General features: G+C 43.8%; 1 protein-coding gene across 1 annotated transcript; it reads left to right on the top strand.

The window, feature by feature from the left end:
* The first annotated feature begins 13,120 nt into the window (after positions 1 to 13,120).
* Positions 13,121 to 66,157, top strand: LOC148533731 (cysteine-rich secretory protein 2-like). The gene is made up of 7 exons (XM_088467196.1): positions 13,121 to 13,129; positions 13,541 to 13,633; positions 20,557 to 20,647; positions 25,172 to 25,326; positions 35,880 to 35,971; positions 59,213 to 59,301; positions 65,931 to 66,157. The coding sequence occupies exons 1-7, from the start codon at positions 13,121 to 13,123 to the stop codon at positions 65,954 to 65,956; spliced, it is 555 nt and encodes a 184-aa protein (XP_088323322.1). The 3' UTR covers positions 65,957 to 66,157.
* Positions 66,158 to 72,089: the final 5,932 nt, after the last annotated feature.

Below are 72,089 nucleotides of genomic sequence, written 5' to 3'. Positions count from 1 at the left end.
CAGTTAGATCAGTAGTGGGGGAGCAGGGGCACAGGGTTCGTCACTCATGGCCTTTAGAGTCTGACTCTGCCTCCTCATCAGACTCCTGTATGGGGAGTAATGAGTCTGTCTCAGTTAAAGAAGACCATTAGTCCTAGTGGATGTCCCCTCTCTGAAGGAGCGGAGACTGTCCTCAGTACAGAGGAAGAGGAGGGTTCATTGACATCTAGGGAGCCAACCTTTAGATGTCAGAAGATGATTAAGAATTATTGTTCTCAGTCTGGGTGCTGACAAATCTCAGGTCTGAAGCATCAGGAATATAAACCTCTCGATACCCATGTTGTTTCACCAGGGTAGCAAATGAGAGTTCCCCAAAGATGCTCATGTAACACAGGAGCACTATACTATCCATTCCTGCAGTATCTTCTTTATAAGAGATTACAGATAGAAGACTTAAGGGTTTTCATTAGCTAGAGCTACTACCAGACCAGCTGTGGCTGTAGCCTGGGTGGCCAGAGCTGTGGAGGATTGGACAAAGGCCCTGATTCAGAGCCGGACGCTTTGACCAGAGCGCTCGCTCTGAATCAGGGCCGTCCTATTTAAATTTGGAGCGGCCTTTTGGATGCTCGCATAGCTGTGGGTTACCACCCACAGCTTATGTGAGCGTCCATGATGATGGTCGCGATGGTCAAGACCATCGCGACCATCGGGCTTGCGACGGAGATCCTGCGGTAGGGTCTCGTTGCCGCAAGCCCTGGAGTGATTTTGGCTCTATCAGAGCCAAAATCACTCCCACTGACATCACTAGTGATGTCAGTGGGCCGGCTTCTGACGGTAGGCGTTCCCTTGGGAACGCCCCCGTCTGGGAGGCACGCCCCCGGCACGCCCACCAAAGGGGGCGTGCTGTCAATCAACATCGACAGCACGCCCCCTTTGATCAGACACAACGAGCGAAGGAAAGTCCTTCGCTCGTCGCGTCAGGAGCATGCGCACGACGGAGCTCCCGCCGTCGTGCGCATGCGCAGTGCACAACATCGACCCACTTGCGAGCGGACAGCCGCTTGCGAGTGGGTCAGAATCAGGCCCTTTGTTTGTTTTATTTTTATGTCGTCGGAGATATCATCTTGATTGAACAGGAACATCCATATAGAGACGATTATCAGGAGGGTAATTTTTTTGGTGTATTACAATTATATATACATCCTCCTACCTTTTATATACCCCTACTACAGAGCGCTGAAGAATTTGATTGTTTTTTGATACAGGAAAGTCACCTGCCAATAAATATATTGGAACTTCGGGCAGTGCTCAAAGCACTCAAACTGGCACAGGACCTTCTACAGTGCAGGCCTATCCAGGTTCAGTCCGATGGTGTGACAGCAATGGCCTACATAAATTATCAAGGAGGCACACGAGGTCCGGCAGCCATGCAAGAAGTGGCAAGGATTCTGCTTTGGGCAGAATGCCATCTTCCAGCGATCTTGACAATATTCTTCCCATGTGTTCTCAACTGGGAAACGGACTTCCTAGGTCGCCAGAACATACATGCTGGAGAATGAGCTCTTCATCCGGAGGTGTTTCATTTCCTGGTGAACATGTGGGGATACCAGACAGACCTCATGGTATTACGTCACAACCACAAGGTCTCCAGGTATGGGTCCAGGAAAAGGGACCCCTTAGCCACCTTTGTGGATGCTCTGGTGGTTTGATGGAACTTCAAGTTGGCATGCCTGTTTCCTCCAATCTCCCTCCTCTCAAGAGTCGTCAGAAAATATATACAATATTACTCCCTTAAAATAGTATACATATCACTGCCTCCCATAGCTATAATATACACAATATAACCCCCATACTAGCAGTACACACAACATTGCCCCCACAACTGTAATATATACATAATCACACCCATACCAGCAGTAAACACAGCATTGCCCCAGACAGATGTAATTTATACAATGGGGTAGATGTATGGTAGCGGCACTTAACGTGCCGCTATAACGCTTCCCGATTCGCCTCTTTACCGAGGCGAAGCAGGAAGCACTACCGAAGAGATGAAAGAACATCTCATCGGCCGGAGAGTGGGAGCGTTAACTCCCCCCTCCGGTGCTACCCGTTAGAGACAGCAGCGCATCAGCCTAGTGCTGATGCCCTAAGTCTCTGTCCCGGTCGGCTCCACTGAGCATGCGCGGGATCTCGCCAGTATCGCGAGATCCCCGCGTGCAGCCCTGGATCTGGCAGCAGCCCCAGCAGGGACACCGCTGTCCCTGCTGTGGAGATAGGCTGGCACCAGGCTGTAGCTGTCCATAACGACAGCTACAGCCGGCCGAACGGTCATGCGGAATGACCGTTCGTACACGGCCCTGCCGCTCGGTGCTGCTATCTTGTAGATAGCAGCTACGATAATGACAGGGGCGCATAGCGCCCCTGTCATTTACCGCCCAGACCCCCGATCATACATTGGGGAGAAGCGGCAGATGTACGAAGCCCAGAAGCGGTATCAGCGCACGTTACGTGCGCTGATACCGCTTCTGGGCTTCGTACATCTACCCCATTGTCCCACACCAGCAGTATACACTGTATTGCCCCCACAGATGTTATATACACAATATTACCCCTATACCAACAGTATATACAGCATTGCCCCCACAGAAGTAATATACAAAATATTACTCCCATAATACTGGTATTGGGGTAATATTATTGTGTATATTACATCTGTAGGGGGAAATGCTGTGTATACTGCTGTTATGGGGCAAACATTGTGTATATTATATATGTGTTGGCAATGCTGTATTTACAGCATTGCCCACACAGATACAATGTACACAATATTACCACTGCAGAATATACAGCATTGCCCCTACAGGTATAATACGTATAATATTGTCCCCGGCATATATAATATGCCCCTACAGGCATGATACATATAATATTGTCCCCGGCATATATAATATGCCCCTACAGGCATGATACATATAATATTGTCCCCGGCAATATTGCTCATGCTGTCTGTGCCTCAGCCAGTCAGTCTGCATGCCCCAGTTATTATCAGCAGCTCACCTCAGGCTGATTCTTCATGCAGCTGCTGGTCAGCCCTCATGCAGCTGCCTGTGTATATGTGCTGCTTCCGATAGCGGTGGTAGCAGGGCAGCACCGTGGAGGCGCTGTGTCACTATTAGTATGCCGCGCTGAGCCGCGCAGGAAGGGCTCGAGAAGCCCGTCATTTCATTGCCATGTGTAACAGCTGCCATACTGATTCCGATGTGTGACCCACCGGTAATGCGTCTGGGTGGAGGGGGGTCGCGGTTCAAGGGGGCGGGGTCTCAGACGGCCACTGGCAGTCTGCTGTACCAGAAAAATTAAATCCTGTCTACCTCAGCCGATTAGTCAGACAGGCTGTGGGCCTATTTTGATTGGGGGCCTGGAGCTGAAGCTCCATCCGCCCCATTGGTAATCCGGCCCTGCACACAGGCAACATTCGGCAACACTAAGCGGACGCACCTGCCGGACACCCAGCAAAGCCAAAACGTACAGTATCCACCGGCAACTGACAATCATAAAAATAAAGTGAATGCAAGAATATGGATGCATCCATGTATCAGAGTCACCGCCCCGATCCACCCACATCACATAGCCCTGCAAATACATATATGCAACAATACTTATAGACATACAAACATCAATACCAAAGAACTGTATCATCTATCTAATTAAACACATTACTAAACAACACCATTATATAAAACAAATTACACAGAATATATTCCAAAAACACCTTGAATCCTAAAGAGCATTCCAATTGATTTTATAGTTTAAGACACCTGGATATATCGTGCCCAGTCTCAGGAACCACCTCACGGATGCATCCATATTCTTGCATTCACTTAATTTTTATAGTGTTGCCGGATGTTGCCTGTGTGGAACGCAAGCACTCCGGTATCCGTGGTAACATGATGCAGGAAGTGAGGCAGTGAGGCACGGGTCACTGCCGCTGGAAGGTGTATTGAGTTTGGTGATTACTGCAGCTGGAGGGAGGTGATGTCCGTGATCTGGGTATGTGTATATATGTTCGTGTTTGTGTCATTTCATGCTTGTTTGGTCCTGACGAGGGGGCGGCAGCTCTGAAACTGTTGATCGTCTCAAATACAAGAGTACATTTCTACATTTATATGGTGTCCTAGTGCCGTTCACTTGCTGGAGCTATTCATTTGTTGGATTCTGGCACAGGATCACGCTGTATGGTATGCATTGAGTGCCGGCAGAACTGTGGATATATATATATATTAGGGGTGTGCACCGGCCACTTTTCGTGTTTTGGTTTTGGATCTGGATCTTTCTTCGTGTTTTGGATCTGGATTGGTTTTGCCAAAACCACCCTTCCGTGTTTTGGGTTCTGGGTTTTGTGTTTTGGATCTGGATTTTTTCTTAAAAAATAAAAAAAAACGCTAAAATCACATAAAATGGGCCTTTTTTTGTTCCTACGCTATTAATAACCCCAATAACATTAATTTCCACTCATTTCCACTCTATTCTGAACACCTCACACCTCACAATATTGTTTTTAGGCCAAAAGGTTGCACCGAGGTAGCTGGATGACTATGCTAAGCGACACAAGTGGGCGGCACAAACACGTGGCCCATCTAGGAGTGGTAGACAGGAAGCCAATCAGCGTTATGGTGCCCATTTGCATGTAGCACGAACCCGGGAGATCCGTGCTACATGCATCTGTGTGATTGGCACAGAGCAATGACAGGTCCGTGAGACCTGTCTGTGCTGCTGTGGTAAAAAAAAAAAAAAAAACCTGTGTAAAAAAAGAAAAAAATGGCGTGCACCCCCCCCAAAAAAGAGCAACCAGCCCCGGGCATTAGTAACCCAGTGCTGGGTGTGCTTAAATACAGGGGACAAACGACGTAGGGGTCCCCTGTACTTAAGCACAAACAGCACCGGGCTAGTCAGAACCAGCGCTGGTTGCCAAAATACAGGGGACAAACGACGTAGGGGTCCCCCGTATTCTGCGCAACCAGCTCTGGGCTCTGATCCGGTCCTGGTTCTGGAAATACAGGGGACAAAAAATTAGTAGGGTTCCCCTGTATGTTCCAGAACCAGAACTGGACTTTTTCTAGCGGGGGGCTGATGCCACAGCCAGGGGAGCCCTTTCACCGGGCCCCCCAGCCGCAGCATCAGCCCTGACCACTAGTCGGCCCAGGCCGGGGATCCCTGGAGAGCTGGGGACCCCCCAATAAAGGGGTCACCCTCTCCAGGGCACCCCAGGCCCAGGCTAATAGCCCGGGGCTATCCCCGCCACCCCTGCTGGCGGTGGGTGGCGGGTTGATTGTGTGGTGTGGTGTAAATAAAGAATATCAAACATTGTCTTTACAAGTAGAACTGCAAGTACCAGCAAGCCTGCCCCGCATGCTGGTACTTGGAGAACCACAAGTACCAGCATGCAGGGCATTAAGGGCCCACTAGTACCTGTAGTTCACCTGTAAAAAAATGTTTAAAAAAAACACAGGACACACACACCGTGACAGTATAAGTTTATTAAACATACATACACACACACACACATGTACACATACTCACCTATGTAACCTGTAGCATCGGTCCACTTGTCCGGTAAAGTATCCATAGGGGACCTGTGAAAAAAAAAACATACTCACCATCCACCATCTCCTATGCGAGGTTCTGTCCTCTTCGTTCCAAAGTAGGCATCCCCGGACTTGGCAAAAAAAAAAAACGAAAACGCGATCCACGAACTTAGTATCGTTCTATAGAATGGTACTTCCCGAATGAGAGCTTAGCAGCGGGGTATCACCATGGAAACCCCGCTGCTAAGCGTTCATTGGCTGAGAGAGGTCATCTCCCGTCTCTCAGTCAATGAACGGCTCCCTCCATTGTAGTCAATGGTGGGAACCGCAGGGTAAACTTTAATAACCTTGCGGCTCCCACCATTGACTACAATGGAGGGAGCTGTTCATTGGCTGAGAGAGACGGGAGATGGCCTCTCTCAGCCAATGAACGCTTAGCAGCGGGGTTTCCATAGTGATACCCCGCCGCTAAGCTCTCATTCGGGAAGTACCGTTCTATAGAACGGTACTAAGTTCGTGGATCGCGTTTTCGTTTTTTTTTTTTGCCAAGTGTGGGGATGCCTACTTTGGAACGAAGAGGACAGAACCTCGCATAGGAGATGGTGAGTATGTTTTATTTCACAGGTCCCCTATGGATACTTTACCGGACAAGTGGACCGATGCTACAGGTTACATAGGTGAGTATGTGTACATGTGTGTGTGTGTGTGTGTGTATGTATGTTTAATGAACTTATACTGTCACGGTGTGTGTGTCCTGTGTTTTTTTTAAACAATTTTTTACAGGTGAACTACAGGTACTAGTGGGCCCTTAATGCCCTGCATGCTGGTACTTGTGGTTCTCCAAGTACCAGCATGCGGGGCAGGCTTGCTGGGACTTGCAGTTCTACTTGTAAAGTCAATGTTTGATATTCTTTATTTACACCACACCACACAATCAACCCGCCACCCACCGCCACCAGGGGTGGTGGGGATAGCACCGGGCTATTAGCCTGGGCCTGGGGTGCCCTGGAGAGGGTGACCCCTTTATTGGGGGGGTCCCCAGCTCTCCAGGGATCCCCGGCCTGGGCCGACTAGCGGTCAGGGCTGATGCTGCGGCTGGGGGGCCCGGTGAAAGGGCTCCCCTGGCTGTGGCATCAGCCCCCCGCTAGAAAAAGTCCAGTGCTGGTTCTGGAACATACAGGGGAACCCTACTCATTTTTTTCCCCTGTATTTCCAGAACCAGGACCGGATCAGAGCCCAGAGCTGGTTGCGCAGAATACGGGGGACCCCTACGTCGTTTGTCCCCCGTATTTTGGCAACCAGCTCTGGTTCTGACTAGCCCGGTGCTGGTTGTGCTTAAGTACAGGGGACCCCTACGTCGTTTGTCCCCTGTATTTAAGCACACCCAGCACTGGGTCTCTAATGCCCGGGGCTGGTTGCTCTTTTTTGGGGGGGGTGCACGCCATTTTTTTCTTTTTTTACACAGGTTTTTTTTTTTTTTTTACCAAAGCAGCACAGACGGTTCTCACGGACCCGTCAGTGCTCTGTGTCAATGACACAGATGCAAGTAGCACGGATCTCCTGGTCCGTGCGTGCATCTGTGTCATTGAAATACACAGCAGCACAGACGGGTCTCACTGACCCATCTGTGCTCTGTGTCACTGTCAATCACACAGATGCATGTAGCACGGATCTCACGAGTCCGTGCTACATGCAAATGAGCACCATAATGCTGATTGGCTGAGAGCCATGACAGACGGCTCTGTCAGCCAATCAGCACTTTGCCCATTAAAGGCAAAGGCATTTTTTTTTAAATGGCCGCTCGAGGCAAAACCTCGAGATCCGACAGCAGATCTCGAGGTTTTGCCTCGGGAGAGGGATCCGGGGCAGACAGGGAGATCCAAGCTTGGGCTCGGATCGCCCCGGATCCTCGAAGTTCGGGTGGGTTCGGTTCTCAGGGAACCGAACCCGCTCATCCCTAATATATATATATATATATATATACATATATATATATATATTATATATATATATATATACACATATGTAGAAGGGCACTCTGAGTAAGGTAAAAAAGCCGAGGTGCCTTCCTAGCAAAGTATATACCATACCGAATCTTCCTTAGAAAGAACCAGGCGGCACTCCTCTGGTCTTATATACATGAAATTAGTGCATCTTTAACGAGGCCGACGTTTCAAAGCCGGAGAGGCTTTGTCATCAGGGCGTGCATACAAACACAAAGTGAGTCAGTGCTTACCTTAAATAACTTACATGCTTAAGTGATGAGGATGGCCCTTCGTGTCTGTGTTCACCGGGTGCCGCTCACTGATGACATCATCAACCTGAGCCTTGGCGCAGGGCCTTGTGTGCTGGTAACCATGTATATGGGCGGTAGAACTGCGCTCTCGTTGACCAGGGGGTGGTGTGTTGTGGTTTCGGGGTGCTGCACCTTTGTGTGGGAGTACCTTTCCCACACTGAAAACGTATGGGGGTAGTGGGGGTAAGGTGCTCTCTTCCTGCTAGTAGTGGTGATGGTGATGACTTGTGTGTGTTTGTGAGTGGTGTTAATTAGAATGTTTCTTCTGGTGGTGGTGGTGTTTTGGGAGTGAGGAGGGTGTGATTGGGTATGGAGTGTAGTTAGGAGTAATGTGAAAAGGGGAATGGAATAGGATCAAAATGAGGCCAGCGAGACACAGTAATTTGGGGCAAAATCTTTTATTGAGTAGTCACAATGCTGCTCTAATAAGATCCCAGGCAGGTGGGTGGGGTTCAGTGATGGGTGGTGATGAGACTGGGGAGGTAGGTGGACCCTTTGAGGGTGCTCCTTCCCGTGCGGTTCAGTGACCTTGCATGTCACCCCTGCTGGACCTATGGTCGACAGTCTAGGAAGTCTCGGTAGGTAGGTTTTTTGTTATGGTGATGTAGGTCGACGTTGCAGCCGTTGCAGATAGGTTATAAGTTGTAAGGTTTGTTGGTGAGCTGGATCAGCGTGTTGCTGGTGTACTGCAGGTGCACGGCTGTTCAGATTGGTCTGCGGAGGTCAGTGACCGGAGTATGCAGCTGAAGTTGGCTCTTGGTCGTGCCGCTGGTGGTGCGGAGCCAGAGGTGTGGGTGGGTGAGCCGCTGGGAGGCTGGGTTGCAGCGTGTGTGCTGGGACCACCCCTGGACCAGCAGGCAGGTGGGCTGAGAGCTTTCTGCACTGGTGGTCCCTGGTGGGGATGGGGATCTTTAGTGGAGGTCAGCCTGGATCGGTGTTGGGTTTGATGTGAGGGTCTCCAATGTGTTTCGGCATAGGTGCCACCAGGGACCACCAGTGCAGAAAGCTCTCAGCCCACCCGCCTACTGGTCCGCACCGCTCACACCTCCAGTGACCGGCTCCACCCCGGACCAGCCTCTCTCCCCCTCTGCTCCCAGGCGTGCTCAGCAACTCACTCCTGGCCAGGGGTGTCTCCACCGTCGATCCCCATTTCCACGAGGGACCGTCAGTGATAAGAGCATCCCGCACATCCAGCCGCAAGTCCGCCCAGCCAACATCGCCAGTGACCAGCTCCATCCCGGTCACACTTTCCACATCCCCCCTCCTCCCTGGCTTTTTTTTTTAATTAGAATCCCGGGCAGACCACCCCCCAGGGGTGGTTCCAGCACACACGCTGCAACCCAGCCTCCCAGCGGCTCACCCATCCACACCTCTGGCTCCGCACCACCAGCGGCACAACCAAGAGCCAACTTCAGCTGCATACTCCGGTCGCTGACCTCCGCAGACCAATCAGAACAGCCGTGCACCTGCAGTACACCAGCAACACGCTGATCCAGCTCACCAACAAACCTGCAACTTCCAACCTATCTGTAACGGCCGCAACGTCGACCTACATCTCCATAGCAATAAACCTACCGGTAGGTAAGTACTGCCAAGACTCACACCAACACATGGGACGCCACACAGGTGTTCAAACCCACTCTGCATATCCCCCCACCCCCCGAGACTTTCTAGACTGTCGACCATAGGTCCAGCAGGGATGACATGCAAGGTCACTGAACCGCACGGGAAGGAGCACTCTAAAAGGGTCCACCTATCTCCCCAGTCTCATCACCACCCATCACTGAACCCCACCCACCTGCCTGGGATCTTAACAGAGCAGCATTGTGACTACTCAATAAAAGATTTTGCCCCAAATTACTGTGTCTCGCTGGCCTCATTTTGATCCTATTCCATTCCCCTTTTCACATTACTCCTAACTACACTCCATACCCAATCACACCCTCCTCACTCCCAAAACACCACCACCACCAGAAGAAACATTCTAATTAACACCACTCACAAACACACACAAGTCATCACCATCACCACTGGTAACCATGGATGCTGGAGGTCCCGTCTAGGCTTCAGAGGGGGTTAGCAACTCACTGTGGTGCCGCGGCACTCAGACACTAGAATGGACAAATTAAAAGTGTGAAACAATTGTGTGATCACAATAAAAGAACACTGTGTGGCAATATTAAAAACATATAGGGGAATTACAATTAACATATATACACAGATTATTAGGGATATCAAAATACATCAGCACGGCAACCAAAAAGAAAGTGAGTAACCATTGTACTCCTAAATGGCAAGTGTATAAGCACTGAATATAAATTAATACAGATTATTTAGAGATAATATCTATTAACCCTCCATGACCAAATCCTGTACCCTGCTATGATTTATAAGAACGCAGACCATGTTATTTTATCGTTCATACCCTTAGGTTATATTGTGTTCAATATAACAATCCACTTGGACTCGAGTCGAAGTAGTCTGTTAGCACGATCTCCTCCTAGTGTTAATGGAGGTACATGGTCTGTTATCTTGTATCTTAAACTGGATAGCTTGTGATTAGCTGCCTTAAAGTGGCGTGCCACAGGCTGGTCCGACTCTCTTCCCTGTAGTGCCAGCCTGATAGAGGAACGATGCGTTGCCATTCGCTCTTTAAACATTCTCGTGGTTTGTCCCACATAGCTCAAGCCACACAGGCATGTCAAAAGATAGACTACATATTTAGAAGTACATGTTAACACATGATTGATGGTATACTGTTTTCCCGTGTGGGGGTGGCTAAAGCGGGGGCCTGGGTCCAGGTATCCACAAGTAACACAGGAGGCGCATCTATAACATCCTGGCTTTTTATAGGAAATTCCTGTAGGTTGAGTGGTGTGCCGGGTGACATCAGTCTTCATTAGAATATTTTTTAAATTTCTACCACGTTTATAGCTTATTAACGGTACTTTGTCCTGGAAAATCGGTAAATCCTTATCAGTCCGTACTATGGGCCAAAGTGCCTTGGCTGCTTTGGACACCACTGGGCTAGCCAACGTGTACTCCATTACAAAGAGGATCCGCTTATTGGTATCAACTTTAGGTTTGGTGGTTAAGAGTTGATCTCTAGATAGCTGAAGCACTTCTTGCTTTTGTTGAAGTAACACTCGGTTATTATATCCCCTTTGTATGAACTTCTCCATTATATGATCTAATTCTTTATCCACTTCTTCAGGTCTATTGGTAATACTGGCTGCATCATTTGAGATTTTGCAAGGCTCCTTTTTAGAGCCGGCGGGTGGAAACTATTAGCCACCAATAACGTATTGCGATCCGTTGGTTTGAAAAATATTCAAGTATTGATCTTGCCGTCTTTTACCATAACCTTAACATCTAAAAAGTGTATTTCATCTGGACTATATTTGTAGGTCAATTGTATAGGGGAATTCAGCTGGTTGATATTATCTATGGTAGACACCAATAGTTGCTCATCCCCCGTCCAGATGAGAAATAGGTCATCTATAAACCTGGTATACATTAGGATATGTTTACTGATGTTGTGATCTTTAAAGAAGAAATTCTGCTCTTGTTCAAACATATATATGTTTGCGAAGCTCGGAGCTACGTTGGAGCCCATGGCGCAGCCGGTACGTTGCCTATAGAAGTTTCCATCACAATAAAAACAGTTACTGGTCAAAGTTAGTTCTAATAATTTTATAAAGACCCCCTTGTCACAACTATTGAATGATTCTGTAATTAAAAAACGTTCCACTGTCATAAGGCCCTCCTGCTGCGGTATGACCGTGTATCGGCTTTTCACGTCTAAAGTGCAAAGTAGTGCATTTTGAGGTAAAGTAGTCAGGTTATTTAATTTGATTAAGAAAGATGTAGTATCTTTCAAAAATTTTATTTTCTGCATCACGTAAGCTTGAATTAAAAAATCCAGGAATTTGGATATACCATGGAATAGGGACACCCGGGCTGAGATTATTGGCCGCCCTGGGGGTTTCTGTTGGTCTTTGTATATTTTTGGGACTGTATAAATTAATGGTACCCTTAGATGTTCAATTTTTAGAGCTTAAGCAGATTTCATATCCAATTTTTTGTAATTTTCCATAGTATTCAATATATCATGAAATTCCTTTTTATATGTTTCACTAGGATCTCCTCCTAATATTTCATATGTCGTGATGTGTGCCAGTTGTCCTTTTAATTCCTCCTTATAGTCGGCAGTATTCAATACTACTACTCCCCCGCCTTTATCGGCGGGGCGGATAACTATATCCGTGCGTTTAGACAAGTTTTTTAAGGCCCTCTTTTGGAGTAAGATTGTGATAAACTTTTTCTTTTTAGCTTTATTATATTTTTGAACAGAATCACCCATAAGTCTCGAAAATGTCTTGATGGATGAATTGGTTCAGGGGGGATCAAATGTAGATATTGCTCCAATAGACACAGGTAAACATACTCTTTCATCTGCTGCAGTAATTTTATGTTGGAAGAATTCTTTAAGTCTTAAATTGTGAGCAAATCTATAGTTTTCCACCTTCCACTCAAAATCTCTATGTTGATTTGTAGGAATGAATGAAAGTCCTTTGTTAAGGATAGCTATCTCTGGTTCCGTTAAAGAAGTTGAGGACAAGTTGAAAACTAAGTTCTCCTTCTGCTTGTTTTTGTTGTTGATCCTTTTGTTTTGACCCTGCCATCGGGTGGGTTTTTACAGGTGGTAGATCTCCTCTGGCCTGTGTGGCTACCCCTAAAGGGACCTGCCTTGACCTTGAACCCTGGACTTGAAAGTCACTATCACTGTGGGAGAAAGATCCTTCTTTTTGCTGTCGATAATTTCTATTCCGCCATGATTGGCGCTGAAATCTTGAAGGTTGTGAATTGATGCCTTCTTGTCCGCTCAGCCATCTATACACTCGGTTAGTTTCATAATCATTGGCTACTTTTTCCAATTTGGTTTCTTTATATTTGAGCAGATCTTTTTATAATTGTCACACTGGGTTGTCAATTTATTCCAGAATTGTTGATATGATGTATCATCCAGCATAGACTGATGTGATGTTGTGTATGCCTCAGTTTTAGATTTCACCACCTGTAGTTCTTTCCCAGCTTGTTCAGTGACCAGGATCATCAGATTTAGACTGCACCTCTTTAGGATTGCAATCCAGCGTCCGCAGAAATCTGCGTTATTTCTGCCTATTGTTGGACAATTTTTGACCCTGAATCCTCGTGGGATCATCTTTGCTCTGTAGTAATCTGACAGGGTACTTCCATGAAGGAGGTAAGCAATTTCTTTTTTATTTAACTTCAATAGATTGTTGTATACGTCTTCTGCTGTGGTTATATCCAGTGAGGACTGTTCTGTGTCTTTAAATAAAATAGCTGCTGTCTGTGCCTCAGTGAATGAGAGGGTTTCGCCCTTTGGTAGTTCCAAATTAATAAAGGATAAAGGGTCTCCTCCTGCTGACACTGATTCCATATTGCACTGTGTATAAAGTGCATACAAAAATTGCTATTTGCAAAGTGTCCCGTGTAAAGAGTCACGTGCAAAAAAGTGCAAAACAAGTGCTTGAAAAAATCCAGTAAGCAAATCACACTGATGAAGAAAGGGTTTTTAAATGATCCTGGTGCCACATCTCTAAAAAAGGGGTCCACCAACTCCTTTTTATTTATATATATATTTCTCCATCAGGGTGGCACTCCAAAGCCATGCAATAATATCCGCAGTGCCCTCCGTATTAGGACTCAAAAATTGAGCCCAATATGCACGACCAGCGGCACTCAGGTACGTAAATAAATATCAAGTACAGGTAGGTATGCCAACATTTTGGAGCACTATATTGCTCCTTCTTCAGGGTAAAAAGCATATAAAACACACTTACTTTATACCACCACCACACCACGTGCATGTCGCAGAAACCGGCGTCCGGAAGGGAGGCGCCCAATACTGAGGTCATCTCCACGTTCCAGTATCCATGGTGACCACTAATACAATTGATCATGACAGTAAGGATTTAATCCAAATAGCGTGAGGATAGAGTCATAAAATCCTTCCATAAATATATACAGTATACACTAACATCTCATACAAAATCACAAATACAAAACAACGGGTGTCAGTGCTCCCCTAGTTAATGTATGTGTATGTCACAATATATAAAGTCTTGATGTGTTTTTAACTGGGTTTCAATAGTAGACACTCGATAATCCAATACTTTATATTCATACGTCCAACAGATAATTCCTTTTTCTTATCACGCTAGGACACTTCATCCGTAGTAGGTGTAGTACTTCAAAAATAAAAATGAAGCTCCACATAGTATAAGAACAATTACATTTATTGAAACATTGGGCCTGATTCAGACCCACTCGCAAGCGGCTGTCCGCTCGCAAGTGGGTCGATGTTGTGCACTGCGCATGTGCACGACGGCGGGAGCTCCATCGTGCGCATGCGCCAGACGCGACGAGCGAAGGACTTTCCTTCGCTCGTTGTGTCTGATCAAAGGGGGCGTGCTGTCGATGTTGATTGACAGCACGCCCCCTTTGGTGGGCGTGCCGGGGGCGTGCCTCCCTGACGGGGGCGTTCCCAAGGGAACGCCTACCGTCAGAAGCCGGCCCACTGACATCACTAGTGATGTCAGTGGGAGTGATTTTGGCTCTGATAGAGCCAAAATCACTCCGGGCCTTGCGGTTGAAAAACTCAACCGCAGGCTCCGGCTCGCAGTGGCGATGGTCGCGATGGTCAAGACCATCGCGGCCATCAAACTGCACGCTCGTATAGGCTGTGGGTGGTGACCCACAGCTATACGAGCGTCCAGAAGGACGCTCCATAATTATGGAAGGCGGCCCTCATTCAGAGCGTGCACTCTGCTCAGAGCGTACGGCTCTGAATGAGGGCCATAATCCACATAAAATGATAATAAATATGAAACCACTGAATTTATGGGCTTCCTGCATACCATATAGGGCCTTTTGAGAAAGGCACACTTGAAGACATGAAGGGCAGAATGGTGAACCCGGCTATGTCTTCGCCTCCCAAACGTGTGTAGTTTTAATGGTTCATATGAAATCACAGCGATCCCCTCCACCAACGCGTTTCGACCATTTGGTCTTTTTCAAGGTGTATGGCGGTGATCCCAGGTGATGCTTGTACTTTGTGTGTCTGCGCCGATGTATTGATGACGTTAATAATAACATAACACAATAAATTATATAGCAGTCCAATGTTTTAAACTATCCGGCTACTAACTACAGTACCACATTATAAGTCTGCAACAAAGAGCCCAATTACAAATGCAATGTATCTAGAAAACTACACTCCTATAATATGTGGCTAGTGTACTGGTGGCCATTTTAGTAAAGGTGCCCAGTCGGAGTCACTGTAGGGAGTAGACAGCGCAGGAGCGCACTTGACTTCAACACAAATTTAGTTGGTGTGACCGATGGTGGCAGAATCGTTCTGAAATACCGACGGATGAATAGCCGGCAATTCTCATACCAATGCCGAAAACCCGATCAGCTACAATCCCGACTAGGGCTGGTAAGTATCTTAACCCTCCCCTATCCCCCCTAACACTAACCCTCCCTTGGTGGTGCCTAACCCTAATTCTCCCCGGGGGTGCCTATACCTAATCCCCCTCCCGCACCCTAAAATTAACCCTCCCAGGGATGTGCCTAACCCTGACCTCCTCTTGGGGGTGCCTAACCCTAAACCTCCCTCCCCGCAGCATAACCCTAACACTCCCGGGGGGATGCCTACCCCTAACCTCCCCCTGGGGGTGCCTAATCCTAACCCTCCATCCCCGCAGCCTAACCCTAACACTTCCAGAGGGATGCTTAACCCTAAGTCTCCCCGGGGGTGCCTAACCCATGCCCCACACAGCTAACGCTAACCTGTCGCCGCTTACCTTTGTTCAGGATGCCGGCTGTCCAGATTTCAATGTGTGGCTAAAGATAGGCATCAAGATTTCACCACCTATCTTTAGTCCCGGGTCGGGCTTCTATTGTCGGGATTCCGCCCGGAATCCCGACAATAGAAGCAAACTGCATCCAGCCGCCGGTAAGCAAACTGCATCCAATTGGGGCAACTAAAGACTCACTAATTGGTATTTGAATGTTAAGGGGTGTATTTACTAAAGTTAGAGTTTTTAGAAGTGGAGATGTTGCTCATAGCAACAATCAGATTCTACTTAACATTTGTTTAGCACCTTCTAGAATGATAATAGCTACAGTAGAATCACTCTTATACCCCTAAGAATTGGCACCTCAGTCCTTGCACATTCGAACAGATGGATGTGCACCAGGGAAGGACTTTGTACCACTAGATGCAGTCCATGTCTCTGTCCACCCCTGAATAAGCCTCATGTTCTCTGGCTGTTATAAACACCAGGAAACAGGAAGCGGGAAAGATCAATTTGAGATTTTATTTTTCTGCGCCTGATTAAAGCTAGAGATGAGCGGGTTCGGATTTCAGAGATCCGAACCCACCCGAACTTAGGTGATACAAGCCAGATCCGAATCACTAGGGTTGTCCCGCCTGACTCAGATCTCAAAACGAGGCAAAATGTCATCATCCTGCTGTCGGATTCTCACGGGTTTTGGATTGTATAAAAGGTCCCGCGATCGCCACCATTTTCATTCTGGCTGTGGAGAGTGAAGAGGAAGAAGTGGGCTGTGTTGTGCTGTTGGCTGTTGCCAACTGTGTTTAAGGGGCTGGCTACTGTTGTCACTTGTCAGGGACTGGCTGCTGTATAGGGGCTGGCTGGCTGTTGTCACACATGTCATATGGGCTGGCTGGCTGTTGTCCACTCCATACTAGGGCTAGCTTCTGTGCTGGGCTGTGCCTGTGTTACTCTATGTACTATACTAGGAGCTGTGCTGCAGACAGGATAGGGGGGCTTCAGCAGCTCCTGTGTCACAGCAGTCCAAAAGCGGTGCTGCTGTGTTGTCCAAGGGGTGCTCTGTCCATCAAGTATGTTCTTCACCCCGAGTGTGAAAAAAAATAAAGATTTTTTTTTTCTGTGTGTGAGCTGCACAGGGGTTCTGCAATGTGTTTATCAAGGGGCTGCTGCCTTGTTCAGGGGAACTCTCCCCCCAAGTGCCAAAAAGAAAATAAATAAATAAAAAAATCTGTGTGTGTGTGCACGTTAGCCACACTTATCAGCAACGTAGCTATGCAGGGGTTCTCTGGTGCCTCATTCAGGGGTGCTCTTCCCCAGTTTTAAAAATATATAATTTTTTTGTGTGGTTGTGTGCGTTAGCCGCAACTTAGCTGCGCTATAATTACTTGGTGACACTGCTGCAAGACCACAGTGAATTTTGAGGGCAGTCACATGACAGGAGAGCAGGATCTGCATACCAGTCTTGTAGCTGCCGGCAGCAGTCATGATGAAGATGTAAGGCCGTCAACGTCATCTGTGAAGGCCGATGTACCAGGGCTTAAGACAGGCCATGTAAAAAAATCTACTTTTACCCTGCTAAAGAAAAAAAATCTAAAGCTAAGTTAGCTTTAGAGAAACAAAAAATTGACAATATGCAATTCACTGCACGAAGTGACAAGGAAAGGATGAGGCCTTGGCCATTATTTATGACTGGTGGTCATAGTGATGATTTGCGCCCTTCTGTTTGTAGGAGATGTACAAAAAATGAAAATTGTTAAGATGAGTAAGACACCGGAACCAACTGTATTCTCCGAAAAATCACAAATTCCCGAGGAGAGTTCAAGTGTGTCCACGGTTGCCATTTGTGAGATTGACCTTTCTAATACTGTACTTGAAGAGGATCCTCCTTCCACCATTTGTGTGCCCTCTGTAAATGTGGGGATGAGCAGCACAAGTCAACATGCTGATGTAGAAATCGAGGAATCTTCTGTGGAATTGCACCAGGAGGATGAGTAGGATATTTACATAGTTGACGACAACAACAAGGATGATGAGGATGTTGATCATGATGAGGATGTTGATGGCGAGGATGTTTGTGTAAAAACTGTAGCTCAGGCAACAGTTGTTGCCCTTGGTGGGAAAAATCCCATTGTTACCATACCAGGGCAGAGGACCAAAAAATCCACTTCTCATGTGTGGAATTATTTCCACCCAAATCCAGACAACCTTTGCCAAGCCATTTGTAACCACTGCTATGTAACAGTGAGTAAAGGTAAGGACCTTAACAATCTAGGAACCTCCTCCATGTTAGTCCAAGTGTGCCTGCGGTTGCCATGTGTGAGACTGACCTTCCTAATACCGTACTTGAAGAGGTTTAGCGTGAGTTGCGCATGGATGTCCTAAAGGTATAGGCCATATGGTGACAGATGAGTCTGGCAGTGCTGTCATGCTGGGGACTGCAGGGTGCCGCCATCTTGGTTTTGGGCATGCACCTGAATGGGCCAATTATTTTAGAGCATCTGGTGTGAACTCTCAGTAACCAATCATGCACCTTTCTATGGTACCTAAGGGTGTTCAGCACATCCTCTAGTTGCCAGTGCAATGTATAAACAGCATAGCTGTGTGAGAGTTCTCTGTGCTCCTTAGCTCATTTGTTATTGCAGTTCCAGCTGTGACTCATTTCCTTCTCTATCTCCACCTCAGGCTGTTACCGGATACCTGCATCTACCCTGCTATACCCCGATACTTACCTCACTGTTGTGACTTTATCAGCTCTCCGGATTCAGAGCCCACTCCAGTATACAGACTTCTGTTCCTCAGTTACCCCTCCATTGGACTTTCTGCCAAGACATTTGTTTCTGCCTCACATCACGCGGAGTTGTTTATTTACTGCCAGTTAATTGTTTACTACCATTTCATGAATATTAAAAATACAATTAAACCAGCAATCAGTCCAGTGTCACCTAGCTGCTCCCTTCTTTCTGGATCTAAGCGCCTGCAATCTCCACCACCAACACTTGCATCATCATCAACATCCTCATTCGTTATCGGAAGTAGTCCTGCATCCAATTTCATAAGCATGACTGACTCCTCTCCTATGCGTGATTCCTCAGAAGGATCCTTGAGTGCTACACCTGTTGCTGCTGCTGGGGGTGGATCTTCATTCCAAAAAGGGACCAAGAAGGCTACTACTAGTAGTAATTTAAAAAAACTATTTACTACTAAACAGTCCTTTGATAGAGGAAGTAAGTATAACAGCTGTCACCCAGTTCCATAGCGGATCACTGACGCCATGACGGCTGTGCTAGTATTAAATGGTGAAATAACAAAAAATGAGGATGCTAGTGTGGAGGAAGAGCAAAAAGAGGATGAGGGGGAAATTTGTGTCCTATCTGATGCTAATGAGGATGTTGATGATGAGGATGTTTTTTGCATAAATCAGCCACCAGTGGCAACAGTTCTTGCTCATGATAAAAAGAAAGCCAGAAAAGCCACGTCCTGGGTGTGGAATTATTTTAATATAAATTCTGAAAACAGTTGTGAAGGTATATGTTCCATTTGTAAAGCCAAAGTTAGCAGAGGAAGGGACAATAACCATCTAGGCACCTCCTCCCTCTTATGTAATTTGCAGCGAGTTCATGCAATTTGTTTAACAAAATTATAATAATGTGTAAAGTAATAACAAGCAGTCCAGTATCAGCTACCAGTAGTTTGGACCATAACATGTAATCTCCACCACCAACACCCTCATCATCAACCTCCTCCTTAATAACTGAAGGTAGTCCTTCCAAAAAATGTTTTGTGGGGGCCCAAACAAACCAAGGAGTTCAGCCACGAAAGTGTCAGTCCTAGTGGCTAAAGTGCTTGGTTTGTTAAACTGTGCATGTCCTTTTTAATATCCCACATAAGTGGGTGGGAGGGACAATTCCATCTTGCACCTCTTTCCTTTACATTTGGCACAATTTGGGGCATTGCTGAATAACATTATTTTAGTTGATTAAACTGCCATCCTGTCTGCCACTGCTGTGTGGCAATGTTTCATAGATGTCCTATATTTTTTTAAACTGCCGTGCGTTTGTGCTGCTGCTCTGTTGCTTACTTTAGCCAGCCAGATCGCTGCAGCCTTTGGCCTATATTGGTGAAAAATATTGAAATCTACAGTATATTGTGGGCTGTGAGGTGGTTAAAAATGCATGGGAATGTATGAAAATTATTGTTATTAAGGTTAATAATACTGTAGAAACAAAAATAGGCCCAAATTATGTGGTTTTGGCTGTTTATATTATTTTTTGGAAAAAAATACAGACCCAAAACCGAAAACAAAACCTAAAAACAAAACACCAAGGAAAAAGATCCAAAATCAGATTCAGATCCAAAACCAAAACACGGTGGTCAGTGCATTTTTTAAGTAATGAGTATAGTTAGGTTTTAAATCACATGAATTAAAGAGCAGAGAACTAAATGTACAAGGACCTAATACTAATTTTTAATTAGTGATAGTAATATTTTGCATTGCACATTACTCCCTTCCACATATTAAGATAGTGATAGATACTGTACTTTATATGTAAGTGGCAAATACATTGATATTTTAAGTTGCTAGCCATCAATCATCAATGTAATAAATAGTTGTATAGCATTATATAGTGAAATTAGTCCATTTGCAACAGTTTCTTCTACTTTATATTTTAATATTATAAAGAATGTAACATATATTAATAATGTTTTGTACATAATACCATGGCAGTATTATTAACACTTCTATAATGACATCATTATTTATTAATTTCTCATTATAATTATTATTATTTTATTTTTTTTAAACAAGGTCTGGAGTAATGAAGCGGCAATAAATGCGCAGAATGTTGCAGATTCCTGCCACGGATTTCACAGTCATCCATCGAAAAGAGTCATAAAACGTGAGTATGAAATTAGGCTTTGCACACAGAGACCTCTTCATCCCTTACAGTCAGCATCTCTGTATGGAGTTTGTATGTTTACCACAGGGCATGCTGGTTCTAGTAGTGCTAGTTGGAGTTCCCAGGGGTGACTCCCAGGTAAGCTGGCTCTCAATTTGGATGTATTTATGTATGTGCCTTTATCATGAGGCCTACATTTGACAAAATATATATGCGCCTTTATTATGAGTCCTTATAATTGGTATATATTACATTTGGGGTGAGCGTTTGGTCGTAGGGCCCCCGAGGCTACTCTGGCTGAGCCTCCTCAGGGCATCACCACTTAATACACATAGTTACTTTTCACATCACCTTTTATGTTTGTTTTTTATTCATGTAATTTTTTCACATATATTTTAACCCCTTTTTCAACACTTATTTACTACTCGCACACATCTATACTTTACACTGCACTGTCACTCTTTTTCCATTTTTCGTGTGATGCCCTGGGGGGGTCCTGGGCTGGACATTTTTGGGGGTGCTCTGCGCCCCGGACATGAACCCCTTAGTGTTAGGGACTGCTAGTGACAGAGAAGCCGTGACATGGCCCAGCAGCTTCCCATGTATTTGCAAATGCATGCAACTAATATCTATGAATTTCTATTACCATATAGTCTTCATATATTGTTGCAAATATAATTCAGTGTGCTGAGGAACATTAAGGGGTTTAACCCCCCCCCCTTTTCTACATGAAACACCCCTGGTCTCAGCATAAAGTGATTGACTGGAAGTGGCTGTTTGAGGCAGGGGTCGGGGGGGTTGGTCAGTGAAACGCAGGCATGCCAGGGTGTTTGAACGGCGTTACAGGGGCATGCATAAATGAGCCATTGCGATGGCATACACAGCCTGAGCTCTCACTGCATGCAGGAAGTTTAGCAGTTTGTTAGTGAGATCAGGTCAACCACAACTGTGCGTATGGGTCCCATGGTTCTCCCGTTTTTGCTATCTTGCTCACTATTGTGGCTGTGAGAAAAGGTAAGGGGGCGGCTTATAGTGGTGCTGGGTGTCTGCATCTTGTGATGCAGCATCAGTGCGATCGCATTCATTTTAGGGATGTGCACCGACCCCCATGTATTGGTGTTGGATCTGTATATCCTTCAAGGTTTTGGATCTGGATTTGGTTTTGCAAACCACCCTCAACTGTTTTGGTTTTGGTTTGGGTTCTGGATTTTTTTAAATAATTTTTTTTAAAAAAACAGCTGAAATCATGTAATTTATGCAGTCCAAAACCCAAAATTCAGATTTAAAATCAGAATTCCGCAAAAAGATCAGAACCGCGACCCGGATTTACCCAGATCTCCTCAGGAGATTAGAACCGCGACTCAGATTTACCTGGATTTACAAAATTCGGGTGGATTCAAATTTCTGGAGAACCGAACCGTACATCTCTAATTAATTTGCATAATTTTGTAGAAGCTAAGTGTGTGCGTGTGCAATCTTGCCATCCGTGCTGATTTAGGCCCACAGTTGTTTGCTTGTGCTCTAGAAGATGTTGGAATTACATAAACCAGAGGTTCCCAAACTTGGCCCTCAAGGAACGCTAACGGTACAGGTGTTACGTATATTCAGGGTTGAGAACAGATGATTAAATCAAAAGACTGAGGTACTAATTAAGTCACCTGTGCCCAAGCATGGTTAGCCTTATAAACTGGACCCATTGGGGTGACTTCAGAGCTGAGTTTGGGAACCTCTGACATTAACATTTTACTAATGATGGCAATTTGTCAACATGGGACATATTTGCAAGAGAAAAGAAGGGAAATCGTGTTTTTCTTATAACATTGTACTCAAGTGCTCATCACAGAAAGGGAACGATGCAAAGTTGAAGGCAAGTCACAATTTGAGTTGGGATGTAGACAGGACCCCGACCATCAGAATGCCGACAGTGGTATCCCGATGGTCACAATCCTGACAGATCCCGACAATTCGTATTAGGGTTAGGCACGGAGGGTGGAGGGTTAGGGTGAGGGAAGCGAAGGGTTAGGGTTAGGCTGTGGGAGGGAAAGGTTAGAGTTAGGCTGCGGGACAGGAGGGTAAGGCTGTGGGAGGGGAAGGTTAGAGTTAGGCTGTAGAGCAGGAGGGTTAAGGGTTCGACTACAGGATGGGAGGGTTATGGTTAGGCTGCGGGAGGGGAGGGATTAGGCTGTGGGAGGGTTAGGGTTAGGCTGTGGAGGGTTAGGCTTAGGCTGCCGGAGGGGAGAGTTAGACTGCGGGAGGGGAGGGTTAGGCTGTGGGAGGGGAGGGTTAGGATTAGGCTGTGGGAGGAGAGGGATAGGCTGCCTGAGGGGAGGGTTAGGATTAGGCTGTGGAAGGGGAGGGTTAGGCTGCAGTTAGACTGTGGGAGGGGAGGGTTAGCGTTAGGCTGCAGGAGGGGAGGGTAAGGATTAGGCTGTGGGAGGGGAGGGTTAGGCTGCAGGAAGGGAGGGTTAGGGTTAGGCTGCAGGAGGGGAAGGTTAGGGTTAGGCTGCAGGAGGGGAAGGTTAGGGTTAGGCTGCAGGAGGGGAAGGTTAGGGTTAGGCTGTGGGAGGGGAGGGTTAGGGTTAGGTTGCAGGAGGGGAGGGTTAGGGTTAGGCTGCAGGAGGGGAGGGTTAGGGTTAGGCTGCAGGAGGGGAGGGTTAGGGTTAGGCTGTGGGAGGGGAGGGTTAGGGTTAGGTTGCAGGAGGGGAGGGTTAGGGTTAGGCTGCAGGAGGGGAGGGTTAGGGTTAGGCTGCAGGAGGGGAGGGTTAGGGTTCGGCTGCAGGAGGGGAGGGTTAGGGTTCGGCTGCAGGAGGGGAGGGTTAGGCTGCGTGAGGGGAAGGTTAGGGTTAGGTTTCAGGAGGGGAAGGTTAGGGTTAGGGTGCAGGATGGCAGGGTTAGTGTTAGGCTGAGGGAGAGGTGGTTATAGGGTTAGGCTACTGGAGGGGTGGGTTAGAGAAAGGGCTAGGGTAAGGGTTAAAATACTTACCAAAATCCTCATGATTTTAGCCATCAGGATACCATACCCAACCCTCTGACTTGGCCACTGCTGGCTGCTGTTATGCATTGTTTGTATATACTTGTGTTCATGCTTTTACTCTCAATTTAGTAAAGTCTTGTGCCATGTGCATCACGTAGCTCCTGGTCTCTGTGTCAGCATTGTATGCAAGTTTCTACTGTATGTGCACATACAGTACAACTGGCGTCATGAATTCTAAAGGGTATAAGAGTTAGACAGTAATTAGATAGTCAATGTCTAGATAGACACCAGGGGCCAAATGTAATAGGGTGAGAGTAGAAAATGTGAGATAAAACTGTTACATTTTTAAACTTAGCCAATGTAATAAAGTTACAGAACATGGAAACTCAGCCAATGTAATACAGTCACAGAACATGGAAACTCAGCCAATGTAATAGAGTCACAGAACATGGAAACTCAACCAATGTAATAAAGTCACAGAACATGGAAACTCGCATGTTTTCAGTCTGAAAAATCTCTCAAGATTTAAACTCTAATCCAGGTGTTTCCTGTTTTGAAAATACAACTCGATCAATGTATCAGTGTGAGAAGTTTTACTGCTAAACTCTAACATTTTCTAAACTCTCACCCTATTACATTTGGCCCCAGATGTTAGACAGTCAATAGTTAGAGAGGGACAAAAGGTCGGCAGGGACAAAAGTAAGACACACTAAAGTTCGACATGTAAGAAGGTCGGCAGGTACAAATGGTCGGCAGGGTCAAAAGTTCGACATGAAAATAGTCGACACATTTTTGTTTTTTAGCCCTAATCAGTCGCAGATCATTCAATTGTTGCACTGAGTGAGTCTATAGTCCCACAGAATGGCCAAAGGGAACTGAGACACTGGAGCCATATTCTTTGAGTATGGGCTCACAGTCGCAGGATGAGACAAGCCATCGTTCCTTGCCGCCAATCCCCGTTACTTATCCTGAATGCTCTCTTGCTCTCAATCACAATGTAAATAAACACTTGCTGCAAGTGAATATGGTAATGTAACTTTCCGCTTGCGCAGTGTGACTCTGTGTCTCGGACGCATGGGCAGGTGGCCGATAATTGGCCGATAATCGCTCAACTGGGAAAAGCATCGGCATAGCGTACATCTCAGAATCAGGCCTTATATTTCCTACCACGTTTACATTGAAATATATACACTAAGGATCTTTTTTTGTCAGAAGCCAATTAACCTCTCTTTATGTGTTTGGATTATGGTGAGGAAACCCATGAAATGCCAAGAGAACATGCCACCTCCACAAAGAGAGATTCCGCTGCCCTGAGCATGGCTAGTAAAAGGTGCCAGTCCCATATTATACTGAGGCTTTTCTTGTGTACTGTATTGTTCTGTAATTTAAAAACTCCAGAAACATAAATGTTAAAGTAAATATATAGTAGGTAAAGTCCATGCAGACAAGTTAGCAAAATTTGTGAATTTTTTGTTTAAGAAAATAAATATGTTTAATCTTCCAAATGGTAACGTGGGTTATAACCACTATGAAATATTTACTTTTGACAGACCCTCATTTTCTTAACTGTGGAGAAAACATCTATATGTCGAGTGTTGAGGATGACTGGGACATCGTGATCAGAGACTGGCATGATGAACATTTCAGTTTTACTTATGGAAAAGGAGCTACAGAACATGGTGCAATTGTTGGACACTACACCCAGGTAAATTACCATTCTCAGCTAATATGTGTTTGAACAGTATTCCGCTGGGCATTATAATAGGTTTAGGTGTCTCGCATTTGGCCCATGGTTCCTGGAACGTGAACCTGGAATATCGCTAGGCTGAAGCTATAACAGTGCAGAAGGGGCAGTTCTTTTCTATAGTTACAGGGGTCAGCGGAGAATATGTTGAGCCCTGATTGGAGGAGTTCATGACATGCTAATTGGAAGAGCCCCTGGTTGTAGAAGCTCATCACATGCTTCTCTGCCCCGTGGAACCTTGTAGGTGGGCTCCCTTTAGCATTGCCACTCTATGCAAGTAGAATTATTGTCTCCTCTATCTCAACAGCTTCAGTTCCTTTCTGACAGGGGGGCAGGCTGGAAGACACATGGCACCCCATTGACCCATGAGCCTTTGTGCATGGAAAAACATGACAAACATCACAGAACACTGGCATGTGGCATGCTCTCATTCACATCTGCACAGCTCCTGTCTATATCAGCCACCAGCTCTGCACAGAATCTGTATTTCTCCGTATTCTGTATGTTTCTACCTGTCTGTCTGTCTGTCTGCCTACATTCCCTACCCTGGTTTTGCCTATCTATCTCCTCGCTGCCCAACTTCTGCCACTCACACTGTACAGTTTATGTCAATCTCTCCCCTTTCTCTGCCAGTCTCTGTTTCTGCAGAGCTTCTGCCAGTGGGTCTGTCACAATTGACTGCATGCTTCTCTACTGCTCCTCCACTGGGTTCCAGAGCACTTTCACACACCTGCTTCATTAATTGTCCCACTATCTGTATTCTGCCCCACATGTGTATGTCTGTATCACAGTTCACAGGGAAATTCCCCTGTGTGTGTGCATCTGCTGCAAACCACACAAGTATTACTGAAAATATGTGAGCAGTAATATTTATTGACACACACAGGGTTAAGTGCAAAAATTAAACAGGTATAATGCAGGCTAATATACAGGAACAAAAGGCAAAACTCAAATATTGCAGGTAACTCACAGCAGAGTAAAGGCCCCAAACCGGTGATATTAAGCACAAGAAAGTCCAAATGCAGGAAGATCAAACAGAAGGAGATACACACAAGGGTCCTGACTTATGGAACTGACCAGAAATGGATATGTGCAGTAGTGCAAAATCCAGAAACTAAGATATTGCAGGTGGATGCGTCAAGAAATGGTCTTGAAGAAATAGCAGGTGACCGGGATCATCAGCTGCAGACAGGAGCCAGGATGCTGATCCTGGAGTCACAGGGGTTCTTAGATGTGCAATCTGACATGATGATCTGGCCAGGGAAGCACAGTGGAGCAGGCTTAAATCAACGAGTCACAGGTGCAGTCCACAGCTGCTAAAACAGACAATTAGCTCAGGCTACAGAAACATAGACAGGCCATGGGACTAGGTTGGGTGGCATGTGCCAGAAGGCACTACAGAAGAGAGCAGTGCCACTGATAGGAGAGTTGTACTGCAACGGATTGTAACAATCTCTATCTGTCCATGCACTGTCTCTGTCTCCCCCTTTGTCCCTCTTTCTATCCGATGTTTACCTATCTTCTTCCATGGGTGTCTCTGCCATGGTCCTTTGCTTGTGTCTGTCCCTATCTTCCCCCTTTGTGCTCTCTTGTTATGTGCACCTTTGTATCTTTTTGTGTGTCCATGTTACTGCAAAAAGTGCTGTCCCAGCGAAGGGTTCGGGTCTGGAGTGCATACGGTGCATGCACAGGCCGACTTGTCAGTGGGTGCTGACAGGGAGGGATCCTGAGGATCTCTCGCCGGTAAAATATGCATTGCAGTGCTTGCTGGGGCTGAGCTTGGTTTATTTGACAGTTTACGGGGACTGCTTTTGATATCAGAATTGGAAGGACCTTGGCAAATATATGCTGCAGTCCCTCCTTGTTATATTCAAGAGATACAAAGGCTTTGTGGGGATCTCCCAAAAATGGCTATTTTCAGGGTTTTTCTCACAAATTATCTTTTGGTAAATATGCCCCTGAGAGTAGAATAAGCAGTCCTTTCAGAATCAAAATGTACAGTATCACACACGCTTATCTTGGCAAAAAGTCCCATTCGGAAACCGCTACAGGTTGTCATGCATCTAAGTCATGCCATATGGTGCATAAAGTGTCACGCTTTGAGGTTTTTGTGAATTCGGCCTGGGTTCAGAGAGAAGGACAAATGTGCAAGGCTTGAAGACCCTGGCTACTTCAGGTGACTTGGGCTGAAATTGTCCGGATCTGCACTGGAGCTGAAGTGGACTGGATCCACACTTAGACTTAATAAGAGTAGTACAGGGGATTTGCAGAACTGCGACAGAACAGGAACTGGGAGAGCATCCACTGTAAGGGACTAAAGAATAGGTGTCTATGGAGCACAGTTAGTCTGGATACAGGCAGGGCTGTGGAAGAAGTTGCATTGGTAACCAGACTGTGAATTCTCTTTATAGTACTGCCTGAGCACTGATTGGCTAACAGGGTCAGCTGTCTGCTATAGTGAATAGAGAGAGAGACTGGAGGATCAGTGGTCAGCTGACTGAAAGTGTCATGGCGGCACCCAATCTCAGAGCATATGGAGAATGATGGACACTGGCATCTCAGAGAAGACCCTGTTTCCACTAACAACACTGCACACTGGAGCCATGCAGGGAGACAATGGAAGGTCAACATCAAAGTACATAGCAATATGGGTCCAAGGCTTAGAGGACATAGGCAGATGACATAGCAGACCTGAAGGAGTGGTCTGGAGAGTCTTATTCCTGGAACACACACCAAGACAAACTCACGAGTATCCCAAGACATGGACTGCCACCAAATAGAATGAGACAAAAGTTCCAAAGTCATAGAAATGCCTGGGTGACCCACAGCTTTTGAAGAGTGGAGGTCCTTCAAGACTGTTTTGCAAAAATTCTCAGGGACAAAAGGCACACCTGATGGTTTTTCAAGAGGAGCTTCAGACTGACAAATCCTGAGAGAGTCTACCAAGGTCCTGGTCAAGGCTACATGAATCCTGGAATCCGGAATGATGGTTTCTTCCAAAGTAATTTAAGGCTGATTGAAGGAGAAACTTTGAGATAGGGCATCCACCTATATATTCTTAGACCCGTGCCGGAAGCAGATAATATAATTAAACCAGGTGAAAAGCAGAGCCCAACGAGTCTGCCTTGCATTCAGCCTTTTGGCCAATTTGATGTAGGCCAGATTCTTATGGTCCAGGAAAACCGTCACCACATGTTTAGCCCCCTCTAACCAGTGCCTCCAGTCATCAAAGGCCCGTTTGATGGCCAAAAGCTCCTGGATTCCTACATTATAGTTATTTTCCGCAGAGTGAAATTTCTTGGAAAAGAAAGCTCATGGATGAAACTTGCCATCTTTGAGATCTCCCTCAGAAAGAATAGCGCCCACTCCAATCTCAGAGATGTCCACCTCAACAACAAATGGGAGTTCTGGGTTGGGATGCTGAAGAATAGGAGCAGACACAAAAGCTGCTTTAAGTGTTTCAAAGGCTTGAATAGCACTGGATGAAAAATTAGCAACCTCAGCTCCTTTTTTAGTTAATCCAATGATGGATGAGAAAACAGAGGAGAAAGCTTTGATGAATCTGTGATAGTAATTGGCAAAACCCAAAAAACGCTGGATTGCCTTCAACTTAGTGGGTTGTTCCCAATCCAAGATTGCCTTCACCTAGCCAGGGACCATGGAGAAACCTTGCAAAGAAATAATGTATCCTAAGAAGGAGACCTCTTTCATGTCAAACTCACATTTCTCCAGCTTGGTGTACAGATTGTTATGTAACAATCTTCGCAAGACCTGCCTGATGTGCCTACGATGTTCCTCCACAGACTTGGAATAGATGAGGATGTCATCTATAGACATAATAGACCACTGCAAAGACTCCAAGGAAATCCCTTAACACCTCATTGATAAAATTGTGTAAATATAGCCAAAATGTCCTGAATGGGTGCTAAATGCCATCTTCCACTCATCTCCTTCTCTGATGTGAATGAGGTTATATGCACCTCTAGGATCAATTTTAGAAAAAATGGAAGCCTCACGCAGTTGGTCAAAGAGAACGGAGATGAGCGGCAGGGGATATGCATTCTTAACAGTGATCTTATTAAGTCCGCGGAAGTCAATGCAGGGTCGGAGTGATCCATCCTTCTTCTGGACAAAGAAGAAGCCCGCTCCTACTGGGGATTTTGAGGGATGAATGAATCCCTTGTCCAAAGCCTCTTGAATGTATTCCTGCATGGCTTTATTCTCTGGGATGGATAACGCATATAATATGCCTTTAGGAAGTCTGGCACCTATTAACAAATCAATGGCACAATCAAAAGAGCGGTGAGCCGGAAGAACGTCATCTTTTTTTCTTGGAAAAAACCTTGGCTAGATCCTGATAAGGAGTGGGAATTGATGGAGATTCTGATGAGACGGCAGCAGCAAGTCGAATGGGTCGAGACAGACACTGAGAGAAGCAGGCAGATCCTCACTGCAGAATCTCCCCAGTTTGCCATTGGATCACAGGATTGTATTTCTTCAGCCAAGGTAATCTCAATATGACTGGAGCCAGTGGACACGGAAGTACAAGAAATGACAGCTCTTCTCAATGCAGAGCTCCAATAGATAATTGAAAAGGAGGAGTCCTAAAAGCAACCTGGATTTGAGAAAGACTTTCGCCATAAAGACCAATGACTGACACAGGACATTATAAAGGTTCTGGACTCAGGCCTAATGTCTTTAAAAATTAAAGGTCCATAAAATTATCCGCAGCTCTGCTGTCCACGAAAGCAGAGACAGAAACCTAGGTGTTGGTTATGTTGATAATTGTGGAGATAAGGACAGAATTTTCAGGAGAGATGGATGCATGGCATAGATCTTCCCCTACAAATACACCTAGACCTTGGCTTTTCCTGATTTAACTGGACAAAGCTGGGCTACATGTCCTTTACAGTGACAATAGAGACAGAGACCCAGAGAACATCTCCTGCATTTTTCTTCAGCTGGAGGCCGAAACGCCCCAAGTTGCATTGGCTCTTCAAGTTCTGATGAGGCCATCCAAACCGGAGATCATGGAGGCAGAGAAGGAATTCTCTTCTCCACCCTACATTCCTGGAGTCACTGATTGATACAGATGGCTATATGGTCAGAAAGCCCCCAGTAGAACTTACTACGGAGGGCTGGGTCATTCCAACCCATGTCAACAGCCATTTTCAGAATTCTGTACAGTAGTCCTTGGCTGCTCTGTTCTCCCACTTCCAGGACCTGAGACTGGCTTCTGCCAAGCCGCCTTATCTGGGTCATCGTAGAGCAGACTCAACACAGCACAAAAAAGAGTCCACAGTCTGTAGTGCAGCACTACTAGAGGGAAGACCAAAGGCCCAGGTCTGAGGGTCTCCCTGTAAAAGTGAAATAATGATACCAACTTGCTGGATCTCTGAGCCCGAGGACCAGAGCTTAAAATAGAGCTTACAGCTCTCTTTGAAATTCAAGAAATCATTGCAGTTTCCTGAGAACCGATCGGGCAGATTTAATTTTGGTTTGAACATAGCAGGAGCTGCAGTACCTTGAGTCTCCTCAACCTGACGAGAAAGCTCTTGCACTTTTTGAGTCAGGAGTTGAATCTGAGATGGCTCCATGACTGTAGAGAATAAAGATGAATACCCTATTGTTAAGATATATTCTCTGTGGCCAGTAATAATGTTAGGAATGGGTATTATCTTTTATTAAGAAAGTCCCGCAACAGCCTTGAAGGCTGGGATGCTTGGCTAGCTGCAGCCATGGAGCAGCTTTGAGGGCTATTGAGCCTTGGCTTAGTTAAGGCCTGTGGGCTGTAGAACAAGATGTGGCCTTTGGGCCATGCAGCAGCCTTGAGGGTTGGTGAGCCTTGGCTAGTTATTGTAGATGTGAGGCTTATGCTACTGTGTTGGTACAAGCAGCGGTATGCTGGATTGTGTACTTTAGACACTGGATTGCGGCTTGTGATGTTGGGTTGACACAAGCGGTGGTACACAGGATTGCATACTTCGGATGCTGGATTATGGCCTGTGCCACTGGGTTGACACAAGCAGCTGGACGATGGAGTGCAGCCTGTGCCGCTGGGTTGACACAAGTGGCTGGATGCTGGAGTGTGGCCTTTGCCACCAGGTTGACACAAGCAGCTGTATGCTTAGCTGGATGACACAAATGGCATAGAGTTGGAACTGTATGCGGACGGTGACGCCTAGATGGCACAAATGGCAGGTAGAAAGTATGCGGACCATGCCACTTAGATGACACAAACGGCTTTGATAACAAAGCTGACTGGATAACTGGGTACTCGACTGGATAACAGGAGACAATGCCAGAACCGGAAACACGAGAAACGCTATCACCGGCATTGGAGCAGCATTCACGCCAGAAGCAAATAGCCGCAGGAACCAATCCAGAACAGAGCAGGAATGATGGACATATGTGAAAAAAGGTTTGGGTGGGGTCCGCACTAGTCACTCAGTTTAATCATATGTTAATTCACTGTTTAGTAATAGAAACCAACATAAAGGTCTTAACTTAAATAAATTATAATAAGACTTGTACTGTGGTTGGTGGTGCTACCAGAAAAATTTGTAAAAATCACAATTAAACTATTGAGCGAAGAAGCAGAAGAGCAAAAAAGTCTTACCGATGCACTCTTCAAGAAATTGGATAAGGGAAATAAGAAAAATAATTGAAAACAGAAAAAATTAAATAAATATAATACTTAACCTTTATTAAATCTCTTTTAAAAAAAAGAAAACAGGTAGTGTATTTCTAAATACACATCTAAATGCCTGAGATCTCAAAATATAAACATATTAATACAATAACACATCAAAAAAATATTATACACATAGGAACAGTCTTGGTGAAAATATTTAATACCCAATTTCTTATGTACTGTAATAACCAATAAGTATATATCATACATTGACAGGAACATTGGGATAAAAACCCACCTACTTTAATTATCAAATGTGTAAGCAAAATTTTTGCTCCACCAAATATTGTTTTTTAAACGCATCAAAAGAAACATAGCCGCATATCACATTAATCAATCTTAATATACACATATAAATATGACACCATCAAAAATAGATAGTTAGAGAGATCTATTTTGTCATTTAAATTCACTCTGACAAAAATGCTCACTTAACCGAGGTAATTGGATAATAAAATTGAAATAATACTCTAAAGCAAATAGATAGGAGGATTCATATGTATGCCTATCTGTCATCTGAAAGTGATTAGTAAAATAATCACAAAGATAAGTAGATTGTAATACTTAATTAACCAAGGTAATTAACAGAGAATTAGAGTTGATAGTCCAATTCAATCAATCCCTGTGAAAATTCATTTATGAACACATCTATAATTAAAGTGCAGGGTGCTTGCAATAATCAGTATTGAATAGTTAATACACGTGAACCACAAATAATAATTGATTAAATCACAAGAATTAATTTATAAACACATCTCTAATTAAAGTGCAATGTGCTTGTAATAGTCAGTATTAAGTAGTTAGTACACATGAGCCACAAACAAAAATGGATTAAATCACATAGATTCAAATATATATAAATATAAGCACCATGATATGAGTGTATGTACCAGATAAGAATCATTAGATCACAAAGTTAAAAGAAAAGAAAAGCCTGGGGAGAAGATATGTCATACAACTTCTACTGTCCCTTGTCAAATAAATTTCAAACAGGGGATGAGAGAGAAGTAAACATTGTCCCCAGGGAAACAACAGTTTAAGAGCGCTTCTGCTGTCCCCGCTCCTGACAGTATCTCCCCTCTGTTACTATAAATGCATTGCAGAGAGGGAGTTTCAGTCCGGCTTGAATGAGAGAGCGCTATAGGGATAGAGAAAAACAAAGAGATACCTCGTGAGCGAATACAATGGGCAGGAGATGCGGCTGCCGGTGGTGTATCAGCTGGGCTATGGCATGCAGACAGCTCGCCGGGTATCGTAGGCAGGAAGTGCGGCTGCCTGTGGATCAGCTGAGCTGTGCAGTACAGATAGCTCGTCGGGTAGATGTGCATTTCGCCTCTGACGGCTTGGTCTCCTGATCGTCATGAGGTAAGATTTATCTCCCTCCCCCTTAATCTATCAATGTCTATCCAATCACGCTCCTTGCTTTTGATAGACATATTTAAAAGTTAACCAGCGAATAGAATTATAAGGACCAAAGAAAAGTAACAAGTATGACTGTGTTACGTACATAGGGGATTCCGGTCTTAATTAGCATAAGTAAACAAAGAGAGAGAGCACATGGTATACCCGGAATACTTAGGTCGCAGACAGTATAGACCAGGTCTATTATAAATAGATTAATAAACATATACTTAGATTTAGATCTATCTGATAAATATTAGTAAATAGTCTCACAACATGAGACTAAGTATACATATTTAATTGGCTAAGAATTATACATATATATATATATATATATATATATATATATATATAGGAAAATATGTATAACCATGTCTAAAAAAATTATATATGTGTGATATTAAAGGTAGTGACTATAAATCTGAAATGTTGCACATGGAAGGTTACCCTCCACAATCAGAAAAATAATATGATGGTCAAACTGTGAATACTTACTATATATCCAAATTAAAATAAAAATAAAAATACAAATAAAAACATCCCATTAAGACATACCCAAACAATAATATGTAAAAATATATATTGCATAAATGATCGCAAGAATAATAGCAATTACCAAAAAAAATTGGGTGTATATGAACATATATGAGGTATATATATACCCCTATATGTGAGCATGCATGCCCACATATCTATATGTGTGCATATATTCAATATGGAAAAATATATACATACAACAAATATATATATAAAATGAGTTAAATTATAAAATCATAATGATGTAAATAAATATGATATAGCATGAGTGATAAACCAGAAAAAACGTGAAAGAAAATCAATGGTGAAAAATGCAAAAAGTCTGGGTGAAAAGTGATATGGTGTAAGAGATAAAGGAAAAGAGAAAGACATAAAATATAAAATGTGAGTGAACGGAAAATAAATATGATAAGTGATAAAGATGGTGCAATGCACTGTGTATTCAAAAATTATGTAATAATACACTTAAATACAAATAAATTAAACCAATATTTGGTGGAGCAACAATTTTGCTTACACATTTGATAATTAAAGAAGGTGGGTTTTTATCCCAATTTATGATATACTTTTTCTTTATTACAGTACATAAGGAATTGGGTATTAAATATTTTCGCCAAGACTGTTGCTATGTGTATAATATTTTTTTGATGTGTTAAATTGTATTAATATGTTTATGAGATCTCAGGCATTTAGATGTGTATCTAGAAATACACTACCTGTTATCTTTTTTTTAAAAGAGATTTAATAAAGGTTAAGCATTATATTTATTTAATTTTTTCTGTTTTCAATAATTTTTTTTATTTCCCTTATCCAATTTCTTGAAGAGTGCACCAGTAAGACTTTTTTGCTCTTCTGCTTCTTCGCTCAATAGTTTAATTAATGATGGACAGATGATTGGAGGAGTTCAGCAAATGGTCCCCCGGCGTTCGCATGAGTGGCTTGTGAAAAAATCGACAAAATTAGAACCAATACCCCCACAAAATCGACCACATTGTTTCTATTCAAAAAAGATCAATTACAAACAGTCGAGTTTGGTTCCATTCTGATTTTGATGGTGCTTTTGTTTCTATTTAAATTTCTATTTTTGAATTTCTAAATGTGTTTTATTCACCTTCAAAAGAACACAAAATCGAACCGAAATCATACAAAAGCATTCTTATTGGCCAAAACGTATCACATGCACTGTATGACCTACAAACACCTCCATCCCAGTGCTAATTTGCATATCCACAATTTAAAAAAAAAAGTCATTGCTATGCCATTAAATGCCTGATATATAGAGCCAGAGTGCCCCACATGCTTCTCTCCCATGTTTTTTTCACCATCATATTGAGTTCTCAGATAATTCTGTATGACTTAAAACCAAACAGAACTGTTTTTCATGGTTCTGTTGAAAATGGTGATTTTGCGTCAATTTTGGATTGAGCTTGGATTGAATTTCAAACATCAATGGTCTAGTTGAAGTTCAATTATCTGGGGATTTTGAGGGGGTTTTGCCTTTAGTAAATACCTTAATTTCAAAATCACAACAAAGTATAATGAAACTAAATATCGCACCCTTAGTAAATTCAGAGGCGTAATTGGTTCTGGTGACTCCCAGTGCAAACTTCATATCCTCCCACACAGCAGGGCTTGAAAAGGGTAGTGGCCGTCTAACATAAGGGGCATAGGTGGCTTGGGAAATCCTTATAACATCACTCCAGGGGTGTGTTGGGCTGCTCCCAGAGGCTAGTACCTATACTCTGACAGGAACTGAGTACGGCAGGAGAATGTCACGCTGCAGCATCTGAGGGTGACATGCAGGTGTGACCCGCATCTCCATAAAGACGCCACTAGTAAATTTACCACTAGAAGTTTGTAATTTGAAATTCTCTATTTTAAGGTTGTTTGGTCCAATTCAAGCTTCATTGGCTGTGGATTGGCAGTGTGCAACGGGCCGTTTCCTTTCCTGTTTATTTGCCACTATTGTCCAGCGTAAGTATTGTTTTTTATTTTTTAAAAACAATTTTGATTACCTATTTTATAAGTGACACAAGCATTGGACTTATAACTACAGTATATGGCAATGGTAATAAGTGAGAAAATAAAGGACTAACAAATGGAAGAGATAGGAGTGTATTGGTTACCGTGGTAGGTCTATTTACTAAGCCTTGGATGGAGATAAATTATAAAAAGAAGAAAAGGTGGACCCAGCACTAGATTTACTTATTGATAACAGTCGGATTCGTAACCCCAATAAACAGAATAGTGTAGATTGTACACAAAATAGAAAGGTGCTCCCAGAATCAAAATGTTATTAGAAAGAGAGGACACAAGAAAGTACTTCTATATGGGGCACACTTGTATGAAATTATCTTGGAGGTTTTGGCCAAAGAGGCAAATATCAACCTCCATAGTTGGACTCACTTATACAATACTTACACAAAAAAAGAGACATGTAACACGTATTAGGATGGAGGAACTAAAGAAAATGAATAGTTCTAATATTGGTCCCTTTTAATCCATATTCCCATTAATACATGTTCATAAAAAACATATACACTAGACTTTTTAGAAAATTAGATAATTGACAGTGATATAAGAGATGTGCTTTTCTGCCTTGAAATAACTGAAATCCATATTTCATGTTCTGGATACCTCTCAGGAATTGCCCTTAATAGGTATAACCAAGCAATAGTACATGAAAGAGAGTGCCAAAATCTATTTATCTTGTGTCCTCTTATGTCAGATTGCAGCCTCTAATGACAGAGTGGTACAGGATCTCTTATAAATTATTGATATAATATCTGAATACTATTCTCAGGAAAAGTGGCTGGTTTTTATACTGTCTTTATATGTTATCTTTTTCAATACCTTCATGTATTTCACATATTTTCGCCTTTTCTAAAAAGTCTATTGTATATGTTTTTTATGAACGTGTATTACAGGTTGATTTTCCCATATCCAAAATGCTTGGGACCAGGGGTATTTTGGATAATGGAATATTCCGTATTTTGCAATAATTGCATACCATAATGAAATATCTTGGGAATAGGACCCAAATATACACACAGAATGCATTTATGTGTTATATACACCTTATACACACAGCCTGCAGGTAATTTTATATAATATATTCAATAATTTAGTGGCTCAAACAAAGTTTGTGTACAGAAATGAAATTCATTTATGTTTCATATACACCTTATACACACAGCCTGCAGGTAATTTTATACAATATTTTTAATAATTTGTGCATTAGATAAATTTTGTGTACATTGATCCATCAAAAATCAAAGGTTTCATTATCTCAGTCATGCCAAAAAAATTCTGTATTTCGGAATATTCCGTATTTCGGAATATTTGGATATGGGAGACTCAACCTGTATTGGGAATATGGATAAGAAGGGACCGATATTAGAATTATTCATTTTCTTTAGTTCCTCCATCCTAATACGTGTTACATGTCTCTTTTTTGTGTAAGTATTGTATAAGTGAGTCCAACTATGAAGGTTGATAATTGCCCATTTGGCCAAAACACCTCCAAGATAATTTCATACAAAGTGTGCCCCATATAGAAGTACTTTCTTGTGTCCTCTCTTTCTATGGAGATAAATTAGATGGAAATAAAGAGCCAGCTCCTAACTGTCATTTTTCAAACACAGCCTGTGACATGGCAGTTAGGAGCTGGTTGGTTGGCTTGTATCTCTGTTCACTTTATCTCCATCCAAGGCTTAATAAATAGACCTCAAGGAATGTTAGACACAGCTACAGTATAGGATCTGTTAACTAATTCTGAGTTGCACTCAGGTCTGAAAGTTACTGTATTTGGTGAGTTTTGCAAACTGCACTGTAGCGACCATATGTATATTTGCCTATCTCTGGGTGTACACATGGGAGAGAACCACCTAGTAGGAGTGCCATTAATAGTCATGGCAGCTGCTGTAGAAGACAGAGGCCTGGGAGAGGTTCAATTGCAGACATTGGTGCAACTCAGAATATGGGTAGATACACCCATTTCAGTGTGAGTCTGCTCCAATATGCCCTATACTCCCAGTTTTTGCTCTATACTCCCACCCTTGCCCAGGATCCTTCTAATCAGTAATGGAACTTTGGCCCTGAAGTAGGGATAGTCATCGACTGTTGCCAATTAACAAATATTGATGGTTTACTACCGATGGCCGATGATTCTGCAATCAATGGCAGAGAGCCAATCGATGGCAAAGTAGAACCAGGTGTTTTTTTCTGCTCCTGACACAGAGCATAACCTCCCCAACTGGAGGCCCACTAAACCCAGCCACCTCCCTTTTTCATTGGTCTGCAGCTTTCCGTGCACCTGGTATTTGTGGCCATCGAGTGGTGCAAAACATCGATGGTTCATCATAGATGGGTATTGTACCATTGATGGTTATCAGACCCATTTTTACATTAAGAAAATTAAGGTAAAACTTGAACTTGAAGACTGCATTGCTGGAACTTCACACATTGGTCAAATGGACTGTTCAACAAAAAAAAATCACATAATTTGGGCCTGTTTTTCTTCCACTATTAACTTCAATAACATTAATTTTTATCAATTTCCAGTCAATTTTGACCACCTTAGAGCTCACAATATTGTTTTCATCCAGTTTAGGCCAAAAGATTGCACCAAGCTACTGTAGCTGGCTGACTTATACTCCATTTCCGCTGACTAAAAAACCTGGGTAATTGCTGTGTCTACCCAGGACCCAGCTTAGTGGAAACAACTCCAAGGAAAAAATCCCAGGCCTACTGACCCAGGATTTCTACCCGGGTATCGAACAGGGTTTTTAGCAGGTAAATTCCAATAACATTGCAGTGGAAACAGCTCTTACCTGACTTTTTTGACCCAGGTAATTGAAAAAGCTGCTGTTGGTCCTTCCAGGGTGCTGGCTGATGATGTAATCACCCAGAGACCAGAGGAGATGCCTGAATAAAGGATGTCATTAAAAATGTAATTAAATGAAATAAATAATAAATAATAATAAGTAATAATACATTAAATAATAATAATATAAAATAATTAAAAAATATATATTATTATTAATAATAATAATAATACTACAGGATGTAAATAAAAATGTAATTAAATGTGGATGTCATTAAATATGGCCTGAATAAAGGCCATTTTTAATGACATCCACAGGTATTGTTGGACTTACCTGGGTTTAGTGGAAAAGGAGTTGACCCGGGAAAAACCTGGTACGAGGGTGCAGTGTAAACTGGGTCTAAGCTGGGTATGATTCGGCAAAATGTCAGGTAGAAAATCCCAGAATAGATGTGGGATTTTGGTGGAAAAGGGGTATAAGCTAAGCGACAGCAGTGGGTGGCACAAACACGTGGCAGTTAAACTTCCAACATGGCACATCTAGGAAACAAAGTGGCACTGCAGTGGCAGACAGGATGGCAGTTCAATATAAACTATACGATGCTATAGAATGTTATTTCTTTCATTAATCAAGAGAGAACTACCTGTAAATCAGAGGACCAAAAGCAGTATAAAGAAAAGGAGGTGGAGCATGTAGTAGAAGAGAGATTGATTGATAAATTGATTGAATCATTATTTTATTACTGCTATAAAAAAAAGCTATTAAATATCAAGCACCCAAAATGGATGAGAGTGGTGTGTTTATTAATTGATTCATTCATTGATTAATTATTAATTGATTAAGAAAATTAAATTTAAGGGCTGGGAGGATACGGGGTTCTCTCAGTCACCCAGACACCGAGCAGATGAAACCAAAGTGGTGGGTTATTTTTCACGGCACACAGAAATAGGTCATATGCAATGGCAAGGGGTAAACACAGTGAACAGGCAATATGCCGGTAGCAGTCCAGACAGAGGCAGTCCCAGTAGAGTATAAAGTCCCAGAACAATTCCACAAAATAGCTAGAGACACTCAGTCCCCACAGGAGAAACTATTACCAAATCCACACAGCTGTAATAGCGTATGAGTCCACCCAAGCATTTCTGGGATATGACACAGTCGAAACTATCATCGATCACACAGCAGTGAATAGTGTATGAGTCCATCCAAGAGTTTCCAGGATACCACACAGTTGAAACTATCACCGATCTCACAGCAGTGATAGTGTATGAGTCCACCAAAGTGTTTCCTGGATACCACACTGTCAAAACTATCACTGATCACACAGCATTGAATAGCGTATATGTCCATACAGGACTGGCGATGCGTTCCACTCAGCACTTTGGGAGAGATTAGCTCTTAGCCAAAGTAAGTGACTAACATGCGGAGTTGACTTCAGTGACCTCTTTTGAAACCTTCCAATTTCCCCAGGTCCTTGTGACCACCCAGGGGAGTTGTACTGTTTCCTGATTGATGTGGGTCCCTTATCCTCTAACTTCCGACTACCTCCCCCAGATATTACTTCCCTGACGAACACCTGCTGGGTTGGCTCCATGCAGTCTGTCTTACTCCAGTGAGGGACAAAGGCAGGAAAGTGGAAAGAGGTGTAAGTTCTGAGTGTCCCCTGCGGTGGTGGAAATTAACCCACGAGGTCTTTTGTTCTGTTAGGTGTTACATTGCTCTACTGGTTATGAATAAAACAGGGATATGGACAAGGCTAAACATCAAGGGCTAAACAGTATTAAACATTACATTTCCTCACATTATTACAGTATATAATATACCTGCTAATGCAAAAGTATAAGTCCTGTGAATGAACACACATACTGTACACTAGCAGACGGATAGGGGAACGAAAAGGGCTAAAAAGTTCATTAATCGCTGCAGGGAATGAGATGATGCAAATACATTTTTAACACATATCTCCTTTCCTCACATTGGCCATAATAGATTACATTGTCAGTAGGCAAGGATTACTCACAAGGAGCTCCATTTACAAACGAACAAAATACTAGCGGCAATTTTTGTTTAGTATCACTGTGATACAAATGAAAATTCTGGCGAGGTCCAGCGAAGTCCAGGTCCTCAGCGAGGTCCTCCACTAGGCTGCTGGTAGCCTAACACTGCCAGCGATGGGCCTCCATAGTTATGCACATGCGCGATGGTCTGTCTGCGCATGTGCATGACACGGAGACCCAGCAGTGCCTGGAAGGCTTTGCTGAAGCCAGAAGTGCACTGCTGGGTGTCCATTGCTGGCAAGATGGCGAGAGCGACTGCATTGAGTGAGGTCAGCACTACACATTTACACAGGACCAGCGCTTAACTTCCCAACGCTGGTCCAGGTGCTGCACAGCTGAGCCCCTTCCCTCCCCCTGAGCACTTGCCCAATAGCGCCAGGAGGAGGGTGGCAGGCAGGCTCATGCAGTGCATAACACACACATCGCCACCAGCGCGGGGGTGATGTGTGTTAATCAGCAGCCAATGAGAGTCAGACTGACTCTCATTGGCTGCTGCTGCACACACATCTCCGCCAGAGCTAGCAGCAATGTGTGTATTAATCAGCAGCCAATGAGAGTCAGATAAACTCTCATTGACTGCTGCAGTGCCCACTGCAAGATCTGGCACCCTTCCGGCTCCTGCAGTGGGCAATGGGAGAGACGTCATGATGTCTCTCCCATAATCCAGAGCGTGTCAGCCCGGGAGGACTGATGTGCGGATGTCAGCAGGAGACGGAGTGTGGATTCAGGTAAGTATTTTTCTTTTATTTATTGTTTAATTTCAGTGTGTATTCGTCGGGGGGCACTTATACTGGGGGCACTGTATCGGGGGGAAAATGACTAAGGAGTGGACTACTACTAGGAGCACTGCTTTGAGGGGGGACTATTACTAAGGAGGGGAATACTACTGGGGGCACTGCTTCAGGGAGGACCACTACTGGGGACTACTACTGGGGGGATACTACTGGGGGCACTGCATTGGGGGGACCACTACTGGGGGCACTGCATCATGGGGGACCACTACTGGGGGACTACTACAGGGTACACTACATCAAGGGGGACTCCTTCTGGGGGCACTATATAAAGGGCACTGTATAGGGGGGACTACTACTGGGGGCACTGCATTGGGGGGGACCACTACTGGGGACTACTACTGGGGGGACCACTACTGGGGGCACTGCATCAAGGGGGACTCCTACTGGGACACTATATAAGGAGCTTACTACTGGGGGCACTGCACAGGGGGGACCACTACAGGGGGCACTGAAAAGGGAGAACCACTGCAGGGGGCACTGCATGTGGGGGATAACTACTGGGGGCCTGCATAAGGGGGACAACTAGTGGGGGCACTGCATAGGGGAGACTGTATAAGGGGCACTGCATTAAGGTACAAATGGAAAGAAATGTTCCCAGTCACAAGAAAGGGGGGTGTATCATGTTGACACACCCCCTTTTTCAATAGCCATGCCCCTTGTGACCATGCCCATTTTTCATTGCACACGCACATAGTGGGGGGCTCTATTTTTAAATTTGCCCTTGGCTTCAAATACCCTAGTTACGCCACTGGATAATATACACAATAAAAAATTGATTTTGATAAAAAAGAAAACAAAAGTGACCACCTTGATACTTGATAATTAGTGCAGCCACTGGCTGAAGTAAGAATTAATAGTTGATAGTTAACTGTTGACGCAGCCTCTGGGCTGAGTAGTAGTGGTATACAGAGCTATGATTAGGAGCCAGTCCTGCAACAGCCTTGAGGGCTGGAAGTCTTGGAAAGTTGCGGCCATTACAGTCTTGAGGGCTGGTGAGGAGTGATGACAGGTGGCCTTTGGGCCATGAAGCAGGGTGCGGCCTTTGGGCCGTGTAGCAGAATTGAGGGCTGAGAACCCTTGGTTGAATGTCACTGTTGTGCGACTTGTGCAGCCAGATTGACACAAGCAGCAGTATGCTGGCTTGCATACACTTGACGCTGATGTGTGACTTGTGCCGCCGGGTTGACACAAGCAGCAGTTCACTGGATTGCAAACACTGGGTGCTGAGGTGCGGCTTGTGCCATCTGGATAACACAAATGGCAAGTGACTGAAGTGCAGACCGTGCCGCCTGGATGACACAAATGCCAGGAGCAAAACTTCGCAGACTGGGGAACTGGATACTCGGCTTGAACAGGAGACACACAGCAGAACCGGCGGAAACGTGTGAATGCTATCATCAGCACCTGAGCAACCTATCAGCAAGGTAGAAAAAGTAGGATGCACCATTCCTGTGCCAGCAGAGGTGATATCAGTCAGATGGCCACTCCATTCATTTGGTGGTTCAGAATTATAAAAAAAAAATGAAAGGGACATGCAGGAGATGCTGTCTGTGGCCATTACAATTTCTGGACATTCATAAACCATGAAATTAAAAATTTCAGGCAGCAATGCCCCAAACACCACATACTGCAAAGAAAAGAAGTGCAAGATGGAATTGTCCTTGGGCCCTCAAACCCACCCTTATGTTGTATATATGAAACAGGACATTCTCAGTTCAACAAACCAATCACTTCAGCGACAGGGACTGCCACTTGTGGCTGAAATAATTGGTTTGTTTGAACCCCCCACAAAACAAGCTGCCAATGGCTTTACTATATAGGTAAGATCAGAAGTCGTCATCCCCATCAGTGTATGCATCATCTTCTTCTTCACACAATATTAATTCATCCCCGCCAGAATCCACCATTACAGACGCTTCTGTATTTTTTTTTACATAATTGCTGGTAAAGGTCTTCCTCGTGGAATTAGTAATTTGTAATATTTTGTAATATTTTGTAATATTTTGATGAACATCATCTTTTCTACATTTTGGGGAAGTAACCTCCTATGCTGATCATTGACAAGGTTCCCATCTGTGCTGAAAACTCTTTCAGAGTACACACTGGAGGGTGGGCAACTTAAGTAAAGCAAAGCCAGTTTGTGTAAGGGACTCTAAATTGTTTTTTTTCCTGCCAGTAGTGAAACGGACTGAATGACATGCCTATTTGGATGCTATCCCTAAAGTAATCATCCACCATTCTCTGAATGGTAACCGTATCAGACAAAGTCACGGTAGACTCATTTTAGGCAGTTCTCTCAGACCCAACCAGATGTCATTAGGGTTTGCTGACTGATCTGGATCAGCACCAGCAGTGGGTCTCTTATTAAAATGTAATTTTTGCCTGGCAGCTGCAGAAACAGAAGGAGGAAATGCTGCTGTGTCACGTTCCGCTTGAGTTGACAATTTTTTCACCACCAGCTCTTTGTATCTTTTTAGATTTATGTCCATTGGAAAGAAAGAGACAAGGTATGACTTAAACCTAGTATCAAGTATGGTTGCCAAAATATAGTTATCTGATTTCAAGAGATTGACAACCCTTGGATCCTGTCAAAGCAAATAAAGGGCTTGATATACCAGTCCGAAAAAATTTGCGGAATCACTCCATTTCAGCTCCTCCTTCAGTTTCTCCAACTGCTTTTGCAGAAGTCTGGTTAGGGGGAATGACCTGACTCAAGCTGGCAGTGTCTAAACTAACTTCACATGTGGTAAGTTCAAAGAGTTTGAGAACCTTGCACAACATGGACATTATTCTCCACTGTGCTTGACAAAGGTGCATTCCCACTCCTTTCCCTGTGTCATAGGCCATAGCGTAGCCTTGGACGCCCTTTTTCTGCTACTCCATCTGCTGAAGCATATAGAGGGTAGAATTCCACCTAGTTACAACTGCTTGATTCAGCTGATGGCAGGGCAAATTCAACAGTACTTGCTGGTGCTGCAATCTTCGACACGCAGTTGCTGAATATCGAAAATGTCCAGAAATCTTTCGGGCCACCAAGGGCATTTCCTGCACGCCCCTGTCATTTTTTTCAAAAAAAAGTTGCACCACCAAATTAATTGTGTGAGCAAAACATGTGTTAAAATTCACCCACATGTAATGCTCGCACAATATTGCTGGCATTGTCAGAAATCACACTTAGCGAAACTGGTGATACCCAGAGTAGCCTGCCCCTGAATGAGCTGGCATTTTTTAAATGCTGCTGCTGTTTGCACTGTTGGAGGCAATACACCTACCCAGTGGGCTGTAATAAGGTTTTTTTTTAATGTCCTTGTACAGATTGGGAATTGCTATTCTAGAGAAGTGGAATCTAGAAGGGACATGGTAGCGGGGAACAGGACCTCTATTAACTGTCTAAAATCCACTGCATTAATGGTAGATACTGGATGCACATATAATACCTGCATAGCTGTTATGGTGTCAGTAATCCGCTGTGCAACTGGGTGTTTGCTGTCATACTTGCTCGCAAATGCAAAGGATTGTTTGAAAGTCAATTGTTTGGTTGAACTACTAAAAGTAGTCTTCTTCCTGGTCCCCTTCTGGGATTAAGATCCACTCACAGCAACAGCAGCAGGCATAGCACCCAAGGATCCTTCTGAGGAACAACAGATAAGAGAGGAGTCAGTCCTTATATTGGATGCAGGACTACTTCAGATCATGAATGAGGATGTTTATGATGATGCAGGTGTTGATGGTGGAGATTGAAGGCACTTGGATCCATATAGAAGGGAGCAGCTAGTTGACACTGGACTGATTGTTGTTCGATTTTTTGTCCACAAAGTTTCAGAATTGAAATACCCTTTCCAATTTGATGAATGTGCTGCAAGTGACATAACTGGGAGGAGGTTCCTAGATGGTTAAGGTCCTTACCTCTACTCACTGTTACATGGCAACGGTTACAAATGGCTTGGCAAACATTGTTTGGATTTGGGTGGATTTTTTGGTCATTTGCCCAGGCATGGCAACAATGGGATTTTTCCCACCATGGGCAACAACTGTTGCCTGATTTACAGTTTTTACACAAACATCCTCATCAACATCCTCATCATCCTTTTGTTATCGCCAACTACGTAAATATCCTCCTAATCCTCCTGCTGCAATTCCACTGATGCATCCTCGATTTCTACGTCAGCATGTTGACTTGTGCAGCTCATCCCCACATTTGCAGACGGCACACAAATGGTGGAAGGAGGATCCTCTTCAAGTGCAGTATTAGAAGGTCAGGCTCACACATGGCAACCGCGGACACACTTGGACGCTCCTCGGGGATCTGTGACTTTTCGGAGCACACAGTTGTTAATTTTTTTTGTACCTCTCCTACAAGCAGAAGGGCTTAAATCATCACAACTAGAACTAAAGGCCAAGGCCTCATCCTTTCCTTGCCACTTTGTGTAGTGAATGGCATATTGCCAATTTTTTGTTTCTCTAAATCTAATTTAGCTTTAGATTTTTTTTCTTTAACAGGGTAAAAGTTGATTTTACATGGCTTGACTTAAGCCCTGGTGCATCAGCCTTCATAGATGACGTTGATGGCCTTTCATCGTCATCATGACTGCTGCCAGCAGCTACAAGACTTGTATGTGGATCCTGCTCTCCTGTCATGTGACTGTCCTTCATACTCACATGCGGACTTACAGCAGTGTCACCATGCAATTATAGTGCAGCTAACTTGCGACTAACGCACACAACCACACAAAAAAATATATACTGTATTTTTTTTCTATTATTAAATTCTGTTTTATTATAGTTTTCTGAATAACAGCACATGATATAACAGTGTAGAATAAAGATTACAAATATTCCAGTCAAATAGTGGTGGCATTTGAAACAATGAATATTTGGCTTCCATAGCCTGTGATAGGTACTGAAGATTATGCTCGGAATGCAAAAAGACAGACTAATCGGTATACTTCACTATCAGTAATATACAACTTTTTAGAAAATTTTAAGTGAAATAATGTAGGATTTCAAATAGTGTCGCGTCTGTAGATAGTGATACATGTAAAAATTTGCTTGTGGGAGATCATAGTCTCTTTCAGTTTGGAAAATTTATAAAATCGACCTCCAGGATCAAAAACTTTTGAGGAATTTGATAGGCCTTTATCTCTCCAAGAATAAAAATGTACATTTGAGAGAGACGGGGGGAAAGCTGGATTTCCCCAAAGTGGGATACGAGGGGAACTAAATGATTTCTCTTAAATTTACGAGTTAAAACTAGCCAAGCATATATCATGGAATAGGGGATTATGAAGAATATGAGAGGGAATATCAAAAGGTTTTGAGTGTAAAAATGCACCAAGCATGTACGGAGAAAACAGAACTCTATCCAATCTTTTATCTGTAAAGACTTCTCCTTACAGCAGCCCATCAGCAACATATCTAAAGAAAACCGAGAGTGCGTAAACTGAGTAGTATGGGATCCCAATAACTCCTGTACATCTGGATGCTATCAGTTTATTTAAGGCTATAGTAGGTTTCTTTGATTTCCAAATTAATCTTGTCATAATTTGTCTAAGGTGGATAATATCTTTTTTGGAGTGACCAATAGGTAACATCTGCATTGCATAGATATTTTAGGGAAGACAATGCTTTGGAGTATGGCAGCCCTGCCTAAAATAGATAGTGGAAGAAGTCTCCAATTATCCAGCATAGTGTAAATTTTAGTAATGATAGGGGGAAAATTTTCCCGATATAAAATGGACAAATCTGCCGGAATCTGAATCGCAAGATAAACATTTTTTGTAGTAGCGCACCTAAAAGCTGAGGTAGGGGAAGATGGAGAGGGAGTTGGGTGGTCTTTATGAAGAAATAGTAGTTCAGACTTGGCAATTTTTATTTGATACCCTGCTCTCAATCCGAAGGACTCAATTATTCGCAGAATTTCAGGAATTGAACATTCCGGGTCAGAAATAAATAATAAAATTTCCTCTGCGAATAACGATAACTTCAAATCAACACTGCCAACCCTGATACCCTTAAAGACTAGGGTTGTCTGTAGTGCAATGGCCAAGGGCTCCAGAACAATAGGAAAAAGAATTGGGGATAGGGGGCAACCCTATTGTCCCTTTTTGTATATTAAGTGGAGAAGAGAGGTATCCATTACAAGATATTTGTGTTTGAGGTGACGAGTATAGTAACTTTAGAGTATGTATAAATTATTCTGGGAAACCAAAATGTGAAAGGGTTTGAAACAAATGTGACCATATCACCAGGTCAAACGCCTTTTCGGCGCCCAGTGAGAGGATCATTTGTTGCTGAGATGAGCTAGTTGATGTGGATTGAAAGATAGCAGTGAGAACCCTCCTCAGTTTAACCTCCGAGTGTCATCCCCAAATAAAGACTGTTTAATCAGGATGTATGAGTCCAGGTAGAAGAATTTTCATACTATCTGCAATAATTTTAGTAATTAGTTTATAATCTGAGTTGAGAAGTGATATAGGGCAATAGGAGCTAGGAAGGGTAAGGTCTCTACCTGGCTTTGGTAAAACTTTTAAAATTGCTGAATTGAAATGGGGTAGGTAAAGTAGTAGATTCAAGAGGAGAATTATGAACTACAACCAAAGTATCACCTATTCTAGGGAGAAGGATTCTATAAAAATCACAGTTGGAACCATCTGGCCTTGTTGCTTTATTTCCTTTAGTATGCCTAATCGCGTGTTGGACCTCTTCCAAGGTTATTGGAACTGTAATGTTGGAGGTGTTATTGTCTGAATTGGGTCAGTATCAGAGTAGAGATTGGTATAAAAAGAATGCAAAACTTCTGCAATTTCAGCGTAGTAGTAGCAAGGGTGCCCTGGGATGTTTTAAAAGGCTGCGTAACCATAGGGGGACGGGAACCATTGAGCAGATTGGTTAAAAGTTTTCCTGTCTTGTTACCAAATTTGTGGAAACAATAATTGATGGAAAATAGGTATCTGTCTCCTAGCTGGGTCTTGAATTCATCGAAATGGGTTTTAGCCAAGAGATAGGCTTTCTAAGTGTGAGAGGAGAGTTGAGATTTGAATAGTTAAAAGACTGCTGTCAGGGAGGTCTGGGCATCTAAATATTGAGTAGCATATTTTTGTTTGCCGAGGAGACATATGAAATGATGTTTCCTCTGAGTACAGATTTAGCTGTCATCCAAACTAGAATAGGGTCAGAATCTACATGGGAGATATTCTTGAGTTTATATTCTTCCTAGGCAGACTACAGTCAATTTTTGAATTTAATAGATTTAGCAAGATAGGAAGGGAAATTCCAAAGTCTAGGTGTATTGGAATCTTCTGTGACTCGCAGGGTGATTGAGATTAGAACATGATCTGAGATTGAAATGGCTTCAATCTGAGAATGTTGGACATTAGGGAAAAGAGATTGAGAGACCAAAATGTAATGTATTCTTGAGAGTGTTTGATGAGTGGTCGATAGGCAGGTGTATTTCATTTCAATAGGGTGTAAAGTCCCCCCAAGTATCCACAGATTGTAGTCTCTTGGCAAACAAAGGGACACCTAAACTTGGAAGAGAGGGGGGGCTCCTGGATGGCTGCAATTTATCTAGCAATCCCAAGGAAATCAAGTTAAAAAAAAAAAAGGAGCATTGCATGAGACACAGTATATACCGACAAATAATATAACCAAATGAAAAAAAACAAACATTGAGAATTAGTGTAAAACAATCCGTCATTCTCAAGGGAGATAGGCTTGGAAATTTATTCCTCCCTGGTTGAGGAGTACATTAATTCAAACAACCCATCCACAGCAATAATCTTGATCCCAAGACTTTCTGCCATCTTCCGGTTGGATTCAACATGGTCATTACTCATGATGAGGTAGTTGGTTTCCTTGCTAATGTTTTCTGTAACTTTGCCCCCAACAGCCTCTATTAATGACTTGAGTTCCTTTTTTCACAAGAGTCCTGAGACCTCTAAAATCACAAACGTCAGACCCTCTATATAACTATTAACTCATAGTAGATTCTGTTCAACGTCAAGTGCTTGTGAAGTACTTTCGAGAATAGAAAGGAAGAGTTCCCAACTGGGATGGCTTGGTCATTTCTCCTGAGACTTAATAATGGAAACTTCCTCTTGGGGCATGAATCTCGAAACCCCCTCCTTGGGCATGAAACTTGAAAACCCCTCCTGGGGAAGGATACTTGAAATCCCCTCCTGGTGTATAACACTTGGAACCCCTCCTGGGGTATAATGCTTGGAATCCCCTTGTGGGGTAGGACACTTGAAAACCCCTCCTGGGGTAGGACACTTGAAATCCCCTGCTGGGGTATGACACTTGAAATCCCCTGCTGGGATATATACACTTGGAACCCCCTCCTGGGGTAGGACACTTGAAAACCCCTCCTGGGATATAGCACTTGATTCTCCCTCTTTGGGAGAGAGACTTGAGACTCCCTCCTTGGGCATGAAACTTGTAACCCCCTCATGGGGCACGAAACTCGAAATGAAGACTCTCTCCTGAGGCATGAAAGTCGAAACAGAAACTCAAAACGAAGGCCCCCTCCAGGAGCATGACACTCGAAATTAAAACCCCATGCTGGGATACGAGACTTGAAACCCCATCTTGGGGTGTTAGACTTGAAACCCCACCCTGTGGTGAGATACTTAAAACCCCCTCCTGGGGTGTAAAACTTAAAGCTGAGTCCCCTTCTTGGGATTTGAAACGTGAAACAAAAACCCTCTCCTTAGGTTTGGCACTTGAAACCTCTGCCTGGGGAATGAAACTGGAATTCCCTTCTTGGGGTGAAGAAGTAAAGATCCCCTCGTGGGGAGCAAGACTTGAAAACTCCTCCTGGAGTATTATACTTATAACTCCCTCCTGGGGTGCTGGACTTGTAACCCCCATAAGAAAAGACAAACTTGGGACCTTCTCTTTGGGTATACTACTTGAAATCCCCTCTTGGGCTATAATATCAGAAAACCCCTGTTGGGGTGAAAAACTTAGGACCCCCTCCTGGGGTATGAGATTTGAAACCCCCTCTAGGGATAAGAAACTTGAGACCCCCACCTGAGGTGTGGCACTAGGAATCCTCTGGTGGAGCTTGATGTTCAAATCGGTAGAGACTAAGGGGTAAATTTACTAAAGTGAGAGTTTTTAGAAGTGAGTTTTAAAAGTGATGTTGCCCATAGCAACCAATCAGATTCTAGCTATTATCTTCTAGAAGGTGCTAGTTAAATGTTAAGTAGAATCTGCCTGAGACTGAGGAAACTTCAACTGCAGACAGAGAATGAGGAGAACAAGAGACAAAATCACTGGAATGCAGACCCTTGGAATCAGTAAAAGGCTGGCAAATGGTACAGTCTGTTATAAAGTGGTCCGAGTTCCCACAATATAAACACAGATAATGCTCCCTACGCCATTGGCATTCAGCCTGAGAGCTTCGGACATGTGAAACTCCGGTTTTACTTTATTTCGCGCAGAGGAAGATTTAGGAGAATCAGAGGAAATTCCAAGGAACTCAGGAATAAACTGAAAAAATTTTGTGAACGAATCTTGTACTTGTTCCAATATTCTCTGAAAGGTAGTCAGATGTGCGGAGTTATAGATACTAGAGAACTGGAGGGGTTTAATGGTAGAAAATTGATTTGAAAGTGCCTGAATACTTTGTGCTAGTTGTAACTGTGCTGCTTCCTGATCTTTCATGCGGGAGGCGAGATATTGAATTGCATCAACACCCAGAGAACCCATGGCTTCCATATTTGGCCTGATCAAACTGTCACGTTTAGCGTCCTGGAGTCCCCTACTGAGGGACTGGAAGTGGTGGTCCCGGGTCAATGAAGGAGTCAGGAGCGAGGGGCCTGGATGTTCAGCCTCCTCATGCACAAGCATCGGATGTTGGCGAGACCTGACCTAGGATGCGGAGTCTAACCTGCCGGGAGGTTTTCACCAGTGACCCCGGGATATGGGTTTCAGCTGCACCCAGCAAGCAGGCTGCGGTCCCCAGGTCAGGGATCTGATGTGAGTGGGAATTCTCTGTACCACTAGTACAGAGAATCACAATAGAGATGTTTCCTGAAGAGTTGCCTTGGCAAACCAGACAGAGAGAAACCACTGATGAGTAGGTTGTGCAGGGCTGTTTCATGGTACCTAGACAGATTGGGGAGACTGAGGCCTCTCTGTGGTTTAGAACGGATCATACAGCTATAAGCCATTCTAGGGGCTTTATGTTTTCAGACATAGGAGAGCTTCAATTGCCATATCTGATGTAATAGTTTACGGGTAGTAGCATACGGGATGGCTCAGAATAAGATACATCAATTTAGGGAATAACATCATTTTATTCGCCGCTAAGCGGCCCAATCATGAGATCTCATGATTCATTCAAGCAGTAGCTAAAGATGACAATTGAGTCAGAAGCGGGACATAATTTACATTGAAAACATGAGGGATAGCAGAGGAGATAGAAAGTCCCAAATAGGCTAAAGAGGAGTCCTTTCATATAAAAGGGAAACGTCCCTTCAATGAACGGAGTCAAAGGGGGATATTCATGAGTAAAGCTTCAGTTTTCGTAGCATATAATATATAATAAGAGGCTGTGCTATACTTCTCTAAGATATTATGGGGGGCATCAACGAGGTCTCTGGGTCATTTACAAATAATAAAACATTGTCTGTAAAGAGGCATCATTTGTGAGAGGTATCATAAAGTGAGAGTCCAGGAAACTCAGAAGATTGACAATTTTTGGGGGCCAGGGGTTCTATGGATAACGCAATTATTAACCGGGAATGGGGGGGGGAAAGAAACCTATTGCCATAAAGGGCATTAATGGATCGGAAAATATCACCCTGGAGTCCAAATCTAGCTAACACCTGGCGTATATAGTCCCAATGGAGTCTATCAAATGCTTTTTCAGCATCAAGCGAGAGAAGGAGAAATTGTGGCTTATGATATGACACCATTCAACTAGGTCTAAAACCCTACGGGTATTGTCAGGAGCCAAATGTCTGAGAACGAAACCCACCTGGTCAAGATGTATCAATTGTGGTTGATACATTTATGGTTTCAAGCAAATTAGCATAGATTTTCACATCTGTGTAAAGAAACGCTATAGGTCTATAATTTTTACTTTCAGAGGGTCGTTACCAGGTTTTGGAATAGTTACAATTTGAGCCTCTACCATTTCAGTTGAAAAGGAACCATGTAAGAAACCTCTGTATATAATTGTAGGAGAATTGGGGAAAGGACCTCATTAAATGTGGAGTAAAAGGAATTAGTAAACCCATCAGGGCCAGGGTCTTTACCCTTTGGCAGTTGTTGGATTATTACCTATATTTCTTCCAAAGACCAAGGGGTGTTCAAGGACGCCAGGCTATCAGTATCTAAAGAAGGGACTGATAGGCAGTCTAATAAAAGAGGAAATAACGTCAGCCAAGGGTTGAGGAATGGAAGAGTCGTCACATAAATTATATAAATTTGCATAGTAGTCTGAAAATAAATGAGCAATATCAAGGGGGTTAAGGCATTTCAAACTGGAGTAAGAAGACATTTCATTCTATTACGTGCTTGACATCCACAAAGTTTGCATGCTAGGAGGTGGGAGGCTTTATTACCAGCAGTATAGAATTTATGGCGGAGGCGAGTAAGAGCTAAGTGCATGTGTGGCATAAAATGTTTCTGGAGCTGTCGTTGCATCTCTTTGAGTTGTTTGCGTAATGGTCCTGATTTTGGGACTCCAAAGACCATAAAGTGGTTTCCAAATCACTCTGTGTCTTACGGGAGCGAGTTTTAAGTTGAGCCCCCTTCTGAAAAGACGTACCACAGAGGACCGCTTTTAAAAAACACCAATAAGTGAAACCAGAAGTATCATCAGGAGAATTAGTTTGTGTATACATCATGAGAGAGTCATTAAGGGCCTTTATAGTCTCAGGATCATGTTATTGCTATTCAGGAAGCACCAAGGACGTGTAGGGGAAAAGTGATAGCCTGTATCCCAAACCCATAAAACAGGAGCATGGTCAGACCAGGTAATTGGGAGGTTTTTAACCTTTTAAGTAGATTGGAGAGTTATTTTATCTAGAAGAATAAGGTCTATTCTAGCATAACTATTGAGGAGAAAAAAGTATAATCTTTCTAATCCAGTAAATGGGTACGCAAGGCGTCACATAAATCATACTCCGCTAATAATTTTTTTAAGTCCAATGAAGGGCCTACGTCATGAGGAGAGAAGGGGTGACCACGAGGAGAAGATCCATCTAATTTGGGAACGATTACTAAATTAAAGTCACCAATTAATATAAGTTCATCAAGGCAGACCTTAGAGATTTCCTCGAAAGTTTCTCGTAGAGAAGGGACTTGGCAAGAATTAGGGGTGTAAAGGGAAACTAGAGTGACTAGGGCTTCCTCAACTACCCCAGTGAGAATAAGGAATCTACCATTCTTATCCTCAATTTTCCGATGTATAACAAATGCAGTATTCACGTGGAACAGATTGGCAATACCATTACGTCTGGACGGACCATTAGCAGTATAGCATAAGGAGTATCTATGATCCTTAAATATAGGAGGAGCTAAGGATGAAAAGTTTCCTGTAGGGCCACAATATTATCTTTATGGTAGTGAAAAGTTGATAGGGCCAAGCGCCTGTTATGCGGGGAGTTGAATCCCATGACATTTAAAGAAAATACTTTAACCATTGGGCATAATAAAACAATGAAGAAAAGAAACTGTCCTAGATATACTGTACATGTTACACATATAAAAGAAAAGAAAAACATAGAGCTAAAAAATGAAAAAGGAAGCAAAAGCACAAGAAAAAGACAGAAAATCCAAAAAGCCTTGTGTATCAGGCCGCAGTAGTTGCTGTAAGGGAACAATATGGCAAAATGGTTAACATGTGGGGGAGGACTGCGCATTCCCCACCTTTGAGACATGTAAAAATACAACAAACCAGAAGCTGGGAATATGGGAATGCTCGCAGCTGAGGGGTTCAATATGCAGCATCCATAGGTGAAACACAGAACTATGGCTGTGGAGGAAAATGATGCTTTTGATGAAGGGTCCGTTCTGTAGCGGTTAGTAATAATATGGCAAAGTAGCGTACAATGACCCAGTTCAGAGGAGTACCAAACTCAGCTGGACAGCATCCAAAAACAATAACTGAAGAAATCCATGGAGATAAACTGGAACACCTTCAGCCCACACGGGACCATTCTGACTCAAGAAGGGGACCTTGAGAAGATGAGGGAATAGAGACAGAAATAAGAGCTTTACCGGGAAGCCCCACCAGTATTAGATGTCATTATCTCAAAGTGCTTTTGTGATAAGTTGGAATGTTCTGTGTTTATTTATGGTGTGGACCAAAAGGTCAGGGCATAGTTGGAGATTATTGAGAACATCAGTATCCTCTGCCTCATGAGCAGCTCTAAGTATATCCTCCTTGATGTGAAAGAAATGAAGACGTAAAAGGACATCTTGGGGAGAACTTGCAGGAGCTGAGCGGGGTTTAGGAATGCGGTGAATGTAATCAATCAACAAATCCTGGGCTTTTACAAAGGGCATCAATTTGTTAAAGATGTTCAAAGCAAAGTCCTGGAGCTCAACATTAGGCACAGAATCTGGGACAACTCTGATCTTGATGTTATTTTTCCTGGATCTATCCTCCAAGTCTGTGAGTTTATACCTAACCGAATTATGGGAGGTAAGGAGGTCGTTGTGAGAGAACACTAATTCTTGCATTTTCTTTTCCAAGTTGTAAGTGCGATTGCCGTTACCTGTCACGTAGCCAGTAGTTGCTTAATAGAAGCCTGAAAATCAGAGGTGAGATCCGTTCAGAATTCCTGAAGCATTTGGTGGAGGATACGGTAAGAGAAGCATTAGCAGAGGGGTCAAGACTAGTTCCAGAGCCTGTTGAGGAGGTAGCCTTGGATGTCGTTTGAGATTTTCCAGAAGGCATTGGATCAGGGGTTTTCTGTGACACAAATCTGATAGGAGGTGCAAGGATAGATAGCTTGCCCCATTTAATAGGCATAGTGGCCCCTTCAGATAATGAATGCATAAAGTAGTGAAAAGGCAACTGGCTTTTGGAGTAGCCAAAACTATGTCAGGTAAATGTGAACTGCGGAGGTCTCATAAGGGTGGGTGTAGGGTTTAACTGAAGAAACATGCAGACAGGGTGTATTACCACCCTGCAAGGAGAAAAGGAATGAGAAGCTTAAAGATCAGTCACCAGCTAGGGAATAGTGACAAAGCAGAGGTCTGGAGCTGTAAAACTGGTGTGGCAGGAGCTGGCAGAGGCAAACTAGGCAGCACCAAGGCACACTGTTAATATGGAGCAGAAACCTAAAATGGTGGTCCCTCCATGATTCCCAGGAACGGACAACACAGACCTTCAGGCAGCACCGCTGTAGAGAGGGAGTCGCGGTCCAGCAGGTCAGTTGAATAGGCTAAAGGCCGTTGCCGGTATGAACATGTGGAGAGCAGGCAAAGTGGTGACTGCGGCGGTAACATCACGCAGCTCGCCACCGAAGCTTTTAACAGGTAGGCCGTGGAGCGCCCGACCCGACTGGAACTTCAAAGGGTCCAGGGATCAGAGTCGGGGCACCGTAGCCACCTCAGTTAGGGCAGATAAGCAGGGCAGACTGGGTAGCACAGTCAATTAGTGCCAATAATCAGGAGGTCAGCAGAGCACGTCTTCTCAGGTAGCCAGCAGGCTTCTCAGGAAGCCAGCAGGCCTCACACACTTTCATAACTCACACAACTTATTGGACCTAATTCGGTTAGGATTTCATTACCAACACTTCACAGAGACAGCACTGACTAAGGTAGTAAATGGTCTGGTCACTGCAAAGTCTAAAGGCCATTACTCACTTCTTATATGTACTTTTATATCTATCTGCTGCTTTTGACACTGTTGACCACACTCTCCTCATACTAACACTACAAACCATAGGTCTTCAGGACACAGCCCTTTCTTGGTTCTCATCCCACCTATCTTATTGCTCTTTTCAATGTTCGCTTTTCTGATTCTACTTCCTCTTTGCTACCTCTATCAGTTGGAGTATGGCAAGGCTCAGTCTTAGGTCCTCTGCTTTTCTCAATCTATATTACCTCTCTAGGCAAACTAATCAGCTCTTTTGGATTTTAGTATCATCTGTGCGCGAACGATACTCAAATCTACCTATCTTCCCCAGATTTGTCACCATCTGTATTGGTCCGTGTCACTGAATGTCTTTCTGCCATTTCATCTTGGATGGCATCTCGCCACCTCAAATACCGGCCAATAGTAGTTACCAACCTGATATCTCTATTACTGTTGATAACTCAACAATCAACCCCAACCCACAAGCCCACCACCTAGATGTCATCCTTGGTTTTAAGCGGTACTTTGTACCCCACATTCAATTTGTCTCAAAATCATGTAACATACATATAAAAACTAGAGATGTGAGGGTTCGGTTTTATTCGGTTCTCATCGCCAAATTATCGCAAGTTCGGATTAGTTCAGATTTATCTTATTGGCTATCCAAAACACGTGACAGACAGATAGCCAATATGATGCCGTGTTTGAGATCCCAACATATCCGATTAAATCTCAGTAAAACCGATCCACACATCTCTACTAAAAACATATCCAAAATTCATCCTTATCTTACACAAGGCATTGCAAAAACTGTAATCCATGCACTCATTATCTCCTGCATTGATTGTTGCAATAGTCTCCTTACTGGTATTCCCAAAAACAGAATCTCACCACTACAATCCATTATGAATGCAGCTGCGAGGCTGATCTTCCTCGCCAAACATTCATCGTCTGCTGATCCGCTCTGTCAGTCACTCCATTGGTTGCCAGTTTTCTACCATATTCAATATAAAATACTTTTAATTACACATAAAGCTATTAACCAAACCACACCAACATACATCTCTTCAATCATCTCAAAATATCTCCTAACCGACCTCTTCGCTCTGCACAAGATCTGCATCTCTCATCCACATGGATTACTTATTCCCATGCACAGTTACAGTACTTTTGTTAGGCTGCACACACCGTGGAATGCCCTCCCACACACAATAAAAAACTTTTCTCTAGTCTCCAAACCTTCAAGTCTTCCCTGATAACTCACTTCTTCAGACAAGCTTATCAGATTCCAGAACTTCCCACATAACCTTCATGGCTTCCTTATAATTACATCCCTCCCTACAGTCCACACATAACCTCACATATTTTCTCTATGTACATACAGTATATGCTGCGTGACAGTATGTGCTGCGTGACTGGATCATACAGCTCACCAATAACCTCTGCAATCTGGCTGGACCAATATGCAATATGTAGCACCTGTTCTTTTGCATCAATACCTATTTCCCTAAAGATTGTAAGCTTCGAGCAGGGCCCTCTTACCTATATATGTGTCTATTATTATCCAGTTTTGTTCTATTATCTATTAATGTTGTTTCCAATTGTAAAGTGCAACGGAACATGTTGCGCTATATAAGAAACTGGTAATAAAGAAATAAATAATAATATTTTGAAAGTAAGGAAAAAGGAAAAATTAACTAAGAATCGAGTTTGGGAGAGTTTGCAATCTCTGGAGAGTTTGGACATTTTTTCCACTCGCAAATTTACTAATGTAAAACTCGGGAGAGAAATCTCCTTTGTTACGGGAAAATACTGGATAGTTAGCAAACTCTTTTCAATTCACCATCGGCTAATCTCAAGAACCTTTTCACTAGTGAAGATAGGATTCAGGAATTTACCAAGATGAGAGTTTATAAACTATCATGACATGGGACAACACTCCTGTAAAAATTTGTGAAATCAACTCACCTGCCTGTGATCTGCGAGTTTGGCAGAAACATACACAGATCAGTGTGATCCATGTATGTTTCTACCTGTAAATAGAAATAAAAAGGCTAAATTTAAAAAAAAAAAGATGTGGGGTCCCCCCCAAAAGCATAACCAGCTCCGGACTTGTCAGCCAGTCCTGGTTCCTAAAATTATGGCGAACAAAATGAGTAGAGTTCCACCGTAATTTAGGAACCAGCACCAGGCTGCAGGGCCAGTCCTGGTTTTAATTATAGGGGGGGAAATGCGTAGGGATCCCCCTATAATTAAAACCAGCACTGGACCCAAACCAACCAGATGTAATGCCTCACCCCAAGTCGATCAGGCCAAGCCGGGGATCTCAGGGGAGGAGGGGATCCCCCCTCTCCCGAGCACCCCAGGCTTGGTCTGAAGTCTGAGGCTCTTCCCTGGACCCCTAGAGCGGTGGGTATGGAGGTAATAAAGTGTTAAATTGAAGTAAAGTATTGTATTTTACAGTGGAACAAGGGTGCCAGCATGCCTGCCCTTTGGCACTTCTGGAACTACAGTACAAGTGCCAGCAGGCGGCCGGCACCCGTACCTCCACTGTAAAATAGTTGTCTGGTGTCTCGCTGAGTCTGCGATGTGAATGAGATGCAAAATTTAAAAAGAAATTCAATACACTATTAGCAGATTATAAATTAAAAAAACCTGCTGTAAATGTTAAATGTATTGCTAAAATTTTATTTTCTGTTCTATATAACTATAACTAGGGGAAATGATAGAAAACATATGGCAAAACCATACCGTAAAGGAACACCTTGCTCAGCATGCAAAGGAAAATGTGAAAACAACTTATGCGGTAAGAACACTGTTTTGTATTAAATTGATTTTATTACTATTATTATTATCTTTTTTATATAAATTGACACCTGTTCATAATGCTGACAAAAATATGCATAATTAATACTATATACTATATACCAATTAATACTAATACTATAGGGCATATTATCATAATGCGCATTTTTAATGCAGATGTGATGAATATTTTTTTGCGCAAAATCACAAAGTTAAGATGAATATGTTCACGCGATTTGTCTAAAATCCTCATTCCAAAAGATGGGTGCCCGATAAGAGCCCGTCATGGAAAAGAGCTTGAAGCAGTGTGATAGCGTAACATGATCACAATTCTCCCTGGATAAGCTCCACGGCACACACTGACATGCGCGGCTGGGAGAACCTATGGGGGCTGCAAGTGTTTAGGACAATAGAGGGAGCGCAGCGGGTATCGGAGGTATTTGCTGTGATCTCTTTAAAGTACATCTGGGGGACACTTAATATTTGTGGGTAACCCATAAAAATGGCTGTTTTCAGGGAATATCTTGCGCATATTATTTGATTCATAGGCACCCCCTTTAATTACAAGGTTCAAAAAGTCAGTACAAGGGTAAAAACACAAATAGTAAAAACAATAAGACAGTTAAGTGAGTAAAAGTACTAGTAGCACTGTTAAACAGACAGGATCAGAGTCGCTGACAGTGAATGGGGACATACAGTAACTGGGAGATTATCTAGAAAGAGCTGATGAGGGACCACAGAAACCATGTTATGAGTGTGACGTGAGCTGGTTTAACAGGACAGTACACAGTCTCATGGAGTAGTGGAGTGAGTTCTAGGGAGTAGCATGGAAGAAGTATTGGATGTGGATGTGGGAAGAGGTCATCAATGTGTAGGCAGATTGACAATCGAGAAACATACAATAGGGCAAGGGGGTGCATGAACTGAGATGAAGTCTGAAAAGCTGAAGGAAGAGGAGCGATACAGTTCTTTGAATAAGAGGATGAGAAGAATAAACTGGATTCTGTAGGGAAAGAGGAACCAGAGAAGGATAGGTTGAATCAATGAGATAGGAAGGGTAGATGAGCAGCAGTATTAAGGATCACTATAAGAACAATGTAAGAAGGAAAAAGTGGGAGAAAGGAAGACAAGAGAATAAGTGGCTGCCATACTCCAGCTGGAAGATAACAAGGGCATGGATTAAAGATATGGTAGCCTCCAGAGTGAGGAAGGGTCGAATCCTGCAGATGTGTTGGTACTTGAGGGACAGGAGAGAAGATAGGGTTGGCAACAGAAAGAGAGACGAATGGGAAAAGAAACCTGAGATGGTGAGAGACAATAAGCTCATTAAGTTTAAACAAAAAAACATTTACAGTAGGAACAGATGAAAAAGAGGAAGTTGAGATGTTAGAGAGTGTAGATGAGGAGAGGTCAGGAGAAGAGAAATACAGTATATATTTGTATCCTCACCATAAATGCAGACCAAAGGGGCTGATGAGATCACCAAAGGTGGAAGTGTAAAGAAGAGAAGGGGAGCAAGGAGAGAACCTTAGAGTACTCCAACAGGAAGATGAAGAAGGGGGGAACTAGTTGAAGGGAGACACAGAGAAAGAAAGGATAGAAAAGTAGGAGGCCAGCCATCAGAGCAGATTGTCATGGAATCCAGCAGCTGGCAGGTCCAAGAGGATGAAAAACTGACTGTTACCTTTAGGGTGAGATCATTACTAACTTTGTGAGGGGAGTTTCCATGAAATGAAGCGAGTGAAAGCCAGACTGAAGTGGGTCAATGAAGGGGTGTATGTAAAAGAAAATGTTTACAGTCCAAAAACCAAAAAATATATCCCGCACAGGAAGGAATAGTAAGAAAAATAAAGTAAATTTAAAAAGTAATTTTTTAAAAGTAATTTTTAAACCAAAATATAATTGTAATATGTAATATAATCAGTCTCAGTCACAATTGCTGGAGGTGCTCCCAGGAATCAAGTACAATATCATAAAAATTTTGTTATCTAGTCTGGACTAGTCTAAAAGACAAAAATATGATTCTTTTTTTGGGGCACACTTTTAGGTAGTATGAAGATGCATAATTATCTTATTAAAACTAGCTGGGACACCCAGCTTTGCACGGGACTAAGACTGGACCCTGACGTACACCTGTAGCATTGTCCTCACCTATAACCCCATGATCCTGAAATGGACCCCACTGTTTGCTAACATGCATGCAAACAGAGGGGTAATTACCATGGGTGCAAGGGGTATGACTGCTATGGTGCCTGAGCTGCCTATGTGGCCTGCCGCTTCCCCTGCACTCAGTCACACACACAAGGTGGGCCGGTCCAGTCAAGGCCATCGAGGGGGCCTGGGTGTTAGCGATGTTGATTTGGTGCTGGCCCATCGGCACACTGGCAGTCTGTCATGGAGAGACAGCGCCACCGGTTGCAAGGCAATCAGAGCAGTGGTGGCTCCTGATTGGCTGCTGGTCCGTGAGCTCCACTTGGCATGCAACCAGCACCAGTTTCAAATTGTAATGGCGTATGTCCATGTCTGCCACTGCCTGCCGGTGCCCAATTGTAATTAGCTGGCGGCCCGGCCCCAAAACCACACCTGCTGGCTGCTGATAGAACACAAGGGGAGGCGAGAGGCTGCTGGAGGAACACGGGAAGGTGAGTTGCTGAGAGCATAATGTTTATGGGGCACTACTATTGTGTGGAATAATGTGTTATATGGGGCACTACTACTATAGCATAATATGTAAAGGGTATAATGTGGTATAATGTGTGAGGGGCTTTACTGTGTTCTTGTTAGGCCCTTGCATGTGAACACAGATGATATGAAATTGCATAAGTCATCAAGTTTGCTCAGACTGAGGTTAAAATTATACTTTTGTTGCATTCTCACAGTTTTTTTTGTCAGTATGCCAATTCCCACCGGGGCCAGCCCCTGAACCTGTGTAATTTATGAGTGTCCCCATTTTTAGGGCTTGTGTGACAGTGTGTGGCCCTGACAAAGTTAAAACCTAGGCAAAAACCTAATCCTGAACAAACTACAACACAATGCAAAATTTGGTGGAGCTGGGTCCAAAACTCTGGCCGTGCATAAAAGACAAAAACACAGACAGATACAGTAGCTTACTACAGCCATGGCCAAAAGTTTTGAGAATGACACAAGTATTGATTTTTACAAAGTATGCTGTTTCAGTTTTTATGATGGCAATTTGCACATACTCCAGGTTATCATGAAGAGTGATCAAATGAACTACAAATAATTGCAAAGTCCCTCTTTGCCATGACAATGAACTTAAACCCAAAAACAATGCTTCCACTGCATTTCAGTCCTGCCACAAAAGGACCAGCTGACATCATGTCAGTGATTCTCTCATTAACACAGGTGAGGTGTCATGCTGATTGAGTTAGAATAACAGACTGAAAGCTTTAAAAGGAGGGTGGTGCTTTAAATCATTGTTCTTCTTCTGATAACCATGGTTACCTGCAAGGAAACACGTGCAGTCATCATTGCTTTGCACAAAAAAGACTTCACAGGCAAGGATATTGCTGCTAGTAAGATTGCACCTAAATCAACCATTTATTGGATCATCAAGAACTTCAAGGAAAGAGGTTCAATATTTGTGAAGAAGGCTTTGGGGCACCCAAGAACGTCCAGCAAGCACCAGGACCATTTCCTAAAGTTGATTCAGCTGCATGATAAGGGCACCACCAGTGCAGAGCTTGCTCAGGAATGGCAGCAGGCAGGTGTGAGTGCATCTGCACACACAGTGAGGCGAAGACCTTTGGAGGATGGCCTGCTGTCAAGAAAGGCAGCAATGAAGCCACTTCTCTTCATGAAAAACTTCAGGGACCGAATGATATTCTGAAAAAGCTACAGGGAGTGAACTGCTGAGGACTGTGATAAACTTATTTTCTCTGATGAATCCCCTTTCAGATTGTTTGGGGCATCTGTAAAAACGCTTGTCCAGAGAAGGAAAGGTGAGCGCTACCATCAGTACTGTGTCATGCCAACAGTAAAGCATCCTGAGACCATTCATGTGTGGGGTTGCTTCTCAGCCAAGGGAGTGGGATCACTCACAATTTTGCCTAAGAACACAGCCATGAAAAAATAATGGTACCAAAACATCCATCTCCAAGAGCAACTTCTCCCAGCCATCCAAGAACAGTTTGGTGATGAACAATGCCTTTTCAAGCATGACAGTGGCTGGGGGAACAAAACATCAAAATTTTGGGTCCATGGCCAGGAAACTCCCCAGACCTTAATCCCATTGAGAACTTGTGGTCAATCCTCAAGAGGCGGATGGACAAACAAAGACCCACAAATTCTGACAAACTTCAAGCATTGATTAGACTAGAATGGGCGGCCATCAGTCAGTATGTGGTCCAGAAGTTGATTGACAGTATGTCAGGGTAAATTGCAGAGGTCTTGAAAAAGAAGGGACAACACTAAAATTATTGACTCTTTGCATAAACTTAATGTAATTGTCAATAAAAGTCTTTGACACCTATGAAATGCTTGTAATTTACTTCAGTATACCATAGTAACATCTGACAAAAACACTGAAGCAGTAGACTTTGTGAAATCCAATATAGAAAAATGATGTTAGTCACCCCCTACGAAACATGGGGAATTGTGGCTTCAGTACGTATAACCAGTCTACCCCTCCTTAAGTAAATGCATAGCATATGCTCCAAAATAATGTTATAAATAATCAATCAGTAATTGTCTTAAGCTGAAAACAAAACATAAATCAGCTCTCAATTAAGTGAAAAATACAGGCATTATGGACCAGCTTCTCATTTCTATGTACCGTATCACAGTGCAAGCTTATTAGTCTTAATAACAACCGTTTGCGCAGCAGGTACATAACAGTCACAATAGTATTATTTAGGTTCTCTTGTTTCATAAATTGTTACATATTCATCAAACTGGGCCCTCAATGTACATGATATAATCACCTCTCCCACAGCTTGGAGGCGGGTACATATGTTATGTAAGTTATGGAACATGGTTCTGAAGCGAATACATATAATGGTCAACATTAAATTCAGCAGATACTAATAAATTAAAACAGATAACCTGTTAATAATCCTAGATTATAAAAAGAAAGAAATATAAAGCATAAGACTAAGGGGTATATTTACTACAGTGTACTCACCTCTCCAAGAAGGAAGGGTAGAGCTTATTTCCCCTTCATGCTAAGGACCTGGAAGTGATGTGAGTGAGGGCGGAAGTGCCATTCCATGCCCATAAAGTCCACCTAGAGAAGAAACTTGTCACCTTGCGGGATCGCTTTGCGTGGCATACTTCGGGCTCGGTGGCTTGCTTCTCACAGCACAAGATTATATTCCCCCTCTATGTCCACGTGGATGGTAGGGAATGACGTTGGACAGTAGCTGATGACGTCAGGGTCCTCTCCGTGAAGGGCATCTAGACACTACCTTGAAGGAAGGAAGACTTAAGAAGGAGGAAGTGGTGGGGTCTTAAGATGGAGAAGGAAGTGGTGGGGTCTTAAAGAATAGGGCCACGATGATGCATTTCACAGAGAATCACTTCATCATGCCACCATACTACCCATTTCACTAGCAAGTGGACAGGATATGGAAAGGTGACTTACTTTTCTGGGAGCCTGGAGGAATACCCAAAATTCAAGAGGCTCCCTCACATTCCAAGAAAGAAGTCAATTATGATACAGTATAAGGACATCACAGATATGACAACCTGGCCTATACACTGTACATTTCCTTCAATGAGACCATGATACCACATACCCACTGGCATTTTACATGCATTCTATAGACCATTTGATAGGTGTTTTTACTCATAGTTGTAGACAGGGGCATAACTAGACCTTGGGGGGCCCAATAGCAAAATTTTCATGGCCCCCCTAGGTCCCAGGCTCACCCCTGCACCCTCCTCACTCCCCTCTCCTCAACTTGCCTGCTACGTGGTCACACTGTGCAGGGCAGGCACACCTACTCTCCCGGTCGGCTCCATCTCTCCTCACTGACTGATGCTGGGAGGAGGCGGCCATGCCTCCTCTCAGTATTAGCCAATGAGGAGAGCCAGAGGTGGAGCCGACCGGGAGGATGCAACCACGGAGGTGGGGCCACAACCACGGAGCAGCCAGCAGGTAAGTCGAGGAGAGGGGAGTGAGGAGGGTGTGGATGGGGGGGGGGCTGTGCATAGGGGGGGTGCGGACCGATGCCTGGCACTTTAGGTGCAGGAAGGGACGGGCCCAATAGCAGCCATACCCCCTGCACCTATGGTAGTTACACCACTGGCTGTATAGTTTACAATGCATTCAGAGTGACACAGCAATGCATGGAAATGCAATATCTCCACTGACATGGAATGCCCATCAGTATGGTAGCAGAAACACTGTTATCTAGTGTCAAATGTGGTTCTGTGTATTCCTCAAACATTAAGAACACATTTCGAAACACCAGTAGGTATGTTCCCAGATAGCAGTAGTCTGGTATTTCAGGACAAAAGTTGTAAAATATGGACTTTATTCAAAGAAACTTTCTAACAATGTTGTTTATTTTCATGTTCTTAGAAAAAAATAAAAACAATGTATCAGAATACTGAAGTACCTAATATAAAAGTTTAAGTGATCCTGTTATTGTTTCTTTTGTCTTCTAGTTTGGCCTCCGGGAAAGAATAATTGAAACAAGAATAGGCTTGCTGACATTGGCTGGCTTTGCACATCTTGCGCTGTTCTTTTAAATAAAGAAATAAAATAGTAAATTCACAATCAAAGCAGGCAGATTGGAATTACTAGAGATATTTAAAAGGGGTCGGGTATAGAATCCCGGCGGTCGTGATGCCGCTGGTCAGAACACAAACAGCGGCATCCCGACAGTTATAATCCTGACACTCATAAGTAACTAGTGCCAACCTCTACCCCTGCCCTAACCCTCCCTCCCTGGTGCCTGAACCTAACCCCCAACCCCCCATAGTGCCTAAACCTAACCTCTCCCACCACACACCCTAAACCTAACCCTTCCCCCTTAGTGCCTAAACCTAACCCTTCCTGTAGTGCCTACCCCTAAACCTACCCCTCCCCTAACCCTCCCTCCCTGGTGCCTGAAACTAACCCCGCCCCCCCATAGTGTCTAAACCTAACCTCCCCCACCACACACCCTAAACCTAACCCTTCCCCCTTAGTGCCTAAACCTAACCATCCCCTTACCCCCAATACTTACCTTCGACATTCTGGAGCCAGGATCCAGGCGCTGTTGGGATTCCTCGGCCGATATTTAGATTGTCTGAGTCTACATCCCATTTGAAAGCTATAATTCATATGATTTAGTACATTTACCAAAGCATATATCATCACTTTAATGGAAACATTCATGCATTTTGCTTCTTTCACCTTAATCTTCCCTACCCCCCAGGACCCCTGCATTTTGGGATTTAATAAAACACCCCTTCCCACACCACGGTGGCAAATTGTCCTTCTCTATGCTTTTACTAAATACGAGCTTTACTGGATGAGGTTCTGAGGTGGAGCCTTATTGGACAGAACCCTGAGAGAGAGTTTCACAAACATCTTGCATAGGATCTCTACAGCTTTAATAACTATAGGGGGAGAGATCAGTGATACTGTATCATAGATTTTGCTTGGAGTTCCTTCTAAACAGCAGTTTATCTTCTGATCAACTCATTTAGTGTCAGTTTGATGGAGAAGATGAACTTAAAAAAATATATTATAGGGGAGGATGAATTGTATTGTCTCTTTAATACCCACTATGCTGCCGTATTTCCCTAAAAGTGTATACCACATCTTAAGTCACTGACTTGACGCAATAAATAAACTGGCTTATAGAAAAAACAGTGTGTTTCTTACTGTACTTCTTAGAAACAAACAAAAAATTATGACAAAAATTAGATACCTGTCACAAGTTGGTACAATCAGGTACAGAATTAAAAAAAACAATGAGCTACACACACACACACACTTTTTTACATTATTAAGAAAGTTGTTTAAAGGCTGAAAGGATGGACCTTCTATCTATCTACAGTATCTATCTCATATCTATCTATCTCTCATATCTATCTATCATCTATCTCATATCTATCTATCTCATATCTATTTATCTATCCATCTCATATCTATCTATCTCATATCTATATATCTCATATCTATCTATCTATCTCTCTATCTCATACAGATGTGCCCAGCTAGTTTGTTGTTCCATACGCCATGTAGCACGCCATGCATGGCACACCACACACTATGCCATGAGTTGCGCCACACAGAAAGTTTAGTAATGTAGCGTAGCATAGCGCTGGAAAAAATTCATAACGTGTAATACAACTTTTTGTCCACCAGGTGTCACTTTTCCTAAACTACACAGCGCATGCGTCTGATTTCCAATGCATGTTCTGTATCACCGCCCGATGACTGGCTGACAGAAGCGGTGATTCAGAACACTAAACAGTAGTACAGCGTTTTCCACATGGAATCAGAGCTGTAGAAGAATGTATAATACAGTTTGAAATCATTAAGTTTGTGAGTCCTCTACTTTTATATAAAAATATTTCACATGCACGCACAGCTCTGTATTACACACTGACTGTGCAGTTGAAGTTATACACTTGCGGCAATGTAAGTACTGTCAGCACTGTCCCAGACTTAGACATTGTAGTGATTTCATGACTTTAGGAACTACTGTAGTATTGGGTTGAGGTGTGTGGGCAAGGGGCTTAATGCCTAGCCTCACTGCTTCTCCCGTCTTCTTGTCCCGCGGGTTTGAGACCTTGAAAAAAAAATAATATATATATATATATATATATATATTTTTTTTTTAAATCTTCACTAGTTCAGTATTAAATACATTATCCACAACTTCCCACCACCTGGCATTTCTATGCTACTCTATGCCACTGTGTGCTCAAGAAAGGGGTGTACGGCGCTCCAATACAGTACCCACGTAGCACCTTGCTAGTCGCGCTATGGCGTTTCGAGTCTATTTCTACTATGCATGCCCAGTGTGTTGGGAGTCACACACTGCATCCCAGACTATAGTGATTTCATGACTTTAGAAATTAAGAGTAGGCTGTTTAAAAGTGAGGTCTCAATATGATAAACGAATTGTGCATTTGAAAACGCAAAATTGCGGCACTGTCTCAGATTTTTACACTATAGTGATTTCATGACTTCAGAAACTGGTAATGTGCTGTTTGATAGAGTGGTTTCTGTATTACAAACTGATTGTGTGTTTAAAAATGCAAACTTGCGCCAATGTCGGCACGTCGGCGCTGCGGTGGCTGTCAGCTCTGAGGGGTTACATTGGGATCTCTGGCACATGCCCAGTGGAGGGGATGCAATTGGATCTCTGGCGCATGCCCAGTGGAGTCGCTTTGTAGATGTGGCGTAAGCAGGGCCGGTCTGCCTGTTACGCCGACTACGCATGTGTGTAAGGTGCCAGCCAGCAGAGGGTTCTCAATCCCCAGCACAGCCAAACTCATACCCTCCTCCCGCCGCCACACTCCTTCCCCGCCCGTCCGCCCCCCGTGCCACACTCCTTTCCGTCGGCACCACACTCCTTCCCATGCCCCCCCCTCTAACCCTCCCCTGCCCGCTGAGATTTTACCAGCGGTCGCCCAGCTCCTCACAGCGGCAGCCGGAGCTCACTCCTGAGCTCTAGCTAAGCTTCCCCCACGGGCACTATGTGAGAGACGTCATGACATCTATCCCATAGTAATGAGGAGCAGCGGACGGCAGCGGACACAGGATCGGGGCTTAAGGTAAGTAAACTTTTTATTGTGTGTGTGTGTTTTGCGTGGCTCTATTACTGGGAACACTACTACAGGGGCTACTAGGGGCACTACTACAGGGGCACTACTACAGGGGCTACTGGGGGCACAACTACAGGGGCTACTGGGGGCACTACTACAGGGGCTACGGGGGGCACTACTACTGAGGCTACTGGGGGCACTATTACTGGGGATACTGGGGGCACTTCTACAGAGACTACTGGGGGCACTACTACTGGGGGCATTATCACAGGGGCACTACTATTGGGGGCACTACTACTAGGGGCATTACTACAGGGGCACTACTATTGGGGGCATTATTACAGGGGCATTACTACTGAGAGCAATTTTACAGGGGAACTACTACTGGGCATTATTACAGGGGCACTACTACTGGGGGCTAACTTCTTGGGGCATTATTACAGGGGCACTTTTACAGGGGCAATTACTACTGGGGGCAATTTTACAGGGAGCATTACTACTGGGGGACAATTTTACAGGGGGCATTACTACTGGGAACAATTTTACAAAGGGCATTACTACTGAGGGCACTAATACAGGGAGCATTACTTTTGGGGGCACTACTACAGGGGGCATTGCTACTGGGGCAACTACTAATGGGGGCATTGCAGAAGGGGCACCACTACTGACGGCACTGCAGAATGGGTACCACTGCTGTGGGCATTATGTATAAGTGCCACTACTGCTGTAGGCATTGTACAAGGGTCACTACTACTGTGGGCATTGTATTAGGAGCACTATTACTGTGGGCATTGTGTATAAGGGGCACTAATGTTGGCATTGTGTATAAGGTGCACTAATGTTGGCATTGTGTAAAAGGGGCACTACTGTGTGTCAGAACATAAATAAGAGATACTACTGTACTATGTGGTGTAATGTGAATCAGGGGCACTATGTGCAGTGTAATGTGAATAAGATTATGCTACTGTGTGGTGTACGTTTAATTGGGAATATTATTGTGTGACCATGCCCCTTTCTTTTGAGACCTTTCCTTTAGCATACCTCCCAACCATCCCTATTTTGGCGAAAAAAGTGTTCGAGATGGGGGGTAAATGGTGAATAGATGACATGTGCATGCATGCGGTATCTATTCACTGGAGAAAGGGACTGGGAGCATGCCTAGCAGCTCCAAGAGCATGTACCCAGCATGATTGGTGCTCGTGATTATGACTTTTCCCATAAGACCACAACCCCAGGGCTGCCATCAGAAATTGTGGGGCCCGGGACTGACAAAACAGACAGGGCCCCTCCACCCCCCCACACACAGGGCCTGATTCAGACCTGGTCCCAAGTGCTGAGCGCTTGCAGCTGGGTCGATGTTTGCCCACTGGGCATGCGCACAATGGAGGCGGCTCCGTTGTGTGCATGTGCGAGACCCGGCTAGCGACTGGTGCTCCGTCACTCCGGGTCTCACACCAAAGGGGGCGAGCTGTCGATGGTGATTGACAGCTCGCCCCATTTGGTAGGCGTGGCCGGGGGTGGCTTCACAAACAGAGGCGTTCCCAAGCGAATGCATGCCATTTGTGGGCGGCCCCACTGACATCACCAGTGATGTCAGTGAGAGAGCTTCCGGCTCTGTTAGAGCCAGAAGCTCTCTGGGGCTTGCGGCCACGAGACCCTACCACAAGGGTTTCGCCGCAAGCCCGATGGTCGCGATGGTCTTGACCATTGCGAACATCAACTTGGCCGCTCGCAATAGCTGTGGGTGGTCACCCACATCTATGCAAGCGGCCAGGAGGCCGAACAAAAAAAAAAAAATGCCCTGATTCAGAGCGAGCACTCGTTCAGAGCGTCCGTCTCTGAATCAGGCCCACAGTGCCGAAGCTAAATGCCAGAGGGGGGTGCAGACTGCACTGATTGCATGTACGGCTATTCCCACCTCTTCTTCCGATACAGCAGCACTCACAGAACTCGAACAAAAGCAGCTTAAGAAACTGAAGGAGAAGATGAAATCCACTAAGTATGTCAGTCTTGTAGATCAAGTCCTTTATTTGCTTCACCAGGATCAAAGGGAAGTCAGCATCTAAAAATTGGATCAATACATTTTGTCGACCGTGCTCAATCCTAGGTTTATATCATACATTGTGTCTTTATTTCCAATGGACACAGATCTGAAGAGATGCAAAGATCTGTTGGCGAGCAAGTTGCTAGCTCAAAAGACATGTTTCTCCGCCATTTGCGGCTGCCAGGAAAAAAACTCAGCATGCCAAAGAGACCCACTGGTGATGCAGATGAGTCAACACAAGATTTTGACATCTGGTTGGGTCTAAAAGGATTGCCTAAAATTTCTGTCACCTATACCACGACACCATCTGATATAGTCACCATTCAAATAATGGTTGAAGATTATTTTAATGTCAGCATCCAAATAGGCATGTCAGACAGTCCTTTTGACTACTGGAAGGAAAAAAAGGCAATTTGGAGGCCCTTGTACAAATTGGCTTTGCTTTACTTAAGCTGCTCATCCTCCAGTGTTTTCAGCACAGTCGGAAACCTTAGGCCTGATTTCACTACAGAACGCAACTGCGAAAGCAATAGCAATTGCACACGCAATTCAACTGAGATAGTATGCTAATTCATTGCCGCTGCTCTACATAAGGATGCCCACCATACCTTACACATATCCGTAATGTTTAGCAAGACTGCAAAAACATCGGTACAGTCGAGTACCATCGCAGCCTCACGCACAAATGCACAAGCCCTGACCTTACTCTGAAATTGCTAACTTACGCACATGCTATCATGCCTCAGGCTGCATATGGCATCGCACTGGCTTATTTATGCATGCCCCTGCAATGGGTTTGAAATGCATTAGCACGCCTGTGTTCGTCCGACCACCCCCCTTTACCTCCGACAAACAAAAATTCCTGTCAATCAATCTGCGATGGGTCTGCATAGTCACTGCGATCACAGTCCTAAATGCAATGGGTAGTTCGCGCACGCACACTACAGTGAATATGCACGCGCAGTATGCAGCAATCAGCCGATTGCATGCATATTAGCAACTGCGTTCCTTGC

Source organism: Taudactylus pleione, unplaced genomic scaffold (genome assembly GCF_031769625.1).
Source record: "Taudactylus pleione unplaced genomic scaffold, aTauple2 ptg000070l, whole genome shotgun sequence".
Taxonomy (NCBI): domain Eukaryota; kingdom Metazoa; phylum Chordata; class Amphibia; order Anura; family Myobatrachidae; genus Taudactylus; species Taudactylus pleione.
The sequence above is the reverse complement of the archived record's forward strand: the minus strand, read 5'-3'. Positions and strand labels throughout refer to the sequence as shown.

Coding starts and splice junctions, on each gene's coding strand:
- LOC148533731 (XM_088467196.1), top strand. Junction 20,648..25,171: donor ATCGAAAAGAGTCATAAAAC/GTGAGTATGAAA, acceptor TACTTTTGACAG/ACCCTCATTTTCTTAACTGT. Junction 35,972..59,212: donor ATTTGCCACTATTGTCCAGC/GTAAGTATTGTT, acceptor AACTATAACTAG/GGGAAATGATAGAAAACATA.